This window comes from Lotus japonicus, chromosome 3, assembly GCF_012489685.1.
Source record: "Lotus japonicus ecotype B-129 chromosome 3, LjGifu_v1.2".
Lineage (NCBI taxonomy): Eukaryota > Viridiplantae > Streptophyta > Magnoliopsida > Fabales > Fabaceae > Lotus > Lotus japonicus.
This window is the reverse complement of record NC_080043.1, coordinates 40,779,007-40,850,575: the sequence shown is the minus strand read 5'-3', so window position 1 is coordinate 40,850,575 and position 71,569 is coordinate 40,779,007. Positions and strand designations below refer to the sequence as shown.

At 38.3% G+C, this 71,569-nt stretch overlaps 5 protein-coding genes across 7 annotated transcripts; 3 read left to right on the top strand and 2 right to left on the bottom strand.

Moving 5' to 3' along the window:
* The first annotated feature begins 3,033 nt into the window (after window positions 1–3,033).
* On the top strand, window positions 3,034–8,098 carry LOC130742679 (uncharacterized). Of its 3 annotated transcripts, none has more exons than XM_057594782.1 (8): window positions 3,034–3,378; window positions 4,088–4,200; window positions 4,310–4,359; window positions 5,659–5,892; window positions 6,056–6,208; window positions 6,841–6,936; window positions 7,016–7,036; window positions 7,624–7,829. In XM_057594782.1, exons 1-8 carry the CDS (start codon window positions 3,050–3,052, stop codon window positions 7,687–7,689), a joined length of 1,062 nt encoding a protein of 353 aa, XP_057450765.1. In that variant the 5' UTR covers window positions 3,034–3,049; the 3' UTR covers window positions 7,690–7,829. The 3 variants fall into 3 exon arrangements, with proteins under 3 accessions (XP_057450765.1, XP_057450764.1, XP_057450766.1); XM_057594781.1 differs by having other exon boundaries at window positions 3,038–3,378; window positions 7,662–8,098; XM_057594783.1 differs by having other exon boundaries at window positions 3,240–3,378; window positions 4,093–4,200; window positions 7,662–8,098.
* A 19,407-nt stretch (window positions 8,099–27,505) lies between these two features.
* On the top strand, window positions 27,506–34,666 carry LOC130742676 (uncharacterized). Its single transcript, XM_057594777.1, has 6 exons — window positions 27,506–27,747; window positions 28,431–28,625; window positions 29,342–30,041; window positions 30,158–30,226; window positions 33,866–33,984; window positions 34,064–34,666. Exons 2-6 carry the CDS (start codon window positions 28,530–28,532, stop codon window positions 34,256–34,258), a joined length of 1,179 nt encoding a protein of 392 aa, XP_057450760.1. The 5' UTR covers window positions 27,506–27,747; window positions 28,431–28,529; the 3' UTR covers window positions 34,259–34,666.
* A 2,946-nt stretch (window positions 34,667–37,612) lies between these two features.
* LOC130748616 (uncharacterized) lies at window positions 37,613–39,603 on the top strand. The gene is made up of 4 exons (XM_057601849.1): window positions 37,613–37,773; window positions 38,349–38,416; window positions 38,511–39,071; window positions 39,178–39,603. The coding sequence occupies exons 2-4, from the start codon at window positions 38,351–38,353 to the stop codon at window positions 39,271–39,273; spliced, it is 723 nt and encodes a 240-aa protein (XP_057457832.1). The 5' UTR covers window positions 37,613–37,773; window positions 38,349–38,350; the 3' UTR covers window positions 39,274–39,603.
* A 12,449-nt stretch (window positions 39,604–52,052) lies between these two features.
* LOC130744150 (protein FAR1-RELATED SEQUENCE 5-like) lies at window positions 52,053–54,820 on the bottom strand. Its single transcript, XM_057596340.1, has 3 exons — window positions 52,574–54,820; window positions 52,410–52,481; window positions 52,053–52,316 (listed from the first exon to the last, which is right to left on the bottom strand). The coding sequence occupies exons 1-3, from the start codon at window positions 54,818–54,820 to the stop codon at window positions 52,053–52,055; spliced, it is 2,583 nt and encodes an 860-aa protein (XP_057452323.1).
* A 12,174-nt stretch (window positions 54,821–66,994) lies between these two features.
* Window positions 66,995–67,870, bottom strand: LOC130744149 (uncharacterized). Its single transcript, XM_057596339.1, has one exon. It carries the CDS (start codon window positions 67,868–67,870, stop codon window positions 66,995–66,997), a length of 876 nt encoding a protein of 291 aa, XP_057452322.1.
* Between the last annotated feature and the right edge of the window lie 3,699 nt (window positions 67,871–71,569).

The window sequence follows — 71,569 nt, the reverse complement described above, 5'->3', positions numbered from 1 at the left end:
TGCAGTTACTTGCTTAAAAAGAGCCATTCAAGCAGGTTAATATAATCCCTGAATAGAATTGGTTGATCAAAATTAAATCGGGCAACAGCATAAAAAACACCTATAGAACAGGTTTTATCCTAATATTACCTTCATTTCTTATTATAATAGGAAATAAATAACTACCTCACACCGTTAAAAAATATAGTTAATGTAGCTCATAACATTAAACTTATTCTAAATTTATTATATTAATTTTCTAAAATTACCTATAACTCATTTTTTTCAATTTCTATTCAGCAGTGTATTAAATAAGAGTATTCTTATTAAAAAATAATTAATATGCCACAAATTAATTTTAAATTTTTTAGGCAAAATCAAGTTTGTTCTTATAAAAAGAATGAAGTTATGGTGCCCACTAGGGTGGAGAAGTTTCAAAATGGTCCACCAATGGACCATCATTTACCACCATTAGATTTGAGAATCTTAGAATATTCTTTCATTGAATGGTTAGGATTGGTTGAATGATAAAAGGGTAAAAATATAATTTTCTACATCCCTCCTTTACCAGCTCTTCTTCTCCCAGCTCCATCACCCTCTGCTTTCGATAACCTTCTTCACCTTCTTTTGTTAACATCCCTTGCTTTTGGAGAAGCACCGCCTCCTCATCCCTCCAGTGGAAGCCACCGCCATCACCTTCTTCTTCCATGGCCGTGCATCCCTTGCTGTTGAGAAGCACCCACAGCCATCCACGCGACCAGCCACCACCGGGGGTCCTTCTTCCGTTTCCGGCGAACACGAGGCAGCAACCACCGTGGTCTCTGCACCCTGGTACCAGCGAGTACCGCCGCGCCACCACCACCCCTCATGGACGACGTAAAACAGAGAAGAAAAAACCCTAACCACCGCCACCTTCAACCCTTGATCTCCAGCGAATCACTCGTCATTTGGAGAAACTAACACCACCATTGCTCTCCCCTCATCGTCCGCAACAAAACCCCTCAACCAATTTGTCGTTCCGTCGTGAGCCGCCGCCGGAGGCAATTTTCGGCGAGCCCACCAACCTGCAAAATCACCATGACATCGTTAATTTTCTTTCATTTTTAACTTACCATATTCTCTACAGAATTGTAGACACAGTGGGAAAATTGGTTGCACAGTTTATAGTTTATACCCCATTCCTTGAATTGTTTGTATACACAGTGCGCAAATTGGTTTGCGCAGTTTATAGTTTATATGCATTATTGGATTTTTTTCAAAACTCATAAGTTCAATATCCAAATCACAAGCACAAAAAGAACATCAGACGACCAAAATTTAATTGATTTCCCAGACATGATAACAAAAAGGAACAAAGAACACGATTAGGAAAAAAAAACAAAAACATTGGGTGAATAGTGAATATTGCCTATATAACTTCCAGAGCTTGCAAGATATCAGCCATCAGATCCTCAAAATCTTCAATTCCCTGATAGCGATGATCCTCAAAAGCATTGGGTGATTACCTTATTTTTCAATTAAAGAAATCTGAGCCATTTTTTTAATAAAAAGAAACAAACACGGTGCTGGAGTAACAGAGCAAGTGAGAGAACAACAGAAGCGTGAGTGAGGACTGGGGAGAGAGGTTTTTTTTAGAATTTAATTTTTTTATATATTTTTATTTTGTAAATTACTACTATGACCTTGGTCCACCGTTAGACCATTTTAAAACTTCCCCACCCTAGTGGGCACCTGAAATCATACCTCCAATTTGGTTTTCATAATAAATAACCGAGGTAATATGTAAGTGAAGTGATTTGAAATTTTGTACATTCTTTTTTTTTTCTTTCTAATTTTCGGGGCAAAAGCCCAAAAATTTTATACACTCTTACTTAATTTATCTAAATAATCTTAGGGCTCGTTTGACACGCCGTATTAGGTATGATAGTATAAGCTTATACAATACATTATGAGTTTATCCATTGTTTGGTGATGACATTGTATTATATAAGCTTATCCATCAAAGTCCCCTTATACGTTAAAATGATGTATTATTTAATCCATCAAGTGAGTGATGGATAAGACATGATAAGGTTGTGACGTATAAGTCACCATCACCACCACCCTCCATTGCTGCCAACTTACACCACCATTGGCACCACCACCCAATCACCGCTGTCGTCGCCACCACCGCCCTACCGTCACCACTCACCACTGGTGTTGCCGCCACCACCACCGCCGCCGCCCTACCGCCACCACCACCATAATCGCCGCCACCACAACCCTGTCGCCACCACCACCATAATCGCCGCCACCACTCTATTGCCACCACCGACACCACAACCACCACCCTATCGCCACCACCACCACCATTGCCTCCACCCTCCACTGTCGCCGCCACCTTACTAAGACGCCACTGGTGTTGTCGCCACCGCCACCACCGACACCACAACCACCACCCTATCGCCACCAGCACCATAATCGTCGTCACCACTCTATTGCCACCACCGACACCACAACCACCACCCTATCGCCACCACCACCACCATTGCCTCCACCCTCCACCGTAGCCGCCACCGCCTTACCACCACCACCACCACAACCACCATCGCTGCCACCACCACCACCAACCTATCTCCACTGTCACCACCACCGCCACCAACACCAACCTACCACCATTGCCACCACCACCACCAACCTACCACCACTTCCATCATCACCGCCACCACCGTTATAATCACCTACATATTTAATTTTTATTATATATCACTATTCAATACTTCATTAAACATAAAATTGCATTAATTTAAACGATATAGTAAAGTATACAGAGTATGGTCAAACGCTGGATAGTATAAGAAAGTTATCAGAGCTTATACTATCAGGCCTAATACTATCAGGTCTTATACTATCAAACCTTATACTATACGTCACACCAAACGGACCCTTATTATTTACCGGTACAATAATATTAACTGATAACCTCTTCATTAGTTCATTTATTGAAACAAATGGTTTTGAAAAAAAGGAAGGATATTATATTTTGTTTGTTCAAACACCACGTGGCGAGACATTATGGGTGTGTGAGATTATGTCACTGTGGTCTGTCCCTTCCACACCACACACACAACACAGAATGTCTCTGTCGTCCCCACTTCAGAACCTCCCTGCGATAATCTCCACGAACGGTAACGCCACCGCAACGGCGAGGGCAGCGAAATGGCGGCACTGGGCGGTTAACACCGACACAACCACCGCCGTGGCCAGCGGTGGAGTCCAAACAGGTGGTTATGAAGAAGGAAATTTGGTTCGACCCAAGTGGACTGGAGAGACCCCCCTGTCTCGTTTGGTTCGAGCTCTTATCTCCTTCAAGCCCTTATACTCTTTCCTCAAGCTCGGTGCTAGGCAGGTTCTGATAAGGTTCATCATTTCCTCTCCCATTTTCGATTCTTCAGTTAGTTGGTGTTAGTTTTTTTTCCTGTTAAATGGTTACTCTGCAGTTTATTCATTGCTGCATGTTTAGTGTTTGAGTTTATGTTTATGTAAAATTTTGTTTGTGGAGTAGAAGCATTTGTATATTGGTCTATGATGAATGACATGTCCTAAAAGCTTAAGCAATCGGGTAAATGACACATGAATGATTTGATATTATATTTCTGACATGCCTCTTCACACAAGAGCGTCTTGGGCTTGAAATGTGGGCAATGCATAGGTCCACCTGCCATGTGATGAAATTGAATTTTTTATGTGAATAACGAGGGCAATAAGGATTGAACTCTAGATCAATTAGTCATATAGACTCTAATACGAATCATGAATCAATTCTCCCAAAAAATTAAGCAGGTAAAGGACACATGAATGATTTTTTATTATATTTCTAACATGAGATACTTTTTCTCCTTTTTCTCTTTGAAGATGTGTTGTGTTGGTTTTTTGGCATATCATGTTGGCTATGCTTCTAGTTTGATGCAGGTACCTCATGTAGTGGGGGAAAGACTTTTCCTGTTGTGTTATGTTAGGTTGGACTTTCATTATAGCCATGTGCTAATGAATGGTGAAATGAAGTTGTGCTAAGTGTGTCTTTGTTGGAAAGTGAATGTGATTTTTTTGGATATATGTGAATGCACAGTACAGCTGAGAAGAACAACATACCTTGGAGGGAAATGACCAAAGAGATTTTAGAGTCCGAAGTGTACAGGGAGTTGGACAGCATTCAAAACCGCTCTTTAGTATATCCGGATTGTAAGTTTATATGAATTTTTGGTTTTTAGTGCTTACCTTCTACTTATTTTGTCTTTACTAATGTGTGTTCAAGTATATTGATGGAGGGGATACTTTATTCACTGTGCAGATTATTTGAATCCATTCCATGCGTATGATGAGGGCAATCTTACATGGTTGGTAAGTGGTAATTCTGAACTTTCCCATAGGCCGATGGATGCTTTAATTTGGTCACTCCTATCTTGATAATATATAATCATACAACTTATAGCATGTTTGTTTAGGTAGGTAAACTGGTTGTGGTTGTTACTGCAGACTTTTTTTGGTCTTATGCACATACCGTCCCTGGAGTTTTTTTAATACTTCCATAAATTTTAATATATTAGTACTCAAATGAAACTTTGATGATGTTTTTCTGCCATTGGAATATAGACAAGGCAACAACATCGGAAAATTTCTGATTCTATTTATAGGTAGGTGAGTTGTGCTAAAAGTTGCACCTTATAGTTGTAAATATGTGACTATGCCTTCTGACCTTGCATCTATCCAAGATAAGGGTGGTAACAAACATAACTGACAAATGTTTGTTGACCCACATTTTTCTCTTTTATGGGACCTTCTTCATCTTTCTAAAATGCTTTGGGTAAAGCATTTGTTCATTTTGTGCGCCTATCAAACTTACTGATTGTTCTCACAAAGGTTACAGAGTACAGTGATAGGCTAAGTGGGGGGGGGGGGGGGAGAAACCTTAGTCACTGTTACAATGACCCTATGTGGTGACAGGTGAACATGCCTCTCTTCGTCTTCTTGGTCTCTTTTATCTTCTCTGTTGGACTCTTCCTACTTCGGCCCAATTACTTCCTTGGTTTTGTCACTTAGTGTTATTGACTTCTTGTCTCTTTCCTCGTTTCAGTGAGTCAGCCGCCAGGCAACGCGTCCTCCTGCGTGTTTCTTTCCTACGTACTATTATTCCCTTTGTCCTGCGAATCTCTGTTCCATGCCATTCCTGATTTCTATGCTTTAGGGATCTGTTTCTTCTTTATTGTCTCTCGTGGTCCCTGCAATTGTAATCAAAAGGGAGAACATGGATGGGAGAAGAGATAAGAAGGGTGCTTAGCCCTTGATGGGTCTTCCGAGCGTGTATACGCTCGGGTCGGACTCAGGATACCCTGGTTTGGAAGGTATAAGTCCTGGTTGGACTCGGGGTACCCTGGTTGAGGGTAGGTTTCTTAATCCGACCAGATGAGAGGGTATCACATTAGTATCTGTTTTTGCATTCTATTGACAATTTTATGAGATTTTCCCATGTTGGTTCTTCTTCATTTGTTCTTTAGCTATCATTTTAATTTTAGGTTTCTTATTGACTAGCCCTTCAGTTTTAGAGACTATTTTGTGGGTGGATTCCTATTAGTAATTACTGTTAGTGCCTTGGTAAAATTTCAATAAACTTGTTATAAAATCTGTGCTCTATGATGATAGGCAGCGGCAGAAGCTGAGGCTGCTACAATGTCAATGGTGAAAAGAACAATTCCTGATGCTTCTTCGGTAGATGAAGCAAATCAGGTACTGCGTGGAAATTGGCTTCGTGCAATTGAACAACACCACATGCAGTATTCACAAACATCCATGATTGATGACATTCTAGATATTGGATGCTCTGTTGGTGTAAGCTCAAGATATCTCGCAGACAAATTCCCTACAGCCAAAGTCACCGTGAGTGAGTTAATGGATGAAATTGTTCTCAACACGATGTAATGATGGAGATTGAAGAATCATCATAACATAAATTCATTCTTGATCAACTTAAAATAACCAAGAACAAAAGAAGCCTTATGCTTGGTATTGATGTGCATTGTGATTGATATGTTTGTTCCAGGGGCTAGATCTGTCACCCTATTTTCTAGCTGTGGCTCAGCATAAGGAAAAGAATGGAAATCCTAGAAAGTTTCCAATTAAATGGATACATGCAAAGGGAGAAGACACAGGCTTGCCTTCTAAATCATTTGACATTGTATCAATTGCTTATGTGGTATGTCCTTTTCTTTTCCCTATTTTGTCCTCCTTTAAAATTTCAGAGAATGTGCTTTTTCTATATACATTTTATCTTAATATGGTCATTAAAAAGTGAGAATAAGTCCTGTTACGGACATTATTGCTTGATTTTTTATATGATGACTGCAATACAAGGCCTTAAGGTTTATGGATTTTGAATATTCATATAATTGAATTGAAGCACTGAACTCTCTAGAGTTTTCAGTGTTTTTGCATTAAATCAATTGTCGATTTCCAATTTAATATCACAATATAACAGAGTAATCTTTTCATAGTGAACATGTTTTTTTGTTTTGATCGGCAAATTTTTTTTCTGCACCTGCTCCTACATGTCCATCAGCTTTTACCACTTGAAAACTGGGTTAAATATGTTCAGATTCTCAAGTGGTGGAGTCTTTCTAAGATGTTTTGGATTTATCACTGTATTACAAGGAAAGGTGTCATGAAATTAAAGTAACAAACTCTAGGTGCTTTTCCTGCAGCTCAGTGATGACCTCTTCTGAATGTTGATCCCATGTCAAATAATATATCATAGATAGATTGCTCTAACACTAATTTTGATAAGATATTTAGTGGATTTCAATGTCTTAATTCTCTAAATTTATGCAGCTGCATGAATGTCCTACGAGAGCTATAGTGAATTTAGTAAGGGAAGCATTCCGCCTGCTTCGGCCTGGAGGGACGCTAGCTATGACAGATAATTCGGTATATAATATCATGAGTTTTTTTTGGGTTTTATGCTCCTATGAGAAACACTAAATACTATTATTTTTTACTTCTGCAGCCGAAGTCGAAGGTCCTACAGGTACTTTCCAGCTTTTCTGTTTGATCTTATTTATTAATCAATACATAAAGTTTTACATATCTTTTTCTTTTATTGTGTTAAACCTTTGTGTATTAACCAGTGTAAAGATGCATAAATGAACTCAAGTACTATAGCTAAAGTGGCACTAGTTCCCTTTGGTAACTGCTTGATCTTTGTAGCAAATCCTAGGTTACAGGACCAAAATTTGGGTTGAGGATGGTCCACCATATATAGATACTCTTTAAAATTCTCACCACCCATGGCAAATCATTAAGTTGATATTTGAGGAACTTACTACTTATTTCTAATATGTTCTCAGTTCTTACTGAGCTTCCATTTATTGTTAAGTTGAAATCTCACTAGAGAACAATATAAAGTTGAAATTTTGTGCTGACAATTTGGAGTGCTCCATAACATCAATATGGATCATCTTTCATTATTTTGTAGTTTGTACCAGAAGCATAGTTGTCATCATTTTGAACATTACTTAGCCAGGAACATAACTCGTAATAATGCTTATGCTTTTCACTTTGATTATGATGGTAGATCTGAATCTGATAGAATGGCTTTCCATGTTGTCCATGTAGGAACATCATCAAACTTCTGTTTTTTCTGTGTGTCGTAGGAATTGTCTCCAGTTCTGTTTACATTGATGAAGAGCACAGAACCCTTTCTTGATGAGTACTACTTGACTGACATGGATGGAACACTGAGAGAAGCTGGTTTTGTGAACATAACATCAATTCTTACTGACCCCAGGCACGTGACTATAACGGCAACTGTGCCTATATGAAATATCTTGAATTTTCCTTTTCTTTTTTGGTGCATAAACGTCTTCTTGATTTTGGCTTCAAGCACGTTTGCCCTTGTGCAATTATTGTGTTGTGTCCTATTCTAGATAGTTACAGTGTCTAAAACTGGTAGATGTACCGTGTACGTTCAGTTGAAGAATGTGGTCCAAAATTATTAGAATTATTTATCCATGGATCATTCTGAAATGTTCTTTCAAGCTGATCAAAACATTTGTAATTCATCAGATGTAGTATTATGGTTTTTTCTTAACTATTTTTTTGTTTACTTTTCCCTCATTTTTGGGTGTGTAGTATTATGTTCTTATAGCTGCCAAATGTGAAACATGTATGATGTATAAAGTTTCAATCCTTCAAGAATTTGAAGAAGTGGATGTTATGTTTAGATATCCGTTAAAACCAATGTAAATAAACTATACATTCAGGATAAAAGATGAACACAACTCCTTTTATATATTAGTATGAAAACATTCACACTTCATTCAAATTGTATCCAAACACACATGGCAGACAAATAGTGGAAAGAGAATTAAATGGAAAGTATGAATTGGATGGAGTATTAGGGTGTTTGGGGATCAAACTTCCATTTTTACATTTTTTTTTTAAGTTATGAGGACAAACCAACGAAATTAACTTTATTATCTAAGCTTTTGTGTCACAACAGTAACAACACAGCTCAAAAGTGCTGAAATGATATCCCTTTTGACTCCAACTGAAACCAACTGGATTATTTAGCAATAAGATTAGCGCTGGTAATTATACATTATGCAACCAATTACCATTCTATATTATAAAGGAGGTTACAAAGTTTACTTCAATTGAATCTATCCAGACATATTTCAAATGCCTTCTAATGAGGATATGTATCTATCTTTGGATTTTGGAAATTCCTTCCAAGATGAAATGTTTAGAAAATGTTGCAAGATTATCTTCCTGGTAAACATCTCCTTTCGCTAGAATGATGGTAACATGTAGATTAAGTCTGGATGAGAATACCCTTAAAAGATCTGAAAACTCCCATTTATTTTCTAATTTTTTGTGAACTTTTTTTTTCTTTTTGTAATAAATTAAACTTGAAGCATGAGTCACTAAAGCAAAAATGTCTTAGCTCTTTGGCTTTTCCCACCCTTTATTTTGTTAAGCCACTTTTTTTTCTGAATTTAATGCTTCATTAGCTTGTTGGCTGTTGCCTTAGATAGTATAAGACGACGAAGAGCAGGAAGAAGGATAAGGTTACGTAGAAAACAAGGCAACAGTGCATTCTCTAATATGGGAATGGATAAGCAGGGAAAGAAGACAACAATATTCTTTGTGGTTATTCTACGTTAAAGCCATCTGCATATTGGCTGCACATTATCCAACTGGATGGCCAACGCAAAATAAAGATTGGATAAAAGGCATATTCCGGCCTAAAAAATGTTGTTTACATTGAAAAAAAAATTGGGGATTTTTTTTTTTACTGAAAATGGTAGAACGAGGAGAAAACACCTCCAAACTACCGGGTAGAGCGTCAGTGACATGATGGGGAGATCAGCGGAGACTCACTTTTAGGAATGAGCGAAAAAAGAAACATGAAGGAGAATTTTGACTCTTTACTTTCCACTACATAATTTTAGTTAAATGAGTGATCATGAAAATCACACATGCAGACAAATAGATCTTATGAGCAATCTGAGACTTGGATTAGGTCCTCTTATGTGAATTCTTAGGTTCAATGGTCTACAATCAATGAAAAATGTGTTGAGTGCGTGCTACATGTAGTTTTAAAAACATTTATAAAAGTGAAATGTGCAAGAAGACTGGACCGAGCGGGCTAATACAAGCCCATAAGCCCGCCCAGTAAAGATTGATACCCTTTGGGCGAGGATCTAAGATAGCGACTGAGCACGTGGTAAGGATGTAGGTCCCAGCGTACAAATGTGGACCCAAGCCTACTTTGTCTTATTCATATTGGTGGTATATGTATTTGTCTTATTTTACATTGGGATTTGGGTCTTGTATGTAAGGCCCAAATCCAAGAATATTCTAGGAGTGAATCACCATTTTGGTCCCTAAGAATGAAGGCGTCGGTCATAATAGTCCCTTGAAATCATTAATGGTTAAAAAAATCCCTGTAAGTGTTGACGTCGGTTAAAGTAGTCCCTATTTAAGTTTAGCCGTTAGTCCCTGGGACGGAAAATGTCCATGTGTCACGTTATGTGCCACGTGGGTTTCAATTTGGTCCCCGACATTATCAATATAGTCCCTGATACGTAATTAAATAAAAAAATATGAATTAAAAATTAAGAAAATAGAATTATGAATAAAAAAATAAAAAAATTAATCAGAGTCTTTTTTTTAAATATTAATTACCATCTTATTCATTATCAGTAACATTAAAACCTAGAAGGATAACAGTAAATCCAGTAAAAAACCAAACTTGAAATGGAAAAAACTTATATGGCTAGCAAGAAATCCCACCACATAACTAAAGTTACATGGAAGATTACAAATCTGGGAAAAAAATTTAACCTTGCGTCATGAAAAACCACACTAAATACATGATTCAAACTCCTTTGGTACATATCGAATGTTATGCAATAGAAAAATTCAACCTTTACATATCACCAAATATGAAGAAGCTTCATCATCATTCAAAAAAAAAAGATCCAGAACTCCAAGATCCGCCCAGGACCTACCATTCGCCCTCACCGACGTAATAAGCTCTGCAACACCCATGAACTCTAATACGTCGCTTAGAACCCCTAAACCAAAACGACCCGACCCATAATGGAGGAAGGAAGGGTCACGTTCTGCGTTTTGAGGGTTGGGTGTGAAGAAGTTATTTTCATTGAAGGTTGGGTACAGATCGAATGAAAATTGGAGCAGATCGGAAGAGGAGATCAAAACCACGACCTCTTCATCTTCCTCTTCCAAGCATAACCACAAATCATGGCTTTGTGATGGTGATTTGGGGTTCACCCTTGCTGGATCTGGAAGAAAAATGTTTTCTTTCCTCATCTTTTTCCTTGTTCCTCATCCTCTGATGTTTATGGGTTCCTATCTTGCTGGATCTTGGAAGAAAAATGGGAGAAAAAAGTTGTTAACTTTCTCAAATCTGGGTTTTTGGGGATTGGGTGAAGGAGGGATTGAGGAAGAAGGGGGAGGAGATGAAAAGAAACCCAGAAGAAAGGTGATGGAATTCAAATGAGAAGATTTGGTGGTGGTTTTCTTATACGGACATAGTAGAAAGGGAAGAGAGTTTATTTTCTTTAAAGAAAAAAAAAAGAGTGAAAGGGTGGAGAGGATGGATTTACGGCAAAGGGATAGAAAGAGGTTTGGGCATGTTTTTGTTCTTTTACAGTAGAAGAATGAAGCTTGATATGTAATTCATGTTTTTTCTTGGAGGAGTTTGATTAGGGATTTTCCAGGTTTCTAGAGGGATGAAGATGAAGGTTATTTTAGTTTAGAAATTTCTGAAATTGGAAATCAAGAATTTTTAATTAATAATTTTAATTTTAATTTCTTTAATAATTAATTTTTTTAATAGACTGATTAATTTTTAATTCATATTTTTTATTTAATTACGTGTCAGGGACTAAATTGATAATGTCGGGGACCAAATTGAAACCTACGTGACACATGGACATTTTCCGTCCCAGGGACTAACGGCTAAACTTAAATAGGGACTACTTTGACCGACGTCAACACTTACAGGGATTTTTTTAACCATTAATGATTTCAAGGGACTATTATGACCGACGCATTCATTCTTAGGGACCAAAATGGTGATTCACTCAATATTCTAGATAAGGACCACTCCTACTATAAAAGGGGGTGTCCTCACCTTGTACTATGTACCTTTTCTTTGATCATTAATGAGATTATTCCTTATTCTTACATCATTTATATTCTCTTAGCTCAGCTAGGGTTTATTTAGTGTGCTTATTATCCATTGATAGACCTTAGACTAGAACATGTTAAGTTCAAACGTGTTACAACGTGTTTCAATCTTATTTTGATCCTAACAATTTTTATAAATACCTTTCTATACTAAAATCTAATTCCAGATGTTAATGACATTTTTCAGGAAATATATATTATAAGGTCGCATGCTTCAACGAATATGTCTAAGCCTTATAAGGAAAAAGAAGTTTACGCAAGATATGACCGCATCGTCCAGTAAACAAGGAAGACACTTATTCTGTATCGTTTTATGCCCCGTCATACCTCAGAATTTCAGAAGAAGTCTTTGAGCGGGAAAGTCAAAATTGTATCTCAACTATTTGCCCCATGCTTTAGTCAGAAGGAAACTAATCTGGTCACGTGCAAACTGATTTATCTTTGAAGAGAGAAGTCTCGATGACCAATGAAGAGGAAAAAGGACAACACGTCAACATCACTTTTCCAAAATGTCTCTCTTCTGCAAAGTAGCCCAAAGCTATCACCACCTACTAGCTGACAAAGTACACCTTTTTGGCTAAAGGATAGTTTTGAACAGCAGCATGCATTTAATGAAGCTACCAACCGGAGATTTGAATCAATGGTTAGATGACACTCACAACGGCTACAAACAACGGCCAGATTTTGTGTCTCAACGGCTACACAACTAGCAAGATCATATATAAAGGACATATCTGAAGATTGAAGAAGAAAAGAAGAAAAAAAAATTTATTGCAAGAAAAGAAAGAACTCAGAGCAATTAATCAAAACATTCTTCAAAGCATTAAAAGCTCACAGCAGATTTCCTAAGAGTCAAATCCGATCTCATACCTCTGCTAAATCAAGAGAGAATACCAAACCTTAAAAGAGTCAAACCTCTTCTCTTACTTCTCTCTTAGATTCTGAACTCTTGTGTATTCCAACGTCCTTTCAGAACCCAAAACACTTGAGAGTTCCAGTGCCATAAATTGTCTACACCAACTCTTTTGAGAAGAGATTTCTTGTAGAGCCAAACAATCTTGTTGATTGTAGGAGGAGTCCTGTACAATACTTGGAGAAGTCCGTGATAATACTAGGAGGAGTCCTGTACAATACTTGGAGAAGTCCGTGATAATACTAGGAGGAGTCCTGTACAATACTTGGAGAAGTCCGTGATAATACTTGGAGAAGTCCTGTCTAATACTTGTATTGGAGAAGTCCTTGATACTTGCTAGTGAAAATCTTGGTGGTGGCCAAGTACTGGACGTAGCCCAATCGTTTAGGGTGAACCAGTATAAATTCCTGTGTGCTGATCGTTCTGCTTTATTTACTTACTTCCGCTGCACTAAACAGTTTTTGAAAAGTCACCAGAACAATTTTCTTAAGAACTTATCTTCTTTTCATAAACTAAAGTTTTAACAAGTAATTTTTAAGAACACAATTCAAACCCCCCCTTTCTTGTGTTACTTATTTACATATCAATTGGCATCAGAGCTTAGGCTCTAGAACTAACATCTTAACAGGTGTAGAGTAAAGATCCATGGCAGAAGATCAAGCTATCGCTACGGGCTCATCCACCAACAAGCCTCCTTTCTTTGATGGAACCGAATATCCCTACTGGAAGACGCACATGCAACTTTTCATAGAATCCTCAAGCTACAAGCTGTGGGATATCATTGAAAATGGCAACATCGTCTATAAAGATGACGCTGGTGAACCCATCAAGAAAGATCAGCTGACAGAAGCTCAACGCAAAGACTATCAACTCAATTCAAAGGCAAAACTATTTCGCTTATGTGCCTTAAGCAAAGCTCAGTTGGACAAAGTTGATGGACTCGCAACTGCCAAAGAAGTATGGGAAGCTCTAGGGCTTGCCTATGAAGGTACAGCAAATGTACGTCAAGCCAAAGTAAGTTTACTAGTGGCTGAATATGAAACCTTCAAAATGAAGGAAAATGAAACCATTGATGAAATGTTCGCAAGATTTCAAACCATTATCAATGGTCTTCGAAATCTCGATCGCACATACGCACACATTGATCAAATCACAAAAATACTGAGGTGCCTTCCTAAAAGATGGAGACCCAAAGTTACTGCTATCCAAGAAGCAAGAGATCTTAGCACACTAAAACTTGAAGATCTCCTGGGATCTCTGAAGGTTCATGAGATTGAACTTTCTCAAGATGAAAGCCTAAAGAAGCAGAAAAGCATCGCCTTCAAAGCTAACATCTCCAAAAACAGTCAGACGAAAGAAATGTCTGATGAAGAAGATTCCTCAGAAGAACTGTCCGATGATGAGCAAGCACTGTTCAACAGAAAGTTCAAAAAGATGTGGATCAAACAACAAAGAGGAAAAGGCCTGAAGAAGGACAACAAAAGAGAATCAAGTCAGAAAAAGAAATCCTTTCCACACAAAGGTGAAAGCACCTCAACTGCAGACAAAAGCAACATTACATGTTTCGAATGCAAAAAGCCAGGTCACATCAAACCAGACTGTCCTAGACTAGCTAAAAAGCCTGTCAGGAAACCATTCTACAAGAAGAAGAAAGCTCTAGTAACTGGCTGGGATGATTCTGAAAACAACTCTGAAGATGACGAGGAAGAAGAAGATGAAGAATCTCTATTCGCTCTCATGGCTTCAGTAGATGGATCAGATGATGATGAAGATGATGAGGTAAGATCTGAAAATCTTGAAGAAGAGTTTAATGAACTGCTTGAACATTCTTACACTTTATCTGAAAAATACAAGAACCTGAAGAAACAGTTTTCCAAGTTGCAAAAAGAACATGAGAAAGTTTTAAAAGAAAAAGATTCCATTATTCATGAAAATGAGTTTTTAAAGAAACAAGACTCCACAATGGAAGTATCTGCTTTAAAGAAAAGAATCAAAGTTTTGATTGATGATTTATCTACTTTCACAATAGGGCATGACAACTTAGTTAAACTATGTGGAAACAGTAGAGACTTATATGATAAAAGTGGTCTGGGTTTTGACAGCAGTGAACCGTCTAATGAAACTATGTCTGATATATCGTTTACTTCTTCTATTGATAGTGAATCTAAATTTGTTGTGAACTGTTCAATAGAAAGGGAAGGAAAGAAAATCTTCTATGAGAAGAAGATTCCTCCCAAGCGTGCAACTAACCCTATAGGACCCAAGAAAATCTGGGTACCTAAGAAATCAATAATTTCTGTTGCAGATTTACTTAACAGAACGAAGGAAACGCCAACAATGGTACCTGGACAGTGGATGCTCGCGTCATATGACGGGAGAAAAGTCTATGTTCCCCAAGATTCAAGTTAGATCTGATGGTGGATTTGTAACCTTTGGTGGAAATAAAAAAGGATTCATTGTTGGAGAAGGTACTGTTGGTAAGGAACCTCTTCCAGTAATTAATAATGTCTTATTAGTTGAAGGGTTAAAACATAATCTACTTAGCATAAGTCAATTATGTGATAGTGGATTCACTGTTTCCTTTAATAAAGTGAAGTGTAGTGTTACTGATTCCGATGACAAAATCATCTTTGAAGCTCAGAGACAAGGGAATCTATATAAGACGAACTTGGAAAACCTAGCAAATCAAAATGTAACTTGTCTAGTATCATCAGAGGATAATACATGGCTTTGGCATAGGAAGCTAGGGCATGCATCCTTAAGGACCATTACTAAAATCATAAGTAATGACTTAGTACGTGGTTTGCCAAAACTATCTATTAAATCTGATGCTACATGTTCTGCATGTACTCAAAGCAAACAGCATCGTACCTCCTGTCGTGCTAAAAACTTTGTCAGTACTAGCAAACCTCTGGACCTTTTACATATGGATTTGTTTGGTCCCACTAGGGTAGCTAGTGTTTCTGGAAAAAGATTTTGTTTTGTCATTATCGATGACTACACAAGATTCTGTTGGGTCTACTTCCTAAGAAGCAAGGATGAAACATTCCAAGCATTCAAGATCTTCAGCAAAAGAGTTCAAAATGAAAAGGGCTACTGCATCACAGCCATTCGCAGTGACAGAGGAGGAGAGTTTGTGAATGAAGATTTTGAAAAATTCTGTGCACAAGAAGGTATCAGCCATCAGTTCTCAGCTCCAAGGACACCACAGCAAAACGGTGTAGCTGAACGGAAGAACAGATCACTTCAAGAAATGGCAAGGACAATGCTCAGTGAAACTTCCCTACCAAAGTATTTCTGGGCTGAAGCTATTGAAACTGCATGCTACATTCAGAATAGAATATCTATGCGACCCATGTTGAAAAAGACTCCATATGAACTATGGAAAGATAGAAAGCCAACTGTATCGTACTTTCATCCATTTGGATGCAAGTGTTACATTCTCAACACCAAGGACAACATCGGAAAATTTGACAATAAGTCTGATCAAGGAATTCTCCTTGGATATTCTTCTCACTCCAAAGCCTATAGAGTTTACAACTCAAGAACAAAAGTTGTTGAAGAATCTATCAATGTCAAGTTCGATGATAGTTCAATCAAGGCCGTTGATCGTTTAGAAAGAGATTTTCTCAATCTAGACCTATCAGATCATGATGAAGCAGATGACGACACAACGAGAGCTCAACCATCAGAATCAGTTCATGAAGATCAATCTCCGTCACCTCCTGGTACTATTCCTGAACAGTCTGACCAAGTCATGACTTCAAGCGGAATCTCACTTCCAAAGGAGTGGAAGTACAGAAGTGATCATCCACCAGAGCAAATCATTGGAAGTATATTAGAAAGAGTAAAGACCAGATCAGCATTCAGAGAAGAATCAAACAGTGCATTCATCTCAGAGATTGAACCAAAGAACGTTGAAGAGGCTCTACATGATGAAGGATGGATTCTGGCTATGCAAGAAGAACTAAATCAATTTGAAAGAAGTCAAGTATGGACCCTAGTTCCAAGACCAACTGGAAAATCTATCATTGGTACTAAATGGGTCTTCAGAAACAAGATGGATGAAAATGGGAAAGTCACTAGAAACAAAGCGAGACTAGTAGCACAAGGTTACAACCAACAAGAAGGAATTGACTACACTGAAACGTTCGCACCAGTTGCAAGAATTGAAGCAATAAGGATACTCCTAGCTTTTGCATGTCAACATTCCATCAAGCTATATCAAATGGATGTCAAAAGCGCCTTTCTGAACGGAGTAATTGAAGAGGAAGTCTATGTGAAGCAACCTCCAGGCTTTGAAGAACCATCCACTCCAGACTACGTGTACAGGTTGAAGAAAGCTCTGTACGGTTTAAAACAAGCCCCAAGGGCTTGGTATGATCGTCTAAGCAACTTTCTCATGAAGAATGGTTTTTCAAGAGGAAAGATTGACAACACCCTCTTCAGGAAGCAATTGAAGGACGACTACATCCTTGTACAATTGTATGTTGATGATATCATCTTCGGTGCAACTAGCGATAAACTGTGTAAAGAATTTTCTACTCTCATGCAAAGTGAATTTGAAATGAGTATGATGGGAGAACTGAAATTCTTTCTGGGACTTCAAATCAAGCAAGAGAAAGACAAGATCTTCATACATCAGTCCAAGTACATAAAGGATATGCTCAAGAAATACAACATGCACAAGTCAAATGAGATGAGTACTCCTATGTATCCCAACACTGTTCTGGACAAAAGTGATGAAAGCTCACCAGTTGATCCAACATCGTACAGAGGGATGATTGGTTCACTTCTTTATTTAACGTCCAGCAGACCAGACATAATGTTTAGTGTTTGTCTATGTGCAAGGTTTCAGGTAAACCCACAGCAATCTCATCTTAGTGCTGTTAAGCGAATCTTTAGATATTTAATTGGTACTGCTAATCTTGGTCTATTATATGAGAAAGGTGAAGATTTCAGGTTGAAAGGATTTTGTGATGCGGATTATGCTGGTGATCGAGTTGAACGGAAAAGCACTAGTGGAGGATGTCACTTTCTGGGAAACTGTTTAGTATCCTGGACAAGTAAACGTCAAAGCACTATTTCCTTATCCACTGCTGAAGCTGAATATGTGGCAGCAAGTTCTTGTTGTACACAACTCCTATGGATAAAACATCAACTTGAGGATTACAACATTCATGAAAACAAGATACCTCTTTTATGTGATAACACAAGTGCCATCAATATTGCCAAGAATCCAGTTCAGCATTCAAGAACAAAGCACATTGAGATCAAACATCATTTCATTAGAGACCTTGTGGCAAAGGGAAACATTGATATATCTCATATACACACAGAAGATCAACTTGCTGACATACTCACGAAACCTCTTTTAGAAGGCAGATTCTCAGATCTAAGAACAAGGATAAATATGCTCTCTGCTCAATAAAAGGTATGGAAACAAAGGTTTCTATTTTGCAGGTTTCGTTCTTCGAAGAACATCCGCACTGTTCTGTCTCCTCACTGTTCAACCAGTAGATCAAATCGTTCAACAACTCTCCGTTCAATGAAGTTGCTCTCAGGAAATCTATATCGTTTGGTTAACAGCTGGCAAAGACATTGTTTAGTTCAATGCATCATTACTCTTGCACGTGCTACAACAGTGAACTTTGAAAGGTCCCATCACATTAAATGCGAAGCAGTTATCTCTCTTACTTTTAACGCGCGTGGTCTCAACTGCTCAATTGTTTAATAGTTTCTCTCTCATGAAAAGAAAACCGCCATCTGCACACCACCCAAAACTGCCATTCCTTATTCCAAATCAAATATATCCAAAAGATTTCCTTCTCTCTCTTTCACCTCACTTCATTTGACACTTACTCTCTCTCTCTTCCAAGTAAAGAAACCCTAAGCCGTCTCTGAAACTTCCTCTCATTCCCAAATGGCCGGAGTTCTTGCTACCTCTTCCAAAGCCCCTTCCAAATCTAAGGCCCAATCCAAGAAAGGTGGTAAAACACCTTACTCTGCTGAAGAAATGAAGATCATCCAGAGGAGATCAGAGAGGATCAACCGCCAACGCTCTGTTCAACTCAAGGAGGTTGGAGCCGTGAAAACTGAGAAACTGGGTGACAACTCTCTTGTGTCCCCAAGGTACTTTGATCTGAAGGTGTTTGCCTTCGTGAAGATGGCTGGGCTTGCAGACTTACTTCATCAGGACTGGGAGACCGTGTACACCATGGCTCAGCGCGAAGTGTATGTGCCTTTGGTAAAGGAATTTTATGACTGCGCCGTTGTGATAAATCACAGACAAGTCATTAAGTCCAAAGTAAATGACAAGATCATCTTAGTGACTCTCAACGACATGGCTGAAGCACTGAATGTGAAGTTGGAAGTTGGTGAAAAATATTCCCCAAATTGGTTTGCGAAAGTTGATGACTGGAAGTGCATTTGGAAGAACCAAGAGGAACCACTGACTGTGGAAGTGGGCAATCTCATTGATGATGTCAAGTTCAACAATGCTGTGATTAGCAAGGTTGTCTTACCAAAGGATGGTGCAAGAAATTATGTAAATGCGCATGCAAGGTACGCATTGTACAAGATCTTGAAAAGAGTGAAAATTAACCCTGCACACTTGATGTGGAACTACTTGATCAACTATCTGGAGAAAAGCCAAGGATACCTTCCTTTTGGCTCGCTGCTGACCGTTATTCTCGAAAAGAAAGGTGTTATCAAAGAGTTTCTGGAATCAGAGGATCGCTTGAATGAAGATGTGATCTTTCCTTCACCGATCAGACTGGGAGATGTGAGCAAAATGCACATTCCCTTTGATGCCTCTGATGTTCCTGAAGAATACTTGCCCAGAACAAGGAAAAACACCAGAGGAAAAGAAAAGGTATCTGATGAACAGACTGTCCAGACAAGGAAGAAAAATCTGACAGAACTGTCCGATGTGTCAAAGAAGGAACCGTCCAAGAGAACTGTTCCTGCAACTCTCCGCATTGCACCGTTCCCTGAGGTCGAGGAAGAACAGTCTGTTCGAATCAAGATTGTGAAGAGTGGTGAACCATTGCAGTCTCAATCCAACCCCATCGCTTCAAGAACCAGATCAGGAAAAGGTTCTCCGACTGTCAAGAATGCTGAACCCAAAAAGCTAAAGAGATTGAGGAAGCAATTTGAAGAATCTCATGTTACTGTTGAACCACAACCTGCATATCAGAAAAGGAAGATTCTCTCTGCTGAACCTGAGGAGCCCTTCCTTGATGAGGACTTTGTCCTTCACACAAGGTTAGCAAACTCTCTCTTACCTTATCAAGAAATTCCTTCTGAAATGTCCAACAAAGAATTTATGGATTCACTGTTTGTTGACAATACTCCAACACCACACTCCTCTCCAACACACTCACAACACCACACTGAACCATTGCCAAAACTCCCACCAAACACAAACCTCAATGAACCCTTGACTGAAACAACAAATGAACCACTCACATCTCAACCAAACCCTACCATGAACACTGCTTTCATCACTGACCAAACTGTCGTTGCACAAGAGAATGCCTCTGCATTCCAACTTGTTCAATCTTTACCTAAGTCATTGATTGCCGATGAGCATATGACTTCTACTCTCAAACCGTTCACGAAAGCAAGCACTAAGAAGGCAAGCAGATCCGGTACTGTTCACTATTTTTCTCAAGCAAGAAAGAGGCGTCTTCAGACGCTAGTGTCCTCTGCTATCCAACGCAGACGCACCTTGAGGACTACCAAGGGATCGTTCAAAAGCTACCTGAACCTTCTGGCAAGAAAGATTGACAAGTCTTCAAGCAATCAGCTCACCGCTACATGGAAACGACAAGAGGGTGACAACTACTTGTTCCAACTTCACGCTTGCAAAGTTCCTGATCCAGAGTTCTGGAAATTGAGTGTCTCTGAGGGATATGTTGGTACTCTGCCATATTCTCTCATGAATCGGACCTCCGCGCTCTCACTGAAATTTGGAACTTGGGTGTTTGTACTCCTACCCACTCACATTCCTGAAGTTGTTTCTCATTCTAAGAAATCCAACACTGACAAAGGAAAGAGGAAGATGCTTGAAGAGGCAGATGATACAGAGTCACAACTGAACAGTTCTGCTGATGGAAAAGAAGAAGATGAATCTGAGGGACTTCAAGCTGATTTCAAGACTGAAGGTGGAAGCTCAAGTGCTCAAGTCTTGGCGACTCAATTTGTCACCAGAGAAGACTTTGAAGACCACCGTGACCACATCAACCAGCAGTTCATGACTCTTGCTCAGAAAATCGATCAGCTGCTGACACGCTTTGGCTAATGGCCAACTCTCTATCCTGAACAATTCGCTTTTACTTTTATGTTTTCAGACAATTGTTCACTGATTATGCATATTTTATCGTTCCATCATGCTTATCGTTTTATAACTAACGTTTGCCATGTTTACTATGCATATTATACCTTTCTACTAAATTCTTTTCCCTTTCTTTTTAATAATGCCAAAGGGGGAGAAAATAGGAATTAGGAATTATAGAAAAGTTTAAGATCAAGTTCAAGGTTGTTTCCTTAACCTAACACCAAAGTTTTATACAACTCAGGGGGAGTAATATGATTTGAATAAGTTTTTTTAAAAACTTTTATATTACCCAATTTAGGGGGAGCATAAATTCTTTTTACTCCTGATCATTATCCTTTTCAATAAAAATTGTCATTATCAAAAAGGGGGATATTGTTAAGTTCAAACGTGTTACAACGTGTTTCAATCTTATTTTGATCCTAACAATTTTTATAAATACCTTTCTATACTAAAATCTAATTCCAGATGTTAATGACATTTTTCAGGAAATATATATTATAAGGTCGCATGCTTCAACGAATATGTCTAAGCCTTATAAGGAAAAAGAAGTTTACGCAAGATATGACCGCATCGTCCAGTAAACAAGGAAGACACTTATTCTGTATCGTTTTATGCTCCGTCATACCTCAGAATTTCAGAAGAAGTCTTTGAGCGGGAAAGTCAAAATTGTATCTCAACTATTTGCCCCATGCTTTAGTCAGAAGGAAACTAATCTGGTCACGTGCAAACTGATTTATCTTTGAAGAGAGAAGTCTCGATGACCAATGAAGAGGAAAAAGGACAACACGTCAACATCACTTTTCCAAAATGTCTCTCTTCTGCAAAGTAGCCCAAAGCTATCACCACCTACTAGCTGACAAAGTACACCTTTTTGGCTAAAGGATAGTTTTGAACAGCAGCATGCATTTAATGAAGCTACCAACCGGAGATTTGAATCAATGGTTAGATGACACTCACAACGGCTACAAACAACGGCCAGATTTTGTGTCTCAACGGCTACACAACTAGCAAGATCATATATAAAGGACATATCTGAAGATTGAAGAAGAAAAGAAGAAAAAAAAATTTATTGCAAGAAAAGAAAGAACTCAGAGCAATTAATCAAAACATTCTTCAAAGCATTAAAAGCTCACAGCAGATTTCCTAAGAGTCAAATCCGATCTCATACCTCTGCTAAATCAAGAGAGAATACCAAACCTTAAAAGAGTCAAACCTCTTCTCTTACTTCTCTCTTAGATTCTGAACTCTTGTGTATTCCAACGTCCTTTCAGAACCCAAAACACTTGAGAGTTCCAGTGCCATAAATTGTCTGCACCAACTCTTTTGAGAAGAGATTTCTTGTAGAGCCAAACAATCTTGTTGATTGTAGGAGGAGTCCTGTACAATACTTGGAGAAGTCCGTGATAATACTAGGAGGAGTCCTGTACAATACTTGGAGAAGTCCGTGATAATACTAGGAGGAGTCCTGTACAATACTTGGAGAAGTCCGTGATAATACTTGGAGAAGTCCTGTCTAATACTTGTATTGGAGAAGTCCTTGATACTTGCTAGTGAAAATCTTGGTGGTGGCCAAGTACTGGACGTAGCCCAATGGTTTAGGGTGAACCAGTATAAATTCCTGTGTGCTGATCGTTCTGCTTTATTTACTTACTTCCGCTGCACTAAACAGTTTTTGAAAAGTCACCAGAACAATTTTCTTAAGAACTTATCTTCTTTTCATAAACTAAAGTTTTAACAAGTAATTTTTAAGAACACAATTCAAACCCCCCCTTTCTTGTGTTACTTATTTACATATCAGAACATTGACGCCGTTTGTGGCTCTAACTCAGCGGTTTCTCTTCCACTGACGTTGGAGAGGCAGATTCAGTTTCATGGAGACACGTTCTTGTGGTGGGCGATGTTGAAAGATTTTTTACCACTCTACGTTTGAATTTCTCAAGACTCAATTGTAGTATAGTAAAGGGTTTTGTCGTATCCACAGGGAGGTGTAATACTTATGTCGTTCAATAGTTATCAAGCTTAAATGATGGTTGCACAATAGTTTGATTTTTGTTTAAAAACATAAAAGTAAATGAAAAGAAGTAAAATAACGGAGAAACAACAAGTATGAGGAATTGTTGGGATGAGATTTCATTGAATGACCTCTGTGCCTTCTAGTGATTCAAATACAACCAAGTCTATGCTTATGACTCATCTACACTAGTTCAACCCTACATCATCGATGTCTCGCATGAGTGGATAGCAATAACTCTCTAATCCTAAACATTGATGTCTCACATGATTAAGAAAGATAGTTATCATGAAGCTTTGGTGTTTAAGTGACTAACAAACCTAACTCTATGTCTAGCAATTAGGATTATTAGGTGATTAACTCTAGTTCGGACTCTAGGCGATATAGCTCTCGCTCTCACGTCGAATCAAGCATATATGTTCTAGGTGCGCAAACTAAAACATAACATGAAGATCAAGAGAGAATCACTAACTCATAAACAAAGAACATGATTTATATCAAGGAGAATCAAATAGAAAACATAAGTATCAATCAATTACATCAAACCCCAACAAAAGAGAGATTAGCTATCCATTTTCATGGATAACTTTACAAATAGAGAAGAAGAATGAGAAGAACCGAAACCGTCGCGATGTCTCGCCGCCGAATCCGATGTCCAAGCCTCTTCTCTAGCCTCCTAAGCCTCTCTCCATGTTTCTCTTGTGTTTCCCCTCTGTTTGGGTTCTGTTCTGATCCTCCAAAATCGAGTTTTTTTTTCTTTTGAAACTGAAGAAAAATCCTTTTATAATGATTTCTGCATCTGTGCAGAGTGCTGGGCGCCCCTTTATGGGCGCTGGGCGCCCAGTTACTTCAAGGTTGGGTTTCTGGAACCGCCATAGGCGCTGGGCGGCCACTGACAAGCGCTGGGCACCTTGATGATCCAAAAATTCTTCAAGTCTCATGAAAATATACATTTTTCCTTGAGAACTTAGACCCTACATCAAAATTTGAGAATATAATCAATCATAAAACACATTTGAGCTTAATTCTCAATCAAATAACAAATTCCAATCAAGATGAGGAGAACTAATAAGGATTTCTCATGAATCACTTAAGATAAGTGCCTAAAATGAATTCAAATATACGTAAAAATGGCACTTATCAGGCGACCACGACGCCGTCGTGGTGGTGGACGTCACAATGGAGGTAAGAGTCATGCTCAAGCAATCCAGCAGGACCTGGAAGGGGAGCATGAAGCTTCCTCTGATGGAGCTTCGGTGGCAGAGCCTGAGAACCCGGTGCAGCCAGCGGGTTTGGCGGCCAGGTAGGACTTGGGTCTCAAAATGAAGCTTCCTACGTACTCCGAATAATGAAGACTTGGGTGATCAACAAGTAGAAACACCCGTACAGACGCAGGACCAAGCATTGGGAACTTCGTCTCTGCTGAACTTAAGCAGGTGTTGGACACCATTCAGGCGGTGCAATGCCTAAATGAGCATTTACAAGCTCAGGTGGAGTACCTTAACCAAATGCGTGACCTAAGGCGCGGCCAGCGGATGGATGCTGAGGATGTGGTGGATTTCCAGCCTTTCGCGCCAATTGTGGCTGCAGTGGAAATTCCAGAACATTTGCAGACTTTGACACTAGACATGTATGCGCCTATGCGGGCGACGCTGATCCAATAGATCATTTGCGGTATTTCAATACTAAGATGGTCATTGGTGGGGCGACTGACGCGGTAAAATGCAGGTTGTTGCCTTCCACGTTTAAAGGTGTGACGATGACTTGATTTATCAAGCAGCCTCCGTACTCTATTTCAAACTTCACAGATTTATCAACAAAATTCCTCACGCAATTTTCAGCCAATCAAACTCAAAAGGCGACCCCCGCTGACCTGATAATGAGGTTATCTTCATGAAGATGTAGGTGATAATGTTTCAACTAGAAGTTCAATAAATAAATCTTATTTCACATTATAACTATTGAATTGTTTAGTTTAGCTGGCAAACAAGTTGGTTTTTACACCCTCAAGTTCCAAGTTCGAATCCCCCAACCACCACTTTTTTTTAAAAATGGTGAATTTTACATTGGGGACTAATTTGCCAAATTCAGAGACTTATTTGACGTCCAAATGTTTTACCCATGGTTATTAAAACCGGACCGGACCGGCCAGTTCGACCGTTTCGGCCGGGAACCGGACCAGTTACCGGTCTGAAATCACCCTAAAACCGGACTACAAGAAAACCGGTCAACAACCGGATAAACCGGTCAAAACCCGGGAAAACCGGTCAAAACCGGTGGTTTTCCGGTTTAGACCGGTTCAGAAAATTATATTAAAAACATAAATTTTTCTGCTTCCCAAGACTCATGCCGGCTGCGGCAGTACTGCTTATCTTTTTCCAAAATTGATCAATTATTATATATGCATCTCAAGCTGTGTCACATCTATGAGAAAGCTTGGAATTTGATTTTTTTTTTTGAAATTAAAACATACTAAAAACGAGAGCAAGTTTGACCAAGGGTGAATCTTTTTTTCCTTCTTCTCGCTGGAGCATATAAAAGGACACAAAATTGGCTATGGTATTGGTGCCCACTTTGACTTGCTTAATTTCTTTTTTATGTATTCATTTTTTCGACTAAAGTTTATTAATTCATATTTCTACATGTTCTAATCCAACTTACAAGTTACAATAGCACACAAACTAACAATTGATAATAATATATTATATGTAATTATTTTTTTAGCCTTTTTAATTTTTACTAGTGGGCTATGTACAAGCTCTTGCTTTATTTCTTAGAAGATATAATGTGAATTATAAATAAAAACATGTCTTGTTATTTTGGACCTACTATTTTAATTGTGTAATTGTGTTTTATAATTTTATTAATGATATGGAGCTATAGATGTTATTTTTTTCTTTAATATTACCTTATATATTATATATTTATTTTAGAATAATATTATTTTAACTTATAGCGGTAATACCGGTTGGACCACGATTCAACTACGGTTGAACCAATGAACCTTGAACCAGTACCCTCACCGGTTTGATCACCGGTCCGGTTTTAATAACCTTGGTTGTACCAACACTCAATTCCACCTAGGCAGTCCAACTAAGCAAAAAAAAAATTTAAGAAAAAGATTTTTTTTAACGTGAGGAGGGACTAACGGTGAATGACTTTTGCCACATTCAGGGACTGCGGGAGACATTTTAGAAGTTTATGTACCAACTTGAAAGCAGTTGACACATTCAGGGACCACCGGACCAACTTGGCTATTTACCCCCGAAGCTCCAAACTTAGCCTTATAACCATCTCGAGCTGATCGTGAGGTTGTGCATTTCACATGCTTTCGACTCAGTCTTATCTTTGAACTCCTTGCTTGTCTTTCATTAACTTCCACCTCGATCTTAACCTTATATATGTTGGTTATAACTCTGATTATTAAGCCAAAGTATTGCCTAGGTGCGAATCTTGCTTATCTCATCAACCAGACCTTTCTCGAATTGTCAAGTATATTGGATGTCTTCAATCTTCTTTCATAAGAATTTTCCGAATTTCCACCCTGAGACATCATAACTTAGCCAAATTAGCTCTTCATCGTGCTCAAAGCTCTTTATAATATGTTGTGTCATTGAATCAACCTTTCATCTTAGTCAAAGCAAGACATTGTTTCTCTCTACAGCTCCAGGTTCAAACACTATCCTTGATTTTGATTCCTTTCAGAGGTAAGCTTTGAATTAACCATTATGCCATTTTCTCCTCTTGATCCCATGGCCTCTTCTTTTAATGTCTCGAATTAGAAATTACTAACACAACCTTCACAAGAGTCAATCATGTTCGACCCTAAGAATATTCTAATTCTGACAGGGCGTCTTTTGACAACCTTTTCCATCTATAAACCAAGTACAACTTGAACAAACTACATCTTGCTAAAAGAAGTATGTTTTATATGATATAAATAATTATTTTTACAATTATATCACTGTATCTACCAAAATATTCTTAACTAAAACTACAATAAAGTCTATATATTAAGTAGTGTAAAAGTATAATGAAAAAAATACACATTTGAAGAAATTCAACTATTTATACGAATTATTTTACATATTAATATTTAGACTATTTATTAGGTGAATATAGAGTAATAATTGAAAAATATATAATTAATACTACTATTTGACACTTTTATGTAAACAGATGAATAATAATGTGTTCGAATAATAATTCAAGTGATAAGAGTTAGATGACATATGGGTTGAGGTGAGGAGGTTCATGGATCAATAACTAGATAATGTAATTTATCTTTTCTAATGTAAAAAAATAAATAATAATGTTTTTAATATTTTTTTTGAAGGAGTAATATTTTTAATAGATAAATATAAATAGGATTAATAATAATAATATGAAACTCCAAGAATGATTTAAAAAATTAATTATATTTGTGCTTTCTTCAATGAGATAAGATAAATAAATATTAAATACTAAGGTATTTAAAATGAAGTAAGTATATACACACACGTGTGCAACCTAGGGCCAGAAGAAGCTGAAATTTGAGAGTGTACGTTTCCTTGTTCTGTTGTTCATCCTCCTCGTACCCTTCTTCACAAGTCATATTTCCTCGCAAGTTTATCGAGCTGTTCCCTTTTCGTGTTCAATTCTACTTTCTCCTTCTGCTTTATTCTTCATATTCTTATTCGGCTAAGAGATTTTGGTATAACATGACTTCTCCAGCATGCGGTTGATGGGTGTTTTTCTTTACTCTTATTGACACAAGTAAGCTCTAACATGTCCATGATTGAAGAAACTATCCTCTGAGTTCATATTCGAAATGGGTTTTTGTTTTTTGATCAAAAGTTTGTATCTTTCGTTCACTTATTGGTTATTTTTTGTTGCTGTCTTAAACCCTCTCTTTCTCCTTTTTTGGTTGTGTTCATTTAATTTTGTCTTATGATTATTATTATTATTATTATTGAGGTGAAGTTATCTCTTACCTCGCTTTATTGATTGTCTGTGGTGTTTGATGAAGGAAAGCTGAAGTTAATTTTCATGTTTTTGAGAGATAAGAAGCCCTTGGGTGTAGAAGCTGTTGATTATTTAGGAATATGAAATTAAGCATTCAGGTTTAAGTATGGTAAATTACTTGAAGGTTTTGGTATGTTAGAGTTTAGAAGATTCTGTTTTGATAGGTGCCAAGCGGGGCAGTGGGGAGTTGGGATTTTAAAGTTTGGCATTATTAGGTAAAGACATGTTTTAATGGTTTTTTCATTATTGCTGGGCTTTTCGATGGCTTCTTATTAAATTTAATTGTGTTATTTGCTGAAATTTAGTATATGCAATCAAGTTTATGTCTATGTGATGAGTGATGGCACTCCCTGATCAATTTACTTTTAGGCTGATGCTAATTGCTGAATTCCACAATCAACTATGATTAATATTTTCTTTCTGATTTGTTGCAGATAATTGGGTAGAACAAACTTGGAGTTAGGAAAAGAGAATCTGAAACCTTATTGGAATCTGACAATATCAAGACAAATTACTATTGCTGAAAGGATATTATGACCACTATGGATGTAAAAGGCATAACTTGGGTTGGAAATATGTACCAGCAATTTGAGAATATGTGCCTGGAGGCAGAAGACGTTATGTACGAGGTATGCTTTGTTGTCACTTAACCTATCCTATACACTTTTATTGCCATTGCTTGTTATATATGTTATTGAATGAATACCTAAAATTGTGTTTTGCAATCTCCTTTGCTAGCAGTAGAGTTGCATTTCTTCTTCATCTCTGGCTTATTTGTCCTTAACATTCTACCTTTAAATATTTTTGGAAAGAGGTATGTGGCAGGCACCAGAAGGGGTCAGCCTCGTGCTGGTTGAAGCACTGCCCTTTAATGAGCCATGAGGCATGCATATCCTGTTCAGGCTAGTAAAATAGCCATGAGTGAAGGGGGTTAAATGGTCAAAATTCCAAGAAAAGAACATAACTTAGGAATTTTTTAAGTTGAACATCTTTTTTATTTTTATTATGATTGGATGTTTTGCCTAATTTATATGGTAAGTAAATGCAAAATAGTAAAATATTTTTTTATTTTCTTCTATTCCAAAGGCTAAAACCTTTTTCCGTTGCGGAGTGCACTTTGTTGCTATTCTCGTTCCATTGCATTAAAATCCTTTCACACTTTAAGCATTGAATGCAACTCTGCTCAATGTGTCTTCTTAATCTTTCTAAACATTTTTGTATATGATCTCAAATTCTTAACTGTAATGGGTAAAACTGTTCTTGGGACTGATATTCCCTACTTTGCCACTAATTGACATTCTTCCCAGTCACTATATTCCTTTTATCTGTTTTTCTCTGGGTACAGGATACAGTTAAATACTTCGAGAATCAGATGCGGGTTGTTGGGGCAAGTGTTAAAAAGTTATATTCAGATATTGTTGAAGATTTGCTTCCTCCACTTTCATGTGGTTTGGATGAAAATGTAGACTCTGATACGTCTATAGATCAACATACTAATGTTGGGTTCTATAAGAAACCACTCGAAGATCTCAAGGAAAGACCTGTCAAGGCTAATACCAAGCAAATGACTCGGGATTCCAGGATTGATAGCGATGCCGTACATGCTGCATCGTATGATGGAACCCCAGAGACTGATGCTTCATTCATTTCATCTTCAAGAAATTCTGTCAAAGGAAGCAATGTTATTTCTCATTCAATACAATATGTTGGGAGCATGGATATTAAATCAAACATTGCTACTAATAACAATAAAATAAATAAGAAAATGGCTGCAACCAAGATATTCAATGAAGTCACTTTGGCAGAATCAGATACGTGCAGGACATCACAATCTTGTGAGATCTCAAATGAAAATGAAAATCTTGGAGTTAGTGTTTCAAAGCCAGCTTTGGGTGAAGTGGCTAGGCTTTCCTCTGCAGCAGATCATTGCAATGAAATTGACAATGCTAGTACTGAAGAATCCCCCAAGGTGCAAGTAGTAGTTAAATCAGCTGAAGAGAAACAGATTAATACGATTTCTTCTGTCCCATTTGGAGAGCCAGTTGGTGAGTATTCCAGTATCTCCTGGTTTAGTTTCATCTTTTTTTTTATCTCTTATTGTTTTCATTGATGACTTTTCACTTCTGATGGGTTTTTAATATGTTCACTGTTTCTCTGCTAGGTTTCTCTATGGATAGAATGATACAGTCTGATGATTGTTCTAATAGCATGGTAGTTATATCTCATCCAGGTATTAATTTAGATCATTCTGAATTAGTTACTGAGTTTAGAATTGAAATCACTCTGAAGCACTTACTCACTGTAGGTACTAAGTATTGATTTATATTATTCAGAAGTACTCAACGATTTTGCCTATGGACCTATTTTGATTGAATTTGAATTTTGACAAAGAGTATCATGGTGCTGGTTGCTTGTTTTTTTGTGAGTGGATGTTACGTGACAATAAGTAGTTTAGGCCTTAGGGGCATCCTTAGTTTGCTGTAATTAGATGCAAACAATTGTTCTGTAGAAAGGTAGTTTTTGTTTTCTTTCATTTAGTAAGATATTATATACTGAATGGAAAAGGAAGTTACTTAAATCCTCTTTGCAGTGTCTGTTGGGAAAAGTATAACTGGCACAGTGCCATACTCTGCTTATCCTTTTCCAATCATTGCTTAGTGTAACTTTTCTAAAAGAGCCATTATCTTCATTTTTGCATTTACGTGTGAAGCCCTAGTGGTTGGAAAGGGAGAAGGATTGATTGTTGTTCTGTTTAGGAGCCATGAAAAACTGAATGTCGGCAGTGGCTTCAGGGATGAAAGTGAAAGTGGTTAACTTTTCCATCTGAAATTAGTGAGTAGCCAGGAAAATTATATTTTTGAAACATCTACATTAGGTTGAGAGGATCAGGTGAGTGTGACCTGGGATTTCGGTTCATGCTTCATCTCCAATATTGTCAAAGCTACTCTATTGAAATGAAAAATATTATAAAGGACATGATGCCCTTCAAAGTGGAGAATTTGGTTATTTTCTTGCAATGAATTCATCACCTATCTTTTTGTCAAGCCAGGATAGAAACCATGCTTTAATTTATCTTAGGTCCCTTTTTGTGGGAGGATAGGTAAACCAATAAACACGAAATAGATTTATGTTTGATGGAAGTTAACCCCTAAAACCTATGCTGGTGCTAAAATACCAATCCCTCTTCACCACTTGAATTCAGTCAAGGTCTTGAATTAATTCATTTTTTTATTGATATTAATTCCCTTTGTGGCTTAAAATGTATATTACGTTTTTCTAGTTGTTGTATACTATTCTATACTATTAATTTCTTCTATGGAATCAGAATAAAAATGGAGGAATAAGGGAAAAATCAGAACTATCAGAGAAAAACTACATGAGAACACTCTCTCTTGCCCAAGCCAAGAGGCCGGAAACTATACTCAATTCTTACTACTCCCATATTCTACCCTCTCTCCTATAACCACCTTTCCCTAACCCATTCCCTCTCCTTACGGGTCATGCTACCCTCATGCTTCCCTGAATACCCCATTTCCAGATCCCATCCATGTGTCCTGCTGGAACATACTTTCCAAGTCGTACTACCCTCCTTGGTGACCTGTTGTACCGGTTCTTATTCAGGTACCACTTGCTGTGCCGGTACTTCCCTAGATGCCACCTCATCTATTTTGGTCCCATTCCTATCACATTATACAGATTTTTATAGCTGAACCCTCTAGAAAAGAGTTCAAATTGCTTATATCAAATCAATCGAAAATATGTATAAAGGTTCGCAACTAGTGTTAGAACACAAGGTGGAGATAATGAAGATCCCCTATAATTATAGGGGTGCGCCAAGGGTGAATGTTAAGATCTTACCTTTTTATCTAGGTTTCAGACACTTATTGAACGCGTCCTAAAGACGATGCCACTATGCGTACTTTTTGTGAATGATATAGACATATAGTCTTGATCGGAGAGTCAAGAGAGGAAATAAATGCGAAGTTAGAAAAGTGGAGACAAACCTTAGTTGGCTTTCGCTGAAGTAGGAGTAAAACTAAGTATATGGAATGTAAGTTTTGCATGTGAGGCACAAATCTAAACATGGAGGTAAAAAATGGAGAACACACAATAACCATAAATTACAAGTTTTCAGTATCTTGAGAGTATCACACAAAATTATGGGAAGATAGGGAGTGATGTTTACCGTAGGTTTTAAATAGGATGGACGAAGGGAGGAGTGCTTTGAATGTGATTTGCGATAGAAAAGCATCGTTGAAACTCAGGAAAATTTATCTCATATTAGACCTGCAATGTTGTGTGGGTTATGTTGAGTAAGCCACAAGAAAATGGTATTAGTGTCACATAGATGAGAATGTTACACTGGATGAGTTGTTACACTGACACAAGACAAGATAGGATTAGAATCATTAGAGAGGAAGTGGGGTAGCTCCTATTGGAGAAAACATGGTAGAGTCTCAACTTTAGGTGGTTTGCGAATTTGTGGAGAAGACTTTTAGAAACACCAATAAGAAGGGTTTGAAAGGATAGAGGCGAAGGAGATAATCAAATAGTTATGTTAGAAATATAATATAGAACCATTCAGGTATCTTCACCCAACAATTTAAGCTTTTGGGATAATTGGTCTTTCACATGGTATCAGAGGTACTATAACCAAATGGTATGGACTTAGGAATTCTATCCTTGTTGCACTTTCCCTCATCATTCTAATAAAAATTTCAATTTCAGAGCATGGCTGGTAGGCCTGAGCATTGTTCTCGCTTCATACCCAATGGGCTCTTGGGTAGGGGGTGTGCTAGAAATATGATATGGAACCGTCCATGTGACTTCACCCAACAACTTATTGGGATTGTTATTTCTGACAAGTTAAAGGTAGTAGAAGACCAAGAGGAACTATAAGAATATATTAAGAGAAGTTTAGAGGTAAATGATAAATTTTTAGACCTGATACATAATGGGGAACTATGATGTCACATTAACCGTGTAGCCAATCCCACCACAAAGTGGGGAAAAACATTTATTTCTGTTGTACCTCCAAGGAGTAAGGTGGGGGGGGGGGGGGGGTCTGGTGAAGATTCAATGACATTGGTGTGTTATAGCCTATAATAGTTTAGAGATGATTTTTTCTATATTGCATATCTTATATTAGTGGAATTTGTTGTTTCACCTAGCAGCCCTGCTTTCTTTATAGAACATGAGAACTTGTAGCTGATTCATGACCTGAAAATATTCTTTATAAAACGACCAAATTTTTTCATTGCAACAGAATGCATTTTGAATCTGATATTCTGATTGGAATGTTTAATATTTTGTGAGGTTTTCATGGTCATATCTAGATGTAGTTACTCTGAAACCTATTTAAAGTAAGTGCAGACATGAGGTTCTTTGCATCATCCTTCTCTTAGATATGCTCATTGCTCAGGCACATACAACCAGATAGTGGGACTGTTTGTCATTTCTTATTTCATGATATAATAACTTATGTATTTTTTAAGCTGTTTGTGTATGCTTTGATAAAAGGAAGAATTTGAAAAAAAAGCAGAAATGTGATTATTTCTTTAAGCTATTTCTAGTAGCTTTTGAAATAATAAAATATTTGCAGTGTATTTTTTAGTGAAAAACATTTTTTATATTTGTACACAAATTTAACTCAATTTCTGCTTTACGAAAATTTGCTTAAAATAAAATCAATATTTTATTCAACTTTAAAATCACTTATTTTTTAAGCAGACACAAACAGGCCCAGTATTAAGTTATTCAGTTGCATGTTGTTCTGATGTCATGGTAATTGGTACATTTTATCATTTGAGAAATTCCAAAACCCAAATGCATTAACTTTTAATATAACAGAGTGTTATATTTGTTATAGAGCAAGGCCATAAAACCATGCAACAAGGTCATCCAAGGCTTGAGGAAACTTGTGTTATGGTGACTGGAAATGAACTTCAATCAGTCCCCAAGGGAGGTGATAATCTGAAAAATAACAAGGTATCAATACCCCTCCCCTTCTTTCCTCTTTCTCTTTATTTGAAATACATTCACATTTACCTCTAAATCCTTTTTCCAGAAATGGAGGCGGGAAAGATTTTCTTTATCTAAGAAGTCTGCGAGAAAGCAAGAGTATAAGGAGCTTGCAGTATTGCATGGGAACAGTGAAAAAGTAAAGGGAGTCTGCATGGAGAGTTTAGATGCAACTTCACTGGAGGATCAAAAGAAGTTACTGCCTCTAAGCATGTCTGAACCTGAGTGGGAGATTCTTTAATCACCAGGGGTCCAGGATGATGGAGTTGTGTAGTGTAGATACGCCGCCAATCTCGAAACTTGACATTCGCTCTTAAGTCCTAAAGATGGAGATTGATATGCCCTATACTGAGAAGATTTAAATTCCTATATTATGTTTGGTATTATAGTACTTTCTTTCCCCCCTTACTAAACGCATCCTATTTACATATCCTCCACTGATTACTATTGTCAGTTGCATGTCCATTATGACTGATTTCATTATCCTCAAATGTATATAAACCAGTATTTGCAATCAGCATGTGTGGTGGCCTTTGCTATGCCAATAAGTTTCATGCTTACCAGCTATGTGAATGGTGATGTACAAATACTGTACCCGAACTTTGAGCCTGGTTCTTAATCCAACTAAGTTATTGAGTTGGGAATTGTTCATGTGGAGGCAGACCAAGCTCGTTTTTTAGCTGGCATAACAATAAAAATGATGAATCAGTTTAGTCTGAGCTAGGAAAATGGTGTGCAAAAAACTTCTCCCAAAAGATTATTTAGCCGAGAAATCCCTGAAATTCTCTTGGTTAAGTTCCAACATATTTTACTATCTTTAAACTGCAATTTTCTGTATTCATATTCAGAGCTTTAAATTGTCTAGACGTAGAGAAGTTGCTCTGTTCATAGTAGCTATAGGATTTGGGTTGGGCATTTCTGAAGTTCAGTTCTTTTTTTGTTCTCCAGATATAAGATGTTAGCCAACATGGCACTCCCCTGTTCCTGATATGGCCCATCTCTATAGAGTTATATAAGTTTATCAAATGGTCAGGTTTAGTGTAATTGCCAAAGTCACATTACAATTTCAAGTGAAACATTGTGTTTATCACTCTCTTCATAAATATTTAAAGAGTTCATCTAATTTTTTTTTTTTTGAAAGAGTTCATCTATTTAATTACATATGAAGAGAGAGATGAATATAAAATTTCAACTTGAAGAAAACTAAAGAGAGTTCACACTTGAGAGGAATCTAATCCATGTTCTGTTAGTTTCTATTGTCTCCTAACATATAGGGCAAACATCATGCATGGCCAAATGTCTCCTGGCTAGATTAAGCCTAGTAGGATTAAATTATTGCACACCTTCTATAAGAAAAACTTTACTTTTCTAGGGGGATTTTCATCTGCTATATCCACTTCCATAATTCAGGAGGTAGCTCTGTTCTGCTCTCTTTTTTCTAGATTTTCAAATAAAAGAATCCTTTGTCCATCCAGTAGTGCTGGTTGATCATAATTGACCTGCCATCTCCAACTATCCACCAACCACCAGCCTTGTAATAAACTTATCCAAACCCTAGGAGGTCTGTCTTCATTTCTGCATTTAAAAAGCTGTTATTAGAGGAATAAATCCTCTTAAAATCTGAACCCAAAGGGCACTAGAGTCTTTAGGACTCTCCAGCCCTACTTTGCTCCAACCCTTCTTTGCTCGGAGAGTAAGTAAGCTCACTTGTTATCTAAGTGATTCATTTTATTTGAGAAAGATTGGTGTGGATTAAAGTTTGGGCAATACTTGGTCCCATGAACTAGGGCTATAAAATAGTATGGCTAGGCTCTTTTTGTAATCACGTATTAGAAATAAAGGTTTTCTAGTTTGCCACATTGAAAGTTATGAAAAGGGGGTGTGAGATCAATACAGGGGAAATTCTAGTCACATAATGTTGCGAGTATTTATAACAATGCCTTTTCTTTTTTTTAGTTTTTGATGAATGTCTTCACCCGTTCGGAAAACAGTTGCAGTCTCTCCCAACAGACGTCTTCCCTGTAATTCGAACTTGAGTTCTCATCCTTACGAGATTCTAGCATACTTACCACTAGACATTGTTGTACACCTTTTCTAAACACACTTTTTAAAATTTAAAAACAAACTTTTATTTAATGAAAATAATATACAAATGAAATAATACATGTTATGCTCTACTACACTTATTTTTTATGAAATAAAATGAGAAAGTAAATGTATCCAAACAGACTTTTAGTCTATCAATAATGTGTTGGTTTAATGATAAGCAAAGTAGATTCTGTAAAGATGAGAATTTAAACCCGAATTGAATCCTGGAAAATACAGTTATCAGAAAAGACATGCAACTATTTTTTAAATGGGTGACAATATCCGTCAAAGTTAACAAAAAGAAAAAAAAACTTATTATAAGGTACATCAATAATAAAGATGACAACGATGATTAACACGTCTATAAGCTTTCTAAACAACTGTTCAGCTTCAATCATAGAAACACTGCAATAAATATTGTCATTTTTTTGTCTTTGTAAATTACTCCTAAAAAACTGAATGCTGTCTCTAAAATCCTTAACTTATAAATTAAATGGAAGTATGGAACGCCGGATATTAGCAATTGAACTAATATGAACGTATATTCTTCAAAACTTTAAAAACGAAAACTGCCCCTTCAAAGCAAATTCATTATATCTTTTCGATATGTACAAAAAAAAATCATTCCTATATTATTTTCCCACAAATTTATTTCGCGGAAAATTTAACATTTCTTATAAATTTTCCTTCAGATTAAGAATTGACGTGAAAACTTATTAGAAATTTCTACCAATAATTTTTTAAGGAAATAAACAAATTTTTCATAAAAACAAAAAATTATCAAATGATTTCAAAAGCTTTCAAAAGAAAAAAAAACCTTTAATTTGTTAATTTCAATTTTATCACTCAAGAAGATCATTGTGACAGGCTGGAACTTATAGCCAGCTTGTTTCCCTATTTGTGGTGTTATTCACCGACACTTAGGTAGAGCTAGGGGCGGGTGGCTTCAAAATCACTATAATTTACTAATTTTTGTCACTTATAGAATATGCGCCGTTACCAATTATGGTTTGCATTAATGTATCTGAGTTGTAATATTCGTCTTAGAAGTCATGCTTTGGTTAGCGGGAAGAAAGATCTTATTAGGAGGTAGGCTATTGTCTGAAGCAAGGATTACTTTTATATTCTTTGTTCTAGAAAGATTATTGTTTAAAATGGTGACACAAAAGGTAAGATACTCCTAATTATTGATAGTATTAAATTCTACTTGATAGAGAATAGGTGCTTGTTGTGGTGCATCCTTTCAGATGAGGGTGTGCTACCTCTGCCTGTTTGGACCAGTAGGAATGTGGCATGTATTAAATGAGTTGACTTTTCAACTATTTTGAAATGAATTAAAATAATAGGAATTGATTTTCTGAAAATCTGGTTAAATAATAAAAAAAAGTTTATTAATGTGTTGTTAGGTCCCTCTGTTAATTAATTACCACAGTAAAAATAACTTATTCAATTGAATTGACTTGACCATTCATTCCCTCTCTTTGAAAACTGAAGCAAACCTCTTTGAAATCCTCACTCTCCTTCTTCCCAAAGTTAAGCGTTTCAGAGAAGCTTGAGAGAGAGAGACAAGCGACGACGAAGGCGACGGCGGAGAAGACGAGGGACGACGACAGAGACGCGACTTTGAAGGAGACGAGGGAAGACGAGACACGACTTTGAAGCCATACGGTATGTTTCTTCATCTTTTGTTTTGGTTGTGTTAAAATCGGTGATAATCAAGTCTTGTTTTTGGTTAGATGGTTTTGTGTTTTAGGCAAAAGAACGTTGATTTCTCAAGGTTTTTCCTTCAGAAATGGTTTTCCTTTGGTTGTTTGCAAAAAAGTTATGATCTTTATGTTGTTGATTGAGAACTTGTTATGTAAATGAGTCCGTCGAAGTTGCCCCTACTGTGTATATTTGGAAAGGGACCTTTTAGATCATATGCATGTCGTTTATTGTGCAATCTAAATTTGAATGTGTCATCGTATTCGGAAAGTAATTTTAGACTTGGGCTTCATGTGCTCTGTTTCGTTATCTTTAACTGGAATTTAATGGATAATGTTGCATGCAGACACTGGAATGAGTTTGGTGTGTGAAATTTGTGCAAAGATTTATGTTGGTACCGTATATATACTGTTTGCATTGCAATGAAAGAGCAAGTTATCAAATCTTTTGCATTGTTTTGTATGGTTGAGTTGGTTTGAATTAGAAATGTGTATTATTTTGTGTTGAATATTTGAACTGATTTTTAAGTGTTTTTGAAGAGATGATTAATGTCAGAAACAATGGTGTGGGAGGCCCTGATTTTAGTATTGAGTTAGACCTGAAAATGGTAATGGTCAAGAGCTCTGTTTTTCCATTTTTCATTTGTGCTGGTTACTTTTTTTGGTTTTAAATGTTAATTACTTCTTTGGAAAAAATATTAGGAGAGCTTGCAAGTTCCAAATGATTTTTTTGCGCAACACAGAAATGCTTTGGGGAATCAAGTTGTGATTAGGGATCCTGTAGGGGGTGAGTTCTCATTCAGGTTGCTCTGTGGGGGCAATGGAGGTTTGATATTTGAGTCTGTAAATGAGATTCTGAAAAGGTATGGTTTGAAAGAAAATCATTTGGCTGATTTCTATTTTGGTGGGAGGAACATGTTTACTGTGAGGATATTGGATTGTATGCTGAATGAAATTAGCTATGGTGTTGGCTCTTCCCAGAGGCAACCCATAGTAATAGATGATGGTAGTTCAGTTGAGATTGGTGAAGAGGAGGCTATGGAAGATGTTGCTGATGAGGAGGGGCTGCAAGATGTTGGTGGAGAGTTTGTGGATGTTGTTGATAGTGAAGAGGATGATGGAATGGTGCAATTAAGTGATGATGATGAGGATGATGGAATTATGCAATTAAGTGATGGTGAAGAGGATGATGGTGTGGAAAGGGTTATTCATGAATTTGATAAGGTTATTACTAAGTCAGGTGCTACTGCAGGCCAAACCTTGGTAAGTCCTTAGAAAGAGCAAGTTGTTTTTAAAAGTAAATTGCCAAGTTAATTTGCTGCAAATGTTATTTTAGAATTTAATACAGTGTTTATTTTCTTGTTTTCAGCCCGGCCTAAACTGTATGTTCAGAATCACATTAGGGCAATCTGGAAGCACATCATTCTTCAAACCCCTGAGGGTAAAACCTATAGCTGTGAGCTGAAGAGAAGGAATCCTGGACAGATTGATAGTCCGTGCCACATTGGAACGGAATGGTATCAATATGTTAAGGATAATAAGTTGAAGCCCAGGGACACTGTCCACTTTAGTCCTGTTAGCACTTACAACAATATGGTTAAAGTTACCATTACTTGTAGGGGACAGAACTGAATTTAATGTTTTGTTGATCTTCCATATGTTGTTCTTGGTTTGGACCTTGTTGTTTAGTTTACAACAGTAGCCTAATTTTGGTTTTGTAACTTTTGACAATTTGGATCTTGTGTGTGGTTTTGTTGTTTGGAATGAGTATGATGAACTTTGTGGTTGTTGTTTATGGATGTTGTTTGTTGGTGTCATGTTTATGGATGCTAAAATTGCAATGCAATATCATTATGATTAAGTTTTTATTTATTGACTTTATAATAGTAGATTTTGTAGACAAAATTGGATGGCATCCCAATCTTTTTCTTCATCACAAAGAAGAAACATGTATGCTGATGGTAGACTCTGCAATTGTGGACTTGTTCCACTCCTTAGGACATCATGGTCCAGTGAAAACCAGGGACGAAGATATTACAAGTGTCATATGAAGGTATAATTTGTCTTTTTCTCATATTGTATAGTATTGTATGCAAGAAATGTAAAGGTTTAATATTTGTAAAATATTTGTAGGTAAAATATTACGAGCTTTGATCGCTGAATACAAGAAAAGGGAGCAAATGTATCTGGTTATTGTTGTTGTCTCATTGGTTGTTGCTATTATATCAATTTTGTTTAAGTGAATTAAATTTGGCTGTGCGAAACAGTAAACATGATATTGGTTGGATTGTTTTAAGTTGTTGACATTTGTAGTAATGTTTACTGGTTGGATTGTTTTAAGTTGTTGACATTTGTAGTCTCAAGTGACTTTGCATTTGTAAACTTAAGTTTTTCACAACTTTTCACATTTGTAGTCTCATGTGACTTTGCATTTTACAACTTAAGCGTCTATAATCACTAAGGATGATAGTACTTAAGCTTTTAAAATCACCTGTAGCGTTTATAAGGCTACAAGTGTTCGGAAAAGTTTTAAAAAAATTTATGAAACAAGTTGGCAATCACAATCACTTGTAGATATAAATTACTTAATGGCTTAAGCGCATTTACAATCACTTAGGTGATTTATCTCATTTTATTACAACAAACCCCAAGTTATTGTACCTGCGAGAGCAAGCTTTTCATAAGTATTAAATGGCATCACTAAGGATGATAGCACTTAAGCTTTTAAAATCACCTGTAGCGTTTATAATGCTACAAGTGTTCGAAAAAGTTTTAAAAAAATTTATGAAACAAGTTGGCAATCACTTGTAGATATAAATTACTTAATGGCTTAAGCGCATTTACAATCACTTAGGTGATTTATCTCATTTTGTTACAACAAACCCCAAGTTATTGTACCAGCGAGAGCAAGCTTTTGATAAGTATTAAATGGCATCACTAAGGATGATAGCACTTAAGCTTTTAAAATCACCTGTAGCGTTCATAAGATAAAGTGCTATAACAAAAATGTTCAAAAGAAAAGGGGCTATAAAGCCTTCAAAATTCAAAATTAGGCTATTAAAACCTTACAAAATCAAAATTAGGCTACTCATGCCTTACAACGCAAAAAGCCATGGCAAAAACACAAATTCACCATACTAAAGGTCCAAAAAGATCACAATTTTAGCAAGTTTGAGGCACTTTTTTCTTCTTCTTGGCAGCTTCAACTATCCTTTGATAATAAGTCAAAGTCTTTGTTAGCATTTGTCCTTGAAGCAAGTTTTGCGAATGCAAAACAAGGTCCACACCTAGCTTCAATTTGGTGAACGTATCGACCTACAATAGGTTAAAACTAAGTTAGTTATTATACAGCACATCAAAACCCATTTTTTGAACATGAAATAGCTGAAGTTGCAATGTGGCTCACCTTGATCTTGTACCCATTGCCTCCCATTTGGTTCATTCAAGATGCAACCCACACACCAGAATCATTTCTATATGGCAGCAGACAGAGCAGTCAAAGGATGAATTACAAAAAATTGAATTTGATGAACTCGTAAATTAAAGTAGAATCTAACTTACGAATCATTGCCTTGAGCACCCACTCCTTCAGGAACAACCACTTTGAATGCAGAGACAATAGGTTTTGGAGTATCAGATGAGGTGTAAAATGAGTCATCAACCAGAAGCTCCTCTAAATAAATACACTATTCACCACACAAAAAAATTTAAACAATTCAGTGTATGATAGATTTTTAAAAAAAGATGACAGACATAATACAAGTTATTGTACCAGCAGTTTTGTGTGTCTAATCCTGGTTGACATTCTGCTTTGCTCCGGAAAGCTATCCAAATAGACCACTTCCTCTTTGTGGAAGTCCACCACCAAAAGATACCAGTGCTTGTTATCGTCATTAACAGGTACGAATATCTAAAGGGCAAGCAATTTAGTAAGAAAATGTAGTTGTAGAATAAGATCTAAAAATTTGAACTGAAGTCATGGAATTACCTTTGATAGCAAGTCAATTTTCCCCATGAAGTGTTTTTGGTAGAATGTTTTTGTAGAATCAGGATTAGGAACCCATGACAAAACAGCTTGCTACAACGTAAAGGAAAATAAGGGATTAATAACAGCATGAAGATCATTTTAATAATAATAAAAAAGGATTTCGAACAATACTGAAATGCTTGTTGGAAAAAACCAAAGTCCTGGATTCTGCGCAAAGGACCTCTCTCTTGTAGTCAGCATGCAAGCAAGCAAGTTAATGACATCCTTAGTGACATTTTGTTTTGGCATTAGGCTATGCAGCACACCTCGGTTACCGTCTGCAAATGGGATGTTAGGCTTTACCATATTCTCCTTCCTGTATCCATATTAAAACAAGTATCAATCAACATAGCAGCATATTCTCCGTCCTGTTGTAACAGTTAATGGCTTACCAAGCAGCATCCTCCTTCTTGGTTTTCTTGAAGACATATGTTGTGACAACCATCTCTGCATAACATAGTTTACTGGTGTGTTCTACTTTGAATATTTTTTACAGGAACTACATAAAACATAATAACATTGAAAGTCATTATAAAAAATTGTTTAAATACACCAACTCATAACTATTTCATATTAGCACAACTTACTGGTGGAATCATCAATGGTTCTGATATCTTTGGACTATTTTCGATCGACGAGAGCTCAAGGTCAGAACTCATAACTTTGGGTGGGTTAAACAGTTTTCTAACAAATGACCTGGGGTTTTCAGCATCTGGATCACACATTGGGGTTGGCAGTTCATTTGTTGGTGTTGGCAGTTCATTGGTTGGTGTTGGCAGTTCATGAGTTGGTGTTGTCAGTTCATTGGTTGGGGTTGGAAGTTCATAGGTTGGGGTTTGCAGTTCATGACTTGGCGTTGGCAATTCATGAGTGGGGTTTCCAGTTCATGAGTTGGTGTTGGCAATTCAGCGAAAGGGGGAATCAACTTATTCATAATTTTTTCAATCTCAGCTGGCATTGTAGTGGTCGCAGGTTGAACAGGGCTTTGAAAAACGGTTGACGAAGATGGTTCGAATTGGGATGGGAATGATGGTTGGATGGCCATACAATTGGATTTCATCACCGTTTGTGTCAACCACCCAATACTCCTCATGACAGCATTCAAGTTTGCCTCCATCAAATCCAGCTTATTTTCATCCACTACTTCCTGAAATAATCATCAAAAAAAACAACATTCAGAAAGTAAAAATCATATTTATAAAACGAACAACATAAGTGCAAGAGATTTATGCAAACAACAAACCTTTTTTTTCTTATCCTTTGGCTTTTGCTTTTGCTTATCTTCTTCCAGCGATATTTGATTACTGCATTCAGCAAGCCGGATTAGTCAGTTTGCATAAAAATTGCAACCCCAATTTTTCATCACCAAATTGCAACACCAATTTTCATCCCCAAATTACAACCCTAATTTTCAATAAAAAATTTCATCCCAAAATTAAAACATCAAACAATCACGACAAAGTTAAAATCCCAAATTACACCATGACTTGAAATAGAAGATGAACAAGAAACTCTAACCTGGAAGAAAGAAGTATCAAAGATGGGTTCGCCATATCCGGAGAATTAACAGAGTTGCATTCGATCTCTGGGTGTCGTCTCTTACGCACGCTTCGTCGGACGGGGGCTCCCTTCGTTTTCATGGTGGCTTCCGATAAGGGGATGGTTTCAATAAACTAGGGTTTATATTACTGGCTGAGACCACTATAAATGGAGGCCATATATGTGAAAAGAAATTGAATCCAAAAGGTTTGGCAATTGATGATAGCATGGTGGTATTGAGAGAATCAACAGACGCACGCTATTATGATTATCGGCTGCTCATGAATACGCACTGCAGCAGCAACGATGGAATGCCCCTCTCCAAGAACCCTCTTGAGCTTCCAATTTCTAATGCTTAAAACTCGTTTGATTCATATTTATAGTAAGGTTTTTTAAATTTTTATTGGCCACATAAGACAAATTAAATAAATTAATTCATCATAGTAAATATTTTTAATTGTTGGCTGTAAATATATGAATTAAAATAATTCACCAATATTAATGAAATAAAACCTTAAATGAATATGTGACGTTGGATCAAATAATAATTCACAATATTAATCAAATAAAACGTTAAATAAAACCCTAATGCATCCGCGGTTTCGTTAAGGGACGTTGGATTCTTAAGTGCTTAAAGTAACCCTAATGACGATGGTTTCGATAATGAGACACGACACCAACCAATGAAACAGGCTTGCCATTAGTGCCGGCTAATGCATCCGCGGTTTCGTTAAGGGACGTTGGACTCTTAAGTGCTTAAAGTAACCCTAAGGACGATGGTTTCGATAATGAGACACGACACCAACCAATGAAACATGCTTGCCATTAGTGCCGGCTAATGCATCCGTGGTTTCGTTAAGGGACGTTGGACTCTTAAGTGCTTAAAGTAACCCTAAGGACGATGGTTTCGTTAATGAGACACGACACCAACCAATGAAACATGCTTGCCATTAGTGCCAGCTAATGCATCCGCGGTTTCCTTAAGGGACGTTGGACTCTTAAGTGCTTAAGGTAACCCTAAGGACGATGGTTTCGTTAATGAGACACAACACCAACCAATGAAACATGCTTGCCATTAGTGCCGGCTAATGTATCCGCGGTTTCGTTAAGGGACGTTGGACTCTTAAGTGCTTAAAGTAACCATAAGGACGATGGTTTCGTTAATGAGACACGACACCAACCAATGAAACATGCTTGCCATTAGTGCCGGCTAATGTATCCGCGGTTTCGTTAAGGGACGTTGGACTCTTAAGTGCTTAAAGTAACCCTAAGGACGATGGTTTCGTTAATGAGACACGACACCAACCAATGAAACATGCTTGCCATTAGTGCCGTCTAATGCATCCGCGGTTTCGTTAAGGGACGTTGGACTCTTAAGTGCTTAAAGTAACCCTAAGGACGATGGTTTCGTTAATGAGACACGACACCAACCAATGAAACATGCTTGCCATTAGTGCCGGCTAATGCATCCGCGGTTTCGTTAAGGGACGTTGGACTCTTAAGTGCTTAAAGTAACCCTAAGGACGATGGTTTCGTTAATGAGACACGACACCAACCAATGAAACATGCTTGCCATTAGTGCCGGCTAATGTATCCGCGGTTTCGTTAAGGGACGTTGGACTCTTAAGTGCTTAAAGTAACCCTAAGGACGATGGTTTCGTTAATGAGACACGACACCAACCAATGAAACATGCTTGCCATTATTGCCGGCTAATGCATCCGCGGTTTCGTTAAGGGACGTTGGACTCTTAAGTGCTTAAAGTAACCCTAAGGACGATGGTTTCGTTAATGAGACACGACACCAACCAATGAAACATGCTTGCCATTAGTGCCGGCTAATGCATCCGTGGTTTCGTTAAGGGACGTTGGACTCTTAAGTGCTTAAAGTAACCCTAAGGACGATGGTTTCGTTAATGAGACACGACACCAACCAATGAAACATGCTTGCCATTAGTGCCGGCTAATGCATCCGCGGTTTCGTTAAGGGACGTTGGACTCTTAAGTGCTTAAAGTAACCCTAAGGACGATGGTTTCGTTAATGAGACACGACACCAACCAATGAAACATGCTTGCCATTAGTGCCGGCTAATGCATCCGCGGTTTCGTTAAGGGACGTTGGACTCTTAAGTGCTTAAAGTAACCCTAAGGACGATGGTTTCGTTAATGAGACACGACACCAACCAATGAAACATGCTTGCCATTAGTGCCGGCTAATGCATCCGCTGTTTCGTTAAGGGACGTTGGACTCTTAAGTGCTTAAAGTCACCCTAAGGACGATGGTTTCGTTAATGAGACACGACACCAACCAATGAAACATGCTTGCCATTAGTGCCAGCTAATGCATCCGCGGTTTCCTTAAGGGACGTTGGACTCTTAAGTGCTTAAAGTAACCATAAGGACGATGGTTTCGTTAATGAGACACAACACCAACCAATGAAACATGCTTGCCATTAGTGCCGGCTAATGCATCCGCGGTTTCGTTAAGGGACGTTGGACTCTTAAGTGCTTAAAGTAACCATAAGGACGATGGTTTCGTTAATGAGACACAACAGCAACCAATGAAACATGCTTGCCATTAGTGCCGGCTAATGCATCCGCTGTTTCGTTAAGGGACGTTGGACTCTTAAGTGCTTAAAGTAACCCTAAGGACGATGGTTTCGTTAATGAGACACGACACCAACCAATGAAACATGCTTGCCATTAGTGCCGGCTAATGCATCCGCGGTTTCGTTAAGGGACGTTGGACTCTTAAGTGCTTAAAGTAACCATAAGGACGATGGTTTCGTTAATGAGACACGACACCAACCAATGAAACATGCTTGCCATTAGTGCCGGCTAATGCATCCGCGGTTTCGTTAAGGGACGTTGGACTCCTAAGTGCTTAAAGTAACCCTAAGGACGATGGTTTCATTAATGAGACACGACACCAACCAATGAAACATGCTTGCCATTAGTGCCGGCTAATGCATCCGCGGTTTCGTTAAGGGACGTTGGACTCTTAAGTGCTTAAAGTAACCCTAAGGACGATGGTTTCGTTAATGAGACACGACACCAACCAATGAAACATGCTTGCCATTAGTGCCGGCTAATGCATCCGCGGTTTCGTTAAGGGACGTTGGACTCTTAAGTGCTTAAAGTAACCCTAAGGACGATGGTTTCGTTAATGAGACACGACACCAACCAATGAAACATGCTTGCCATTATTGCCGGCTAATGCATCCGCGGTTTCGTTAAGGGACGTTGGACTCTTAAGTGCTTAAAGTAACCCTAAGGACGATGGTTTCGTTAATGAGACACGACACCAACCAATGAAACATGCTTGCCATTAGTGCCGGCTAATGCATCCGTGGTTTCGTTAAGGGACGTTGGACTCTTAAGTGCTTAAAGTAACCCTAAGGACGATGGTTTCGTTAATGAGACACGACACCAACCAATGAAACATGCTTGCCATTAGTGCCGGCTAATGCATCCGCGGTTTCGTTAAGGGACGTTGGACTCTTAAGTGCTTAAAGTAACCCTAAGGACGATGGTTTCGTTAATGAGACACGACACCAACCAATGAAACATGCTTGCCATTAGTGCCGGCTAATGCATCCGCTGTTTCGTTAAGGGACGTTGGACTCTTAAGTGCTTAAAGTAACCCTAAGGACGATGGTTTCGTTAATGAGACACGACACCAACCAATGAAACATGCTTGCCATTAGTGCCGGCTAATGCATCCGCGGTTTCCTTAAGGGACGTTGGACTCTTAAGTGCTTAAAGTCACCCTAAGGACGATGGTTTCGTTAATGAGACACAACACCAACCAATGAAACATGCTTGCCATTAGTGCCGGCTAATGCATCCGCGGTTTCGTTAAGGGACGTTGGACTCTTAAGTGCTTAAAGTAACCATAAGGACGATGGTTTCGTTAATGAGACACAACACCAACCAATGAAACATGCTTGCCATTAGTGCCGGCTAATGCATCCGCGGTTTCGTTAAGGGACGTTGGACTCTTAAGTGCTTAAAGTAACCCTAAGGACGATGGTTTCGTTAATGAGACACGACACCAACCAATGAAACATGCTTGCCATTAGTGCCGGCTAATGCATCCGTGGTTTCGTTAAGGGACGTTGGACTCTTAAGTGCTTAAAGTAACCATAAGGACGATGGTTTCGTTAATGAGACACGACACCAACCAATGAAACATGCTTGCCATTAGTGCCGGCTAATACATCCGCGGTTTCGTTAAGGGACGTTGGACTCTTAAGTGCTTAAAGTAACCCTAAGGACGATGGTTTCATTAATGAGACACGACACCAACCAATGAAACATGCTTGCCATTAGTGCCGGCTTATGCATCCGCGGTTTCGTTAAGGGACGTTGGACTCTTAAGTGCTTAAAGTAACCCTAAGGACGATGGTTTCGTTAATGAGACACGACACCAACCAATGAAACATGCTTGCCATTAGTGCCGGCTAATGCATCCGCGGTTTCGTTAAGGGACGTTGGACTCTTAAGTGCTTAAAGTAACCCTAAGGACGATGGTTTCGTTAATGAGACACGACACCAACCAATGAAACATGCTTGCCATTAGTGCCGGCTAATGCATCCGCGGTTTCGTTAAGGGACGTTGGACTCTTAAGTGCTTAAAGTAACCCTAAGGACGATGGTTTCGTTAATGAGACACGACACCAAGCAATGAAACATGCTTGCCATTAGTGCCGGCTAATGCATCCGCGGTTTCGTTAAGGGACGTTGGACTCTTAAGTGCTTAAAGTAACCCTAAGGACGATGGTTTCATTAATGAGACACGACACCAACCAATGAAACATGCTTGCCATTAGTGCCGGCTAATGCATCCGCGGTTTCGTTAAGGGACGTTGGACTCTTAAGTGCTTAAAGTAACCCTAAGGACGATGGTTTCATTAATGAGACACGACACCAACCAATGAAACATGCTTGCCATTAGTGCCGGCTTATGCATCCGCGGTTTCGTTAAGGGACGTTGGACTCTTAAGTGCTTAAAGTAACCCTAAGGACGATGGTTTCGTTAATGAGACACGACACCAACCAATGAAACATGCTTGCCATTAGTGCCGGCTAATGCATCCGCGGTTTCGTTAAGGGACGTTGGACTCTTAAGTGCTTAAAGTAACCCTAAGGACGATGGTTTCGTTAATGAGACACGACACCAACCAATGAAACATGCTTGCCATTAGTGCCGGCTAATGCATCCGCGGTTTCGTTAAGGGACGTTGGACTCTTAAGTGCTTAAAGTAACCATAAGGACGATGGTTTCGTTAATGAGACACAACACCAACCAATGAAACATGCTTGCCATTAGTGCCGGCTAATGTATCCGCGGTTTCGTTAAGGGACGTTGGACTCTTAAGTGCTTAAAGTAACCCTAAGGACGATGGTTTCGTTAATGAGACACGACACCAACCAATGAAACATGCTTGCCATTATTGCCGGCTAATGCATCCGCGGTTTCGTTAAGGGACGTTGGACTCTTAAGTGCTTAAAGTAACCCTAAGGACGATGGTTTCGTTAATGAGACACGACACCAACCAATGAAACATGCTTGCCATTAGTGCCGGCTAATACATCCGTGGTTTCGTTAAGGGACGTTGGACTCTTAAGTGCTTAAAGTAACCCTAAGGACGATGGTTTCGTTAATGAGACACGACACCAACCAATGAAACATGCTTGCCATTAGTGCCGGCTAATGCATCCGCGGTTTCGTTAAGGGACGTTGGACTCTTAAGTGCTTAAAGTAACCCTAAGGACGATGGTTTCGTTAATGAGACACGACACCAACCAATGAAACATGCTTGCCATTAGTGCCGGCTAATGCATCCGCGGTTTCGTTAAGGGACGTTGGACTCTTAAGTGCTTAAAGTAACCCTAAGGACGATGGTTTCGTTAATGAGACACGACACCAAGCAATGAAACATGCTTGCCATTAGTGCCGGCTAATGCATCCGCTGTTTCGTTAAGGGACGTTGGACTCTTAAGTGCTTAAAGTAACCCTAAGGACGATGGTTTCGTTAATGAGACACGACACCAACCAATGAAACATGCTTGCCATTAGTGCCAGCTAATGCATCCGCGGTTTCCTTAAGGGACGTTGGACTCTTAAGTGCTGAAAGTCACCCTAAGGACGATGGTTTCGTTAATGAGACACAACACCAACCAATGAAACATGCTTGCCATTAGTGCCGGCTAATGCATCCGCGGTTTCGTTAAGGGACGTTGGACTCTTAAGTGCTTAAAGTAACCCTAAGGACGATGGTTTCGTTAATGAGACACGACACCAACCAATGAAACATGCTTGCCATTAGTGCCTATCCGCGGTTTCGTTAAGGGACGTTGGACTCTTAAGTGCTTAAAGTAACCCTAAGGACGATGGTTTCGTTAATGAGACACGACACCAACCAATGAAACATGCTTGCCATTATTGCCGGCTAATGCATCCGCGGTTTCGTTAAGGGACGTTGGACTCTTAAGTGCTTAAAGTAACCCTAAGGACGATGGTTTCATTAATGAGACACGACACCAACCAATGAAACATGCTTGCCATTAGTGCCGGCTAATGCATCCGCGGTTTCGTTAAGGGACGTTGGACTCTTAAGTGCTTAAAGTAACCCTAAGGACGATGGTTTCATTAATGAGACACGACACCAACCAATGAAACATGCTTGCCATTAGTGCCGGCTTATGCATCCGCGGTTTCGTTAAGGGACGTTGGACTCTTAAGTGCTTAAAGTAACCCTAAGGACGATGGTTTCGTTAATGAGACACGACACCAACCAATGAAACATGCTTGCCATTAGTGCCGGCTAATGCATCCGCGGTTTCGTTAAGGGACGTTGGACTCTTAAGTGCTTAAAGTAACCCTAAGGACGATGGTTTCGTTAATGAGACACGACACCAAGCAATGAAACATGCTTGCCATTAGTGCCGGCTAATGCATCCGCTGTTTCGTTAAGGGACGTTGGACTCTTAAGTGCTTAAAGTAACCCTAAGGACGATGGTTTCGTTAATGAGACACGACACCAACCAATGAAACATGCTTGCCATTAGTGCCAGCTAATGCATCCGCGGTTTCCTTAAGGGACGTTGGACTCTTAAGTGCTTAAAGTCACCCTAAGGACGATGGTTTCGTTAATGAGACACAACACCAACCAATGAAACATGCTTGCCATTAGTGCCGGCTAATGCATCCGCGGTTTCGTTAAGGGACGTTGGACTCTTAAGTGCTTAAAGTAACCATAAGGACGATGGTTTCGTTAATGAGACACAACACCAACCAATGAAACATGCTTGCCATTAGTGCCGGCTAATGCATCCGCGGTTTCGTTAAGGGACGTTGGACTCTTAAGTGCTTAAAGTAACCCTAAGGACGATGGTTTCGTTAATGAGACACGACACCAACCAATGAAACATGCTTGCCATTAGTGCCGGCTAATGCATCCGTGGTTTCGTTAAGGGACGTTGGACTCTTAAGTGCTTAAAGTAACCATAAGGACGATGGTTTCGTTAATGAGACACGGCACCAACCAATGAAACATGCTTGCCATTAGTGCCGGCTAATGCATCCGCGGTTTCGTTAAGGGACGTTGGACTCTTAAGTGCTTAAAGTAACCCTAAGGACGATGGTTTCATTAATGAGACACGACACCAACCAATGAAACATGCTTGCCATTAGTGCCGGCTTATGCATCCGCGGTTTCGTTAAGGGACGTTGGACTCTTAAGTGCTTAAAGTAACCCTAAGGACGATGGTTTCGTTAATGAGACACGACACCAACCAATGAAACATGCTTGCCATTAGTGCCGGCTAATGTATCCGCGGTTTCGTTAAGGGACGTTGGACTCTTAAGTGCTTAAAGTAACCATAAGGACGATGGTTTCGTTAATGAGACACGACACCAACCAATGAAACATGCTTGCCATTATTGCCGGCTAATGCATCCGTGGTTTCATTAAGGGACGTTGGACTCTTAAGTGCTTAAAGTAACCCTAAGGACGATGGTTTCGTTAATGAGACACGATACCAACCAATGAAACATGCTTGCCATTAGTGCCGGCTAATGCATCCGCGGTTTCGTTAAGGGACGTTGGACTCTTAAATGCTTAAAGTAAACCTAAGGGTTACTAATTAATAGTATAAAATTAATAGTTTCGAGGTCTTTTCCAAAAACTTTCTTTGGTTTAGTGGTAAGAATAAATAAGGATCTGTTTGTTGCTGGTCTTGTGTTCGAATCCACCCCTTGAGGTTTGATTAATAATTTTTTGGCCTCAGAATCTACTCTCATTAATGCAAATTTAATACATAGAATCTAATAATAGTATAAAGTTTATAGTTGCAATTACTTTTACAACCAAAAGCTTTGGTTCAGTGGTTAGTAAAATTGAGTGGTTGTTGGTGGTCCTGGCTTCGAATCCACCCCATTATACTTTTTTATAATTTCATGGTGATATTTCATAAACCTTAGTTAGATACTGCTTTTTTTGGACCATTTCACCAATATTATTAGAAAAAAAAATGACAGCATCCAACTAGAAACATTATCAAGAAAATCATTGTCTAAATCTTCCAGTACATAAACAGACCGCAGCAACAAATTACATCAAGTTTTTGCAAATTTGGTAAACAAAAGTCATTGCATATCAGTAACTTGGACAAAACTAATCCTTCTTTGCCATCTTTGCTCTCCTCTCAACCTCATGAATAGTGGACAAAAACTGCTGACTTCCACTAGAAGAAGGGAAAGAGGAATATGGCGGGAACGAATGGAAAATCTGGCTAGTTGGGGGAAATTGAGGAAACATATTCATTCCATCCCCAAAATTCAGCAGAGGACCTGCATCATCAATTTGTGGACTTGCTGCTGGTGATAAGACATCGCGTTCATTAGCTTCCAAACTTCCAACATTGTCATTATCTCCAACCTATAGTTTGTACCAAAATATTAGCTAATATTCATTCAATTACAGTGATGTAAAATAAATCAAGGCATCACTAAACAGGGTGTTTACGCTTGCCTTTCTTTTAGCTTTGCCAATATGCCTTGAAGTAAAACCTCCATTATCTCCTCCTGCTAATGACACCACAGTCTGCAATTGCAAAGAAAAGAATCAAAACATTGAGTTTCAATAAACAAATAACAATAACAAAATGCCAAAAACAAGAAACAAGATTGACTTACATTTTCAGTAATGCTATCATCATCCACCTCAACTGATGAATCTCCTTCATCATCTCCGACGCCCTCAAATAATGTAGGACATGTCCTGATTGTGTGGCCACTCTTTCTGCAATTAGAACATAGTCTTTTCTTCTTCTTAGTCTTCAACTTCTTTCGTGCACCTCGGGTTCTCACAACAGTAGGATCACGAATCACAAATAAATTGCCTTCAGTAGATTTCGGATGACGACGTTTCTGAACTTTCGATACCAGTTTGTATATATCCTCAATTACGGCTGAAAAATCTGAAGCATCATCAGCGGCGTATTCACTAAGAAAATTGCATGCAGCAGAAATGGCACCTCTACGCAACAATTTCAGTTTTTCAGAATCAAACTCAATGGAGGGTATTGTGTGTATGAAATCCACCTTCGCAGTCTTCAACCACCGGTTGGAAACAAGAGATGCAGGAAATGTGGTGAAGTCCTCAATCCTCATAGCACATATGATGTGAGAACAAGGAATGCCCTTAAAATCAGATAGTCCACAATCACACTCAAATGTAATCTGATTCTTATCATAAACATCTAAGAATTGAGAACTGGACCTGCCACACACACTCAACTTTATCATTATAGTGTTGCAGACCTCTGACCGTTCAACAAGGTTAAGGCTCAAAGCTTGTTCCATGACATGCCTAACTTCCCTAAACATATTTCTGGTCAACAGTTTTGCAGCTCCTTGTTCAATGCCACTCAAAGCAGTGGTTAACACAGGCTCCCCATAACATGAGCTAAAGTCAGAGGTTAACTCATTGTGCCTATACTCTTCCACAGCTCTCTCAAAATTATAAATGAAATCCATCATGCTATTTTTGCACGACACATAGTTCTTAATGAAAGAGTTGATACCTTCGCATAGCGAGGTAGTCCTAATGCCAGCAAAAAATCTCTCTCTCATAAATGGAGCAACCCACATCTCCTTTGTTTCATACATTTGTTTAATCCATTTGTCCTCACCAAGATCATACTTTTCAACCATAGTCTCCCACTTTGATTCAAACCGCTGAGGACTGAAATTACCAAAGATCAAATAGTTAAAGTCATCTAAGAAATTAGCCAAATGAATTTTCTTAACTGCATTTTGCTGAATGTGCCATCCACAAAGCCTGTGGGTTGAATTTGGAAACACAACCTTTATAGCCTCACGCATAGCTTTATCTCCATCTGTCACGAAAGCTTTAGGATGCTTCCCAAACATAGCTTCATCCAATCTCTGCAAAACCCACTTGTAAGTATCCATGGTCTCGTCAGAAACCAATGCACAGGCAAAAATGGTAGTCTCCTTGTGATGATTGTAACTAGAAAATATAACAACAGGCTTGTTGTACTTGTTCTTTTTGTAAGTGCTGTCAAACACTACTACATCTCCAAAAGCTTGGTAGTCAAGACGACTGCTTCCATCACACCAAAACAAATTTTCAAGATTATCATTAATTGTTCTCGTGAACCTGAAATAGAACATAGAATCCTTCTCCCCTTTCCGCGTAAAATAGTTTAATGAACCAGCAGCATCACCAGCACCTAAACTTATCCTTTTATTCTTATCAACATGGCTGTACAAGTCCTTTTTCAAAAAACCAACTGAATCATGACCTCCTTTTTGTCCCATCATGAGACCCATTATGTTGCAACTCCTCACGCCATACAACTTTAGTGTGTCAACTTGAGCCTTGTCACCATTAGTCAATTCCCTGAATGTCGGGATTAAATGAACTTGCTGAGCCAGTGTCAAATCATGATTGTGCTCAGGTTCAAAATAAGAAACCATCCACTTCTTAGACTTTGCCTCGAAACGTACATGAAATTTAGCTTGGCATGATACTCTGGTAATTGGCTTAGCCTCTTTCACTCGACTAACCTTTTTCAAATGCTTCTCATGTCTCTCACCCTCCCTATTACAAACAAGCTGGCGACTAATAACATTACCCTTTGCATCGCGCCGAACATCATCCTTCCTAACCCCAAAACCTTTAAACTGGGCATAGTGCTGGTAAAACTCAATGGCATCCTGCTCAGACAAAAACTCCAGCTCCCTAATTTCATCAATGCTCAACTCGGGAATTAATTTGCACTGTTGCTGGTCCTCCTCATTAATGACCACATCATCTCCACCAGAATTACCTGAGATATCATCCGGATCCTCAGACTCATTCATGCCTCCAGAATTAGACAAGTTCACACGAGACTCTTCATTAATTTCCGCCATTTCAGGACAACCTACAATGAAACAGAGACATTAATCCCAGCTCTTAGTTCTTCCTTGTAATAAGAAACTCAGAAAAACATCTAAATGAAACAACACCAAGGGCATAACTAAACATCCTAAATCCCATGAAGGACATGAATCCCAGTATTTTTGAAAACTAATTGACTCGAATCCGAAAACCCTAATCCCTAAAATCACACAAACACGAATCGGGTTTTAAATTTTTTGAAAGGATTTATATTGTCATTGACTGTGACGATAAAACCATAAACCCTAAATTCATAATAAGCATGAATCCCAGATTTTTTTGAAAAACTAATGCACTCAAGAATCCAAAGCTTTTAAACCCTAATCCCCAAAATCTTACAAACAAGATTGTACAATCGGGTTTTCAAATTCAAAATAAAGCATACAAAACACGATTCGACTATTCAACTAATAAATAATGGAAGATATTTTAAAAAACAAACCTTTAGATCTTGAATCTTCACCCGTGAAGGAGAACGCAGATGGAGGATGAATCAAAACGAGTATTTCACCGATTCACGTAGCAGAGAAATTAGGGGAACGCGAATTTGGTAGAACAGAGACAGAGAGTGAGAGGTTGAAGATGAGTGGAAGAGTGAGAGGTTGAAGATGAGTGGAAGATGAATCAGTTGCAATGTTCAATGATGGTGAAATCTAATTTTTTACCACAGCCAAGTTTCAAACAATTGCTAAAAAGCCCTTCCTATTTTTAATATAAGTATATTTTTCGATTTATTGGAAAAAGGATGAAAATGGATGGAGAAATTAAAATCAGATATAGTAGTGACCACATGTCACATTCCTATTGCACAGACCCCATGGAGGCACCACACCCACACTTTGGGGCAGGCACCACAGAATTTACCTAGAGAATAATGTAGTTGATAATGAAAAGTTGTGGTTGGTTAATATGTGGTCTGATATGGGCGAACCAAGTTATCATGTAACTGGGCTAACCCAATATTCTGTACTCAATGGGCCGGGTCACCCATAGTCTATTCGAACTAAAACCCAAGCTACAAATAAAAGGCACTACCCAAGCGGTAGGGGGACCTATCATTTTTACGCATTTTCTTAGTTTTTTGTTACTTCGCTTGCTCTTAGTTTGATTAGCCTAAGTCTGAGGTTCCATACCGGAACATTGGCGCCCACTGTGGGGCCGAAGGAACTTTTCCTAGGCTTCATACGCAGAAACAATGGTGACTCGATCTGGGGCGAACAAAGAGAGGAACTAAAATCCTCCTGATGGTGTTTCTCCCGACGTTCTCCAACGGATCATGGATGATCTCAATGATCTCCGTCAACACAACCAGCAACTTCAGAATCAACTTACTGATCTCAACCAGACACATGGGCTAAGAGAGGGCGATCGAAGGATGGCGGAAACGGTGGTGGATTTCCAACCTTTCACAGAAGAAATAGCAAACACTACTGTTCCAGACAATTTGAAGACGCTTGTCTTGGATTCGTATTACGGCGACACTGATCCCAAGGACCATTTGGTGTATTTCAACACGAAGATGGTTATTGTGGGAGCATCAGATGCACTCAAATGCAAGATGCTTCCATCAACTTTCAAGAAATCGGCAATGATTTGGTTCACCACTTTACCATCACGTTCGATTGTGAATTTCACAGAGTTATCAGCGAAGTTTTTGTCTCAGTTTTCAACCAGCCACGCCCAGAAGGTTACTCCGGCGACATTGTTCAATGTTCGTCAAGGTCCGAATGAGACTTTACAGTCGTATATGGGGCGATTTAATCAATTGTCTGTTCATTTGGAGGATAAGATGCCAGAGATTTGCATTGCAGCGTTCGAGTTAGGATTAAGGCCCGGAAGTCTGAACAGTAATTTAAGTAGAAAGCCGGTGGAGAGGATGTCACAATTACGTGAGAGTTCAAGGATTCATAAGGGAGGAGCAAAGTGATCAAGTCAAGAAGAACCGCCCGAATGCGGCGTATGCTGGACAACAACAGCAGTTTGAGGCGAAGAAAGGAGCGGTTACCGATCAGCGTTCAAAAGGATTGGCCGAACGTGGGGATAAAGGATACAATTACAGGAACCGTTATGATAACCGTTCTCAATTTAAGCATCGTGCTCAACTGTATGGGACTCGTGGGTATGGACATTCGATGACATGGACCCGGAATCAAAATGATCGTGTAACACCATTAGCGGTTAATTTAACCGAAGCTTTACACACGTGCTTGGAGGCGAATGTAATCTGTTTTCCCCGGCAACCAAAACAACCAACAGGTAGCAGCGTGGATAAGAGAAAGTGGTGTGAGTATCATAGAATCTCGGGACACGACACTGATGATTGCTTCACTTTGCGAAAGGAGATTGAGAAATTGATAAAGGCTGGATGCATGCAACACTTGACTGGGCAGAACAATTCAGATAAGGCAGAAACTTCAACAAAGCGTGATGAAAAGGGAAAGGAGATTGATAATGATGAACAGAATAAACAGTCAGATGGGAAAGCGAAGGGGCGGATTCATTCTATCTTTGGTGGGTTTCGCGGTGGAGGAACGACTAATTCAGCTCGTAAGAGGTACGTTCATTCCATTAATGCTGTTTATTCTAACGATTGGTGAAGTTGGGCAGCCAATCAACCCGATATAACTTTTACTGTGCGAGATTTCGAGGGAGTTCAGCCTCATGAAGATGATCCAATTGTTGTAATGCTGAGAATTGCTGATTACGAAATTGAGAGGGTACTTCTGGATCAAGGAAGCTCGGCGGATTTGATTTATGGCGATGCTTTTGAAAAATTGGGGCTAACTGAATCTGATTTGTTGCCTTATGATGGCTCTTTGGTGGGTTTTTCTGGAGGGAAAGTATTTGTTCGAGGTTATGTGGAGCTGAAGACTGTCTTTGGAGAAGGGAAAAATGCGGAGACATTTTCTATTAAGTTTTTGGTAGTGAAATGTACTTCGCCCTATAATGTACTCATTGGGAGGCCTTCACTGAACAGATTGGGGGCGATCATTTCTACACGACACTTAACAGCTAAGTATCCGTTGAGCAAAGGAGAAGTTGGAGTCTTAAAGGCTGATCAAGTGGTTGCCAGAAAGTGCTATTCAGAAAGCTTCAAGCAGTATGGACATATGGGAAAGAAGGCAGTGAAAGAGGTATATGAGGTGAATGTGGATCAGACAGACATTAGTTTGGATCCTCGTGATGGATTCATTGAGCACAAGATGACATCAGAAGAGGAAACTAAGGCGATCCAGATTGGTGAGCGAAACTTGAAAGTTGGTGTCAATTTAACTACAAGTCAAGAGAACAGGTTGTTAAAGTTGTTATCTGAGAATATGGATTTATTCGCATGGAGTGCAAAGGATCTTCCAGGAATCGATCCGGAATTTATTTGTCACAAATTGGCTTTAAATCCCGGGGCGAGACCTATTGTTCAATTCAAAAGAAAGATGGGCGAAGAGAAGGCAGAGGTAGTGAAGGTGGAAACCAACAAATTACTGGAAGCTGGATTCATTAGGGAGGTTAAGTATCCAACATGGTTGGCGAATGTAGTATTGGTGAAGAAGGCTAATGGAAAGTGGCGAATGTGCACAGATTATACAGACTTAAACAAGCATTGTCCTAAGGATTCTTATCATTTACCGAATATTGATAAGCTTGTGGATAGGGCATCTAGATTCGGAATGCTTAGCCTCATGGATGTGTATTCAGGGTATCATCAGATAAGAATGTATCAGCCATACGAAGAGAAGACAGCTTTTATGACGAATCAAGCGAACTATTGCTATCAGACTATGCTGTTTGGGCTGAAGAATGCGGGAGCAACATACTAGAGGTTGATGGATAAGGTGTTTGACAAGCAGGTGGGGCGGAACATGGAGATTTATGTGGATGGCATGGTGGTCAAGTCAGAGGAAATGATGGCACACTGTTCTGATCTTGAAGAGGCGTTTGGCGAGCTAAGAAAGCATAACATGAGACTTAACCCAGAATAATGTTCGTTTGGGATTCAAAGCGGGAAATTCTTGGGCTTCATGATCACAAAGAGAGGAATTGAGACAAATCCTGATAAGTGTAAGGCGATACTTGATATGCAGAGTCCAACCTCAGTTAAAGATGTGCAGAAATTAACAGGAAGGATAGCAGCTTTGTCCAGGTTTCTTCCGTGTTCTGGGGAAAAATCAGCACCATTTTTTCAATGTTTAAGGAAGAACAAAACTTTTCAGTGGACTGAAGAATGTGAAAGGGTGTTCAAAAGCTTGAAGGATCATTTGTCCAGCCCGCCAATTTTAGCCAAACCAATTCCAGGTATTTCACTGTCAATGTTTATTTCCATATCTGACAATGCAGTTAGTTCAGTTTTGTTGCAAGAGAATAAAGATGATTTGAGGATCATATATTTTGTGAGTTACGCTCTTCAAGGAGCTGAGGTTAGATACCAAAAAATTGAAAAAGCTGCATTAGCTTTAATCATATCCGCCAGGAAATAAAGACCTTATTTTCAAGGCTTTCCAATTGTGGTAAAAACTGACTTGCCACTTCGCCAAGTTTTGCAAAAGCCTGATTTGGCCGGAAGAATGGTCTCCTGGGCTGTCGAATTGTCAGAATTTGGAATCACTTTTGAAAGGAAAGGTTTGGTTAAAGCACAGGTATTGGTGGATTTTGTCAATGAAATGTCTTCCAGTGAGAAAACTATGAAAGTTGGAGAATGGAGTTTGTCCGTGGATGGTTCATCCAATGTCAAGGGAAGTGGAGCCGGAATAATTCTAGAAGGACCAGGAGGCGTGACAGTTGAACAGTCACTTAAGTTTGACTTCAAAGCAAGTAATAATCAGGCAGAGTATGAAGCTATAATTGCAGGTTTGAAATTGGCAATCGAGATGGGAGTCAAGAGCATAATGATTAAAACAGATTCTCAGATAGTCTCCAGGCAAATTCAGGGTGAATATCAGGCGAAGGATGCACAGCTGGCTAAGTATTTACTGAAAGCTCAAGGGTTGATAAAGCATATAGGCAAAGTGCAGGTCAATTATGTTCCGAGGGAGGAGAATACAAGGGCGGATATTCTGTCGAAGTTAGCGAGCACAAAGAAGCCGGGGAACAATAAGTCAGTCATCCAGGAGGTTTTGAACAGCCCAAGCATCGAAGAGGATGAGACAATGATGGTGTTGACTGTAGCGGATTCAGATTGGATGAGGCGTATCAAAAAGTGTTTGGAAGCAGAAGGCTCTGATTTGCTGAAATTTTCTAAAGACCAAGTTCGTGAGGCAAGTCATTACACATTGCTGGGCGAACAATTGTATAGAAGAGGGATTGGAGTTCCTTTGTTGAGATGTGTCCCTAAAGATGAGGCTGAAAGAATTATGTTTGAAGTTCATGAGGGCGTGTGTGCAAGTCATGTAGGAGGCAGATCTTTGGCGGCGAAAGTGCTCAGAGCAGGATTCTATTGGCCAACTTTAAGAGGGGACTGTATGGACTATGTGAAGAAGTGCGAAAAATGTCAAATTTAGGCAGATTTACATAGGGCGCCACCTGAAGCTCTTAGCTCAATGAGTTCATCGTGGCCATTTGCAATGTGGGGAGTGGATATTCTGGGATCGTTTACTCCAGCAGGTTCTCAGATTAGATTTGTTTTGGTTGCGGTAGACTACTTTACTAAGTGGATCGAGGCGGAATCGATGGCGAAGATAACAGCAGAAAAAGTCAGGAAATTTTATTGGAGAAAATTGATTTGCAGGTTTGGCGTACCAGCAACTATCATCTCAAATAATGGAACACAGTTTACTAGCAAGAGTGTGAAGAATTTTTGTGCAGAAATGGGAATTGAAATGCGCTTCGCCTCAGTGGAGCATCCTCATACAAGCAGAAGTTCGTCTGAGGCAAGCAGTGGTAAAACAGAGATCTGAAAGGCGATACAATTCCAGAGTGGTTCCGAGGCAAATGAAAGTTGGTGATTTGGTGTTGCGTCGAAAGGCAAAGGGACCTGATGATTCGAAGTTATCACCTAATTGGGAAGGACCTTATAGGATTCTTCGAGAGCTTGGTCAAGGGGCTTATCATTTGGAGGAATTATCAGGGCGAAGGGTTCCAAGGGCTTGGAATGCACAACACCTCCGCTATTACTACAGCTGATTTGCCATTTGTGTTCTGTACAGTTTGTGTGTTTGTTAAGTTTGTAGCAGTATGTTGTGTTCAAGACTATGTTGGTTTTCAGTGTGTTGTTTAAGACTCTGTTATGTGTGTAAGACTTAGTGGGATGCACTCTTTTCTCTACCACTGGAGGGAGAGTTTTTAACGAGGCATCACACATTAATGAATAATAGGTATGCACTATTTTCTCTACCCCAGGCGGGAGAGTTTTTAACGAGGCATAACCTTTAAAAATGTTCATGTGTGCAACATTTTTCATTCTTGTTTTCTTGATTGGAAACATATCAACTTAAATCTATCAATTGGGCGATGCTAGGCAATTGAGAAAGAGTAAGACTCTTAAAACTAGAGCATTTGACCACGAATTCATAAGCACAACCTTAAGTTGGATTAAGCTTGTCCAAATTAAGCACAAGTCTCCACGCGAGCAAAACGATTGAATCAAAATGGGAATTTTCGATTCAACATATAACTAAGTTCAAATGAAATTTTTTGACTAAGTTAAAATTACAAAGGCCTTATGATTCCAATAGAAGTTGATTACTTAGAGATTTCTCTAGAAATTTCATAAACTTGCTTATGCAATCTCCTACTATACATGAATAGTATACTGGGTGAAGTGAATCAAATGATTTACCATTATGTCGAAGTTACACGACTTTCCAATCAACAGTAGATTGGGCGAAGAAAGTAAAAGCAAGTCCAGGAGTAAAGGTTAGTGAATTGCAATGCCTTTGGTTTAATATTAATTTAGTCATTAGCCTTGAAGCGTTGGAATACGTGGTAAGTAACTTAGAGTATTTTATGTTTAATGTGTTCAAGTATCAGAATAAGAGTTGTAAGTGAAAGTATGACTAGGCAAAGCGAGTATAGTCATAGATTTCATAGATAAGATTTTAAGTTATGAAGGTTATGATTTTTTAGTGAGATAAGAGTTAGTGTGAAGAATGTTCTGTTAGGACGAAAGCTGAGGTAGAAGTTTAGACTTTGGATTCAGTTAAAAATATTAAGATGAAAGTCGAAAGAAGTAAGGTAATAAACTGGGAGAAACATATTTCATTAATTAACGGGCGGAGCATTACATAGGGGTTCATAAGAATTACACATCAAGCAAAGTACTAAGGGCTGAAACAAACAAGCAAGAAACTTAAATACTAAAACATTTAAAGACTTAGATATTTAAAACACTTAAGTTCAAGATGTTTCTCCTTCGCCTTCTTTTCCTTGAGTGTCGCCCCATTGTTCTTTTCTTCTTCATTCTTGTCTTCTTCTTCTTCTTCTTCCTCTTCCCCTTCGGCATTATCGGGACTGATCAATTTGCCATTAACAATCCTCGCATCAGGATCGGAACCAACAAGATTGATAGAAATGTTAGGATTAAGAAGAAGGATTTGTTCTTTAGCCTTGGCAAAACCAACCTCAAGTTGGTCAAGTACAGAGTTCTTCAGTTCTGAAATCTCAAAGTGTAGTTTGGAGTTTTCAGTTTTCAATTCAGAGTTTGCAGAAGTCAATTCTGTAATTTCCGCCTTAGCTTTCACGATTTCTTCACTTTGGGATCGATGGGTAGTGAGCATTTCTTCCAGATTCTTTTTTAGATTCGCCTTCTCTGAGGTCAGATCTGCAACTTTCTTCTCGTTAACTTTGTTAGTATTGTCCACGAGTTTCATTGTGGCTTTCAACTTGTTGATTTCTTTTTCCTTTTCTTCAAGCTGTTTGGCAGCAGCAATCCCATCAAAACCGGCAGTTTCAAGATCCACCATTTTGGAAATGGCGGCGATGTCCAAACCCTTAGTCATAATGGCCTGACAAGCTTCTTTAAGCCCAATTTTTCGCATTTTTTCGCGGTCCGCCTCGAAGACTAGGTTAGTCTCCACCAGGGTGTTGAAGTCAATCTTAGAATCCCACAGCGAAGTGAGTTCTTCAGAAGTCAGTTCTTCAAACTCCTTAAGCAAGTTTTTCCATGACGAAGGCGGGGCACTTGTGGTACAATTTTTGTTGGCAGCATTTGGGGAATGGGTTTTCACCATAAATTTCTCCATGGAGGATTGGTTGACATTCTTTCCTTTGTTTGGGTCTGACATGTCAGTTTTCCTCTTTTTCTTTTGTGGGCGATTGGATTCAGTGCCCGAGTGACTTCCATCAGTCTCAGTCAAAGCTTTGGCTGGGTTTCTTTTCTCCCTGGCCGCCTGTTGCTCGCGGCGAAAACGCAAAAGATCTTCATATGAAAGGCGAGTCAATTTCGCTGAAACAGAAAAGGATAATAAGGCATGGAAATAGAAAAGGAAATGCATATGAGCAAAATTCAAACATGTTACCTATATACGCGCCCAGTTTATTTTCAAAATGGGCATCGAGAAATTCAGTGAGATTCAAGTCAATAGTAGATAAAAACTTGCAATCCACCATTTCTTCGGGGGTTAGTGAATCATCAGGAAGTTTGATCACGGCTTCAAATCGGTTAGTCCAGTAGAAGGGAAACTTTGGTTTTTCGTCGTCAAAGTAGAAAACATCTTTGCATTTATCGGTTTCATTTAGCCTAAAAAATTTCCCTTTAAAATGCTTATAGTGGCTTCTAAATAGAGTAAATAGACCTTTTCCCCTAGCGGCAGCCAAAGAGAGATATTCCCCTTTAACACTCCTACCACTAGTCTCAAAAAAATAGAAAAATTTGTGGCTGGTGGGCTCTATGCCTAAGTTTTGGCAGAGGAGTTCGAATGCTTTAATGTAAGCCCAACTATTGCAGTGAAGTTGAGTGGGCGCAACATTTAGAAGGGTAAGGATAGAACAGGTAAAGTCTGATAAAGGAAGTTTGCACTTAAGGTCAGAAAAAATGTTTTCAAAGAAGTAAGTGTGATTTCTTCCTTTATCATTACTTTGGCCAAAGCAGCAAGGCTCGTCAGGAGCGCAAGGAACAATGTCAAGATAAACGTCTTGACCATCAGTGCGAAAAGTGTTGGAAGTAATTAAGTCCATTACCGTTTTAGTACTGCAAAATTTCGAAAACCTAGCTTTAACTTTACTAGAAACCCATAAATCAAGAGCGAGGGGAGGAAGATTAGAGGCTTTAGGAGTTCTACGGGTACGTTTAACATCCATTTTTGGGGCAAATCCTGAAATTATAAGAGATTATGGTCATGACATGTGGGTTTTATTAAGTTGATTTTTGTGTGCAAGTTCTTTTTAGGAAGAATGGTGTAAAAGTATGATTCAGAGAAAAGATGGAGAAAAGGAATAAAAATCACGCATGGAAAGTAAGGAAGACAAGTAAATTACCAGGAAGAAGTGGAGGAGGTGGATGGATCTTCAAGGAAGGAATCTCTGGAGGTGATGTGATTTTGAAAATTTCCAAAAGATGAGAAAGAGTAAGAGTAAACTTGTGTGAAATTTGAGGGAAAGATGAAGGTAAATGGGAGAATGGGGTAGATGGAATTTATAGCAGAGTGAAAACAGAGGATGAAAAGGTGAAAGAAAGCGCGCGTTTTGGGTGGAATCACGCGTCGTTCTGAGCCACACATTCAAACGTTTTGAATTCATGGATTGGCGCGCCTTTAAGAATGGTAAATGGTAAAACAGAGGACGCGACGTTTGCTTTTAGATTGTGTTGCTTTAAAATTTTTCTTTCTTTTGTTAGTGAGTTTTAAATGAATAGTGGGATGCAATGATGAGGGTGACAAATGTTACCGTGTCGAGGTTTAATGTCGTTGTGAGTTTCAAAGTATATTTATTGTACAGATATAGATGGATGGTTATAGCAGGTAATGATGATTCAGAGTGCACCATGATGCACAGTGGATATGAAATGAACGAAATGACGTTTTGATCAGAAGCACATGGGAGAGAGGAAAGAAAAGTTGAAACTTCTTGGTGTCGTTAATGCTCGCATATTATTTAATTTAACTTATTTGTCATTATATCTAGGCGAATCATTATTTGCAGGTGGGTTAGGGCAAATGATCGCCCTGACTATTGCTGGAGTTTATTATTCTATTGATTGTGTGTAACCATTTACATCCACATTGGAGCCTGCACGCCCATATCTTTTTTATCGTCGAATCATTGTGGGCTTATATAAGACACTTTCGCCTTATTTCTAAGTCTTAGTGTCTTGTGGGCTTGTGGTCTGATATGGGCGAACCAAGTTATCATGTAATTGGGCTAACCCAATATTCTGTACTCAATGGGCCCGGTCACCCATAGTCTATTCGGACTAAAACCCAAGCTACAAATAAAAGGCACTACCCAAGCGGTAGGGGGACCTATCATTTTTACGCATTTTCTTAGTTTTTCGTTACTTCGCTTGCTCTCAGTTTGATTAGCCTATGTCTGAGGTTCCATACCGGAACAATATGAAATATGATAAGTTAAAAAAAATTATTAAATGAAGGTATAGATGGAAAAAATTAGAAACAAATGTATTCGTTTTCTAAAACAACAAACCTTTTAAAAAAAATTGGAGAACCGTTAAAGCAACAATCTTTCTTAACGTCGCAGGGAGTAATAAGCCATGATAATTTTTTTTTTTCTCCATCGGAAATCTAAATAAGCCATGATAATATTATGGATGACAAAACAAGTTGGACCAATCAGAACATTCCGTTAAAGAGGGATTTGATTTGTAAACTTATTAACTTATTTTGACGTGTCTTTGCCTAACCAAGAAACATGTTGATGGTGGGGTGGAGCGGATTGATGGGTTTTGTATTTTATAGTATTTCTTAAGTTTAATATGTATCACAACTTCTTTTTAAAATGTATTATTAAGCTACTTTAGGTGGGTCAAACCACCCGTTTTAGCCGGGTCAACCCAATTCATTTTTAGTGTAATCAACCCCAGCCCGTTTATAAAATGGGGTGTGCTGCATTTTTCAACCCAGTTCTCAAATGAGGGTTAGGCGAGTTGCATAATTTTAGGTGGGTTAACTATAAGATGATATGAGTTTTATTTGAGTCACAAACATTAACGCTTTAGTAGAATGAGCTCTTTTAGTTGAGATTTTTATCACAAAATAAAAATCAAACTTAAGACATTTTTAAAGCGAATCAAATCATGTATATTTGAACCCACCACCGGTGGTAATAATACTGCTCTGGGTGCAGATGAGATTGTGTTGTGCGAATAGCTTCAAAATAAACCTTATTAATTAGGTGTTCGTTTTGGTTTTCTTTTTCTTGTCCATGTTTGATCATGTATCTCTTTCTTGGGTCTACCTTGTGCTCAAGTTGTTCGTTTCTCAATAATGTCAGTGTGGCTTATAAAAGAATTTGACTACGTACCCAAACCACCATTCATATTTTAATTAGTTGTGACCATAAAGCACATGGATTTTCTTAAGTGCCAAGTTAGTGTCATCAATGCAGCCATTTGGTGTCTCGGGTCTAATACCTACCATTATTGACCAATGAAATTGAAAGGGAAAGGATAATGAGACACAAAATCACGTTCAACATAAGCAAGTGCTTGTATTTGTTGGATTTGTTAGAGAACCAGCCATGCATTCCAAGTACATTTTTTTGGTTTAGATCTTTATGACCAAATTAACGACTCCAAAAGTTGCGTTGGGTGTTCGCTCAAAAGAAGATAGCAGCCCAATAAAAAAAGGATATGCATGGAGGGGGTTCTCATGGTTGTTAAAGGCCAGTAAACTTGACAACGATGCTCATGATTTATGACTTCAGATGTTTATTTAAGATGCTTTCTTAATGTTTTAATGATGGCAAGTGGATAGAAGTACGAAGGCCCTCTGGTAGGACTTTCATTTACCGCACAAAGGAGGTGCAAAAAAATCAGTGACGGAACTAGAAATTTTGGTAAGTCTGGGCAAATTTTAAAACCGCAAATTTACACGCCACAATATATATAAATAGTTATAAACTAAAATAAAAGAGACTCTCAATTTTACCAACAAAAGTATAGCTAATTTGTGTTCCATTTCTTTAGACAATACAAGATAAGAAAAAGACACGTCAAAGAAGACAATACAGGATAAGAAAAAATGAAACATACCAATAGTGTGCTAAGTTGGTAGAAAACCACAAGGCAAATGACATCTCCGAGTCTTCTTTGCGGTAAATGTTTGAAGAATATTAAAATCACTAATTGACTTGAATATCCACCACTCGGTGTAACATATCATCAAGTCACTGAACCACTCATTGTTGATCGTGTTGCGCAATTTAGACTTGATAATCTTCATTGCTGAAAAATCTCTTTCAACAGATGTTGTGGATACTAGCAATATCAAAGCCAACTCAATAAGTTTGTAGATCAATGAAAATAACAAATGTTTCTCAGTTTGAACCATCTTCATAGCCAAACTTGCAACATCATCACAAGCAGAAAAGGAAGCATGTCTTTTCACTTGAAGTATAAAAGTGGCAAGTTGTTCCTTTATTGTTCCACAGTCATCATCAGAAAAGTCCGTATGATAAATATCAGCAAGATGAGCAAGCTTATCCACATTAAACTTGGATAAAGAGTTCTTGGGGTCAAGACATGAGAAGCAATCAAGCACAATGTTAGTTCTTTCACTAAAGCGGTGATCCATCTTCACACATATTTTGTCAATAGCAACATAGAAAATCTCTGCACGGTAATGGTGAAGATTAGTGATAGTCTTCCCTTCTTTCCTTGAACGACCCCGAACTGGTATTTCTTCATCCATATTTGGCACCGGAATACCTTTATCACCACAAAATTCTTGGACATCAACAAAGAAATTATCCCAACCACTCTCTCTCAATGTGTTCAACCGAGCTTTGACAACATCAACTAATTCCATGGCAAGCACAATATTAAGATCTTTTTGTTGCAAGATTTTTGAAAGTTCGTTTATGATACCAAACAACTTTAACATAAGCTTCAAAATGAAAGCAAATTTAAAGCTCTCCATCGTCAAACAGCCACGCAAAATCAATTGAAAACAACTTAATTGCAACTTTGGTCCCTAACACTAACCAATTCCACGATTTTAGTCTCCTACCTAATTTAATTACACGGATGGTCCCTGACTTTGCTGGCCATCTGCAACATTGGTCCTACCGTTTATTTGTTAACGGAAGAGGTTTACGTGAATGGTCACTTAGCTGATGTGGAAGTCGAATTGGAGAGAGAAAGTGACCAGCAACTGATCCAACCTTCTTCTTCGCCTAAAGGGACTCGTTTGTTCTTTATCTCTTCCCTTTTCGCTCAATCTCAAGTTTCGAAACATCTTCCTCACGGTGCTCTGTTTTTTAAGGAGGAAGAGGGTAGAAGATGACCGTTGCAGGTCTCACGTGCTTCCCTCTCTCTTCAATCCTTTTTTCTCTCTCTAATTGGACATTCACGTAAGCCTCCTCCGTTAACAAATAAACAACAGGACCAACGTTGCAGACGGCCAGCAAAGTCAGGGACCATCCGTGTAATTAAATTAGGTGGGGGACTAAAATCGTGGAATTGGTAAACGTTAGGGACCAAACTTGCAATTAAGCCTAACAACAAAATTGCAAATTTCATCTTATAATTGAATTATATTTTAGAGGCCTATCTTGTACGAAGCTGGTGTGGTGGAGGCTCCAACATGGATGAGATATGGATCATTCTTATGAATTTCAAACCATATCAAACTGTTCCCAGAAAGGCTCCATCATTTTTATTCCAAACCTTTAAAATAAAATAGATCAAACACAACTCTAACAAAATATGATTAAGGAAGAAAACATGAGTTATGGAAAAGATAAAACTACCTTTTTATTCTCAATAATATGAGATTTTGTAAGGTTCAACTCAATAAAATGAAACATCTCAAAATTCGATAATTTTGGATCACTGATATAATTAACTAGGTCATGTTCAGAAATCAGCCAGCCTATATCAAATGAATATAGGAGGTGTTGAATAATTCACTTGCCGTTGTTCTCGATCCTGAATGTTGATAATATAGAATTTAGAAGCTCCAATATAACACAATCTGAGCCAACCACTATTGTTCAAACGATAATAAAACATAAGATCTCTCATTCCACTAGAAAAAAATTTCCTGTCGATCATATTCAGTTTCGAGATATTCAGTTTCGAGCTTAATGGTGAATATATTTCCAACTGGATCTTTGAAAGTCACAGGTGGTGACAACCTTGTACCAAATTCCTAAAGACACATATTTGATATGTGGGTTCTTCCCTAGTACATTACCCACTATAATGTTTAGTAATGGTTGGATAATTAAAACATTAAAAGAATATATTTTTGCAATCAATTTGAACTTAGAACAGATGGGTGGACTTATACATATAATAGTTTGTTTGTTGGGATTCTCTGATGGGTGAACTTAGTCCTATTCCTTACATTAAAAAGTGATAAAAAAAACCAATCGAGCATATTTAACAATTCTTAAATTTGAAAATCATATTGAGTTTAAATCTTAATTATTAAGACTGGAATTATAAAACGTTATAGTGATAGAAAAGGTAACCAAGCAAAGCATAGAGATGGAATTTATGAATTTTGAAGACAGAAATGAAAAACTCTTCAATTTGTGTCTTCTTTGAGTGCATACAAGGAAGGAACTAAAATAACGTATCTGCAAAGATGGTTTAGGGTGCTTTATATTTAACATTCAATGACAGACCCGAATGAGGCCATAAATAATACCAGTTGGCTTGCATTCAGTCATCTTAGAGCATCTCCAATGCAAGGTTCTTAGTTCTTATTTTGGAGTTAAGAACTAAGAAAGAATTAAGAACTAAAAACTTTACCATTGAAGGTGCTGACATTGACTCCTTAGTTCTTATAAATAAGAACTTAGTTCTTATATAAGAAGTTTTGCTTTTTGAGTTCTTAGCTTAAAATATTAATTATTTGCCTCTCATCCAAATTACTTTATTACTTTATGAGTTTTGTTTTATCGCTTTATGAAAATAAAAAGTATAAATAATGTGGTTGGTGGGACTAAATGAATAGTGGTAAGAACTAAGAACTCATAGTTGGAGCAAAATTGCTTGATAGTTGCTTAAACACATGTGGCAATACGGGGCCACATGAATAGTGCTAAGAAATAAGAAATAAGAACTAGCATTGGAGATGCTCTTAGAGGACTTGGAAGATTATGATTCAAACGAAGCATTTAGTGAAGTTAAAAAAAAATCATGTTTTTGTAGAACCCCAAATTCTGATTTTGGAACTCTTTTTTAATTCATACGAAACATTTACTAACTTGATAACAAAGGAATGCTCTATCAATAAAACTGGATTCTCTAACTCATTGTACTTAACAAAACACATTGTATCATCCTAATAGATATTATAATATGTTTTTTTTGTACATATTATACTAACTCATTGTACATAACAAGTTACCTATTTTTAAACAATTTAATTTGAAACTAATGCTTCCTATTCTGTTCTCTTTGTAACTGTATATTTACCATTTCAATAACATCTCCTATTTTCCAAAAAAAAAAATTTCATCCAGGAGCACATTAAAATTGACATTAAACTCCTTATTTCCCTTAAAATTCTGATGCATCATTAAATTATTAAAATTTCAAATTTAAATAGATAATATCAGGTATCTGAAAAAAATAATATAAAAATGACATTTAAGATCATATTAAAGTTAACCTTATTCTTTTCATATCTCCTAAATTTCGGATGCACCAAAAGGCTTAAATGCATTTTCAGAAATTTAAATTTTCTATTGGGAATAAGTACACATTTTTGAAATACTTATGAGATGAACCATGTTTAGAAGTAGATTAGGCTTTATTTCAAACCTCTATGATTTATGAAAAAATTAAGGGTGAGAAAGAATTTAAGGTTAATTTTAAAAAACTCTTAAATGTTGTTTTTAAAATTAATTTGTTTAGATCATTAAAATCATTGAAAATTCAAAGTTTTTTTTTTAAAGCAAAAGATAAGATATATTATTCAAAGTCAAAGTCAGGAAACAAGTCCTCTTGACAACGGGCGATACAAAGAAAGCACGAAGAAAAAACAAAAACAACGACCAACGACAACGAAAAACCAAAGCAAATACCACAAACCAACATCGACCAAAACACCAATATATTAGAAAAACGAGCCCCCACTACGAAACCAAAAACTCGACCAGCAGAAAAAAAACCTACCCACCACCGTATCTCTTCGGGTGGGTCGCCTTAAGATTAGAAACACAAGCCTCAATAGCCTCCTCGTCAGCACCAGAGAAAACCAGGCCACAAGATTTACCAACCTCCGAGATATTAGTCGCACGCGTGCGCATAGACTCCACACTACCCACATTAAGCACACCAGCCCTCTCCACATTAGCAGGAGTGGCATCCGATAACACCGGTGACTGCTGATCCTCAGAAATTATATCCTCAAACACTTTCTTCTTCCAACGACATCTAGTGAACCCAAGAATCTTCTTATTCCAACCACGACCAGTAATCTTTTTTGGGCGACCTCTCTTTCGACGCGGTGGAGTTCCCAAATCTTCCTCAGAGTCCAAATAATTACCATTATCATGCCCCTCATTAGACAACGCGTCAAAATGAGCGGACACAACACGAAGTTATCTGAGGAATCATCATCATGACTAACAACCTACACCTTCTCTAACCCAATAACTGC

What these genes read in the sequence shown, in the direction of transcription:
- LOC130742679 (XM_057594781.1), top strand. Translation starts at nt 3,050, where the DNA reads ATGTCACTGTGGTCTGTCCCTTCCACACCACACACACAACACAGAATG. An exon ending in CTCTTTAGTATATCCGGATT is followed by an intron (nt 4,201 to 4,309) that starts GTAAGTTTATAT and finishes TTCACTGTGCAG; the next exon opens with ATTATTTGAATCCATTCCAT. An exon ending in CGAAGTCGAAGGTCCTACAG is followed by an intron (nt 7,037 to 7,661) that starts GTACTTTCCAGC and finishes TGTGTGTCGTAG; the next exon opens with GAATTGTCTCCAGTTCTGTT.
- LOC130742676 (XM_057594777.1), top strand. Translation starts at nt 28,530, where the DNA reads ATGACCACTATGGATGTAAAAGGCATAACTTGGGTTGGAAATATGTAC. An exon ending in CAGAAGACGTTATGTACGAG is followed by an intron (nt 28,626 to 29,341) that starts GTATGCTTTGTT and finishes CTCTGGGTACAG; the next exon opens with GATACAGTTAAATACTTCGA. An exon ending in ATAATCTGAAAAATAACAAG is followed by an intron (nt 33,985 to 34,063) that starts GTATCAATACCC and finishes TCCTTTTTCCAG; the next exon opens with AAATGGAGGCGGGAAAGATT.
- LOC130748616 (XM_057601849.1), top strand. Translation starts at nt 38,351, where the DNA reads ATGATTAATGTCAGAAACAATGGTGTGGGAGGCCCTGATTTTAGTATT. An exon ending in TTGAGTTAGACCTGAAAATG is followed by an intron (nt 38,417 to 38,510) that starts GTAATGGTCAAG and finishes AAAAAATATTAG; the next exon opens with GAGAGCTTGCAAGTTCCAAA. An exon ending in CTACTGCAGGCCAAACCTTG is followed by an intron (nt 39,072 to 39,177) that starts GTAAGTCCTTAG and finishes TCTTGTTTTCAG; the next exon opens with CCCGGCCTAAACTGTATGTT.
- LOC130744150 (XM_057596340.1), bottom strand. Translation starts at nt 54,820, where the DNA reads ATGGCGGAAATTAATGAAGAGTCTCGTGTGAACTTGTCTAATTCTGGA. An exon ending in ATGATAGCATTACTGAAAAT is followed by an intron (nt 52,482 to 52,573) that starts GTAAGTCAATCT and finishes TTGCAATTGCAG; the next exon opens with ACTGTGGTGTCATTAGCAGG. An exon ending in TTGGCAAAGCTAAAAGAAAG is followed by an intron (nt 52,317 to 52,409) that starts GCAAGCGTAAAC and finishes TACAAACTATAG; the next exon opens with GTTGGAGATAATGACAATGT.
- LOC130744149 (XM_057596339.1), bottom strand. Translation starts at nt 67,870, where the DNA reads ATGGAGAGCTTTAAATTTGCTTTCATTTTGAAGCTTATGTTAAAGTTG.